The sequence below is a fragment of the Papilio polytes genome, unplaced genomic scaffold, assembly GCF_000836215.1.
Source record: "Papilio polytes unplaced genomic scaffold, Ppol_1.0 DF821644.1, whole genome shotgun sequence".
Lineage (NCBI taxonomy): Eukaryota > Metazoa > Arthropoda > Insecta > Lepidoptera > Papilionidae > Papilio > Papilio polytes.
In genome coordinates, this window is record NW_013527560.1 from 296,499 (window position 1) to 368,587 (window position 72,089).

Sequence of the window (72,089 nt, forward strand, 5' to 3'; positions counted from 1 at the left end):
TTGTTCTATTTGCGTTATAAAATTCAAATTTGAAATTCAATTATAATATAGAAACTATGTTTCTATAAACTTCAAGTGAAGAGGCAAAGATAACTGACATCAAAAGATCGAAATATTACATTACGGTCGCACGTTTAACGTAATTTACCATAGCCTTTGGAAAGCAATAAACCTGGGAAATTCTCGGGAAATTCAATTTCAGAATAGTTTTAAGAAACAATTAGTAGTGCTACCGATAATGTTTACAGTTACCTCCATAATACATTTTCCTTTAAGTTAAAAGATTAGAGAAAATGATATTAAGGACTTAAAATGTATTTTCTTGTTTGAAGATGCGAACAAAATCGTTATTAAATGTAAGCCCTTGTAAGAGCTTTATAGAAATTTGAGAAAGACTTAATGCCTACATTCGTCTGACGTAGGCGAAGTGCTTCAATAATATCGGATTTATTTCATCTTCGTTTATTAAATAAGTGAAGCTATATTTTCAAAACAAGCTTAGCTTCAACCTTCGTTTTATAGAAGTCGTAGACAGTTAATTAACCTTTGACAAATATTTATGATTCATTTCTAACTAACTTTAATAGAGATAAGGGATGATCTCTCTCTCGGTCTTGGAAACCCGTATTATCAATACCGAAGCAGAATAACAACGATGATGGTGATGTATATTTGCCTGACATTGTCAGTACATTCTGCGCCCCGTTAAATTTTAACAACATTAGCGACACTTCAATATTTTTGAACCCGTCGACATCTCCGTCGCCGAAGCAAGAAGCAGCCACAACTCTCCCAGCGCCCCCCGCCCCCTCGAGCCGAGCCCTCTGCGCCCTGGCCCGCTGTGCGAGGCACGACGTGACCGCCAACATAAGCTAACTAACATTCGCCCTGAAGAAGGATCCCCGGAGGGTCGGTGCCGTCACCAGAGGATAAAAGCGTGAGTTGAGCCGATAATTTAAACAATTTTATTCATGGTACCTATAATTCTTAAAACTTGAATCTTGATCATAATAAATATGACATTAGTCATTTACCTTGTAGCATAGCAAACAATATTTACCTATTAATTTTAAAATATCCAAGGACCAGATCTCCGAACAATATTTAGTAATTAAAAGAATATTCGGATCGAACTTAAGGATCGAATATTGAATTCGACCATAAGTGCTCTCTGTATAAATATTTTTCTTACAGGTCATGCCAGTCACGGACGATAGCATTTTTAGGGCTACGAATTTTAATATTTTCCCAGTACGTTTGATAACGTAGATTTATCTTCCTTTTTCTTGTTAAGAGTAATATATAAAATTAGAGACTGCCTCCAGGGATTCCACGAGATTACTCTAATTTTATAAAATATATTTAAATCGTAGTTGCTAAGTATTTTGTATTTTAATTTCAGATCCGAATAAATTAGTTAATTAGAAAACTTTTTAGAAACGATTTTAGTCATAAATGACTTTATTTCGCTTTTCCTTTGAAATTATAAGTTAAATCTTTTACAATATAGAAGAGTTATTCTCGCAATAACTTTCAACTTAATTTTCACAGTGTAGTAGTGTTAAGGATTGAGGACAATTCGTTTACTAACTTAAATTCCGCCGCACGCTGTCGGGAACATTTCAATAAGCCGTATTAGCGCACCTAACTTTGTCTGACAAATGCTCTGACTATTTTCAACCTTTACACTATTTACAGTGTATTTTGATTAAATATAGCTGCGCATACTTTTTATTTCCTCCACATTAACTTTAAAAAGGAATACAAAGTTTGCTTCACGCAAAAAAATGTATAGATAAGTTGGGTCTAACATTGGATATTTTTTACAGTATAAGGTAACCGAGTAAGCGGCCACTGGAATTCGCTAAAATAGCGAAACGACCGCTAACCATAGACTTCCGCATTTGCGAATAAGTAATCAACGAAGGCTCAAGTTGTATTAGAGATGAACTTAAATTAATTTCGAAAAGAAAACGATAACTTAAATTTCGATGCTTATATAGAGTTTGTTCCTTCATTAACTGTTGCAACATAAAGTGGCTAACATTTTCCTAACCTTTATACTTGATGTTGTCTAGCTGTTCTTGTTGTTCGTTGAAATATAGTTTTCTTTTTGCTTAGTCTATTCATTCTTTACTCTTGTTATAAGCGGATATTGAAAGCGAGACCTGAGGCTAAAGCTTTGTAGCTTTGTGGTTTCTAACGATCTCATATCCTCTAGTAATATTACGGCAATGCTCTTCCGTTTTTAGAGAAAACTGTATACATTGTGTATGACAACAAAGAGATGAATTTAAATCAAAACTTTATTTTTAAATGTATTGTATTTGTAATGTGAGCGATATGGAAGTAAAGTTAGAAATAACTTCCTTCGCGTATTCAACCAGTACGGTTTTTTAAATGAAAAATAAACAAATGTATATCATATGTATTTTTTCTTCAACTTCTGTTATAGTCGCTTGAATTAATGATCGATGTAACGCCTTATTACAGACTTCACTGAATCTTCTAACAAGTTTGATCATTAAACGATTTCTTGTAAATTCCCTACAAGTAGCGTGCTTAACGATCTTATCGGAAAAATAGCTCGCTCGTTTTACATTTTTCACTTAATATTTATATTTTCTCTCCGATTATAACAAGCTCTTGTTATTCTTTCTTATTATATTCTGGTCTTCGGAATTTACTTCTAGTGTACGAAGAGATGATAGAATATATTAAAAGCCTTTCAGTATAATATAATAAATGGCTGACTCTCTTTAAGTCTATTATGATTTCAGATTTACAAGAGATTAGCAATATGTAATAGTAAGATGAACAAAATCTTCATAAGAGATTTTTCTGAATTATACATCAAGCTTTCTTTACTCTGAAACATCTCTTCAAAACATTTTGTTGCATCTGGTTTTCTGAGAGAATTAGAAGGTAACGAGGGTAATCTTGTCTCGATATCAATAATTCGGTCGAAACAAGATTGTCGTGTTCTCAAATAAAGTTACTTGATTTCAAACATTTGTAAAACAAAATTCATACCAAAGATAACTTAGTTAGAATTTCAACAAAGCTATCATGAACCACTTCCATAAACTTAGGGCACTTAAAGTTTCGATAAGTATTTGCAAGTGATGTTACTCAACTTGAATGCAGAGTTTACACAGAGCTTTCCCGCTAAGAGGAACGTGATCTCTCTCTCCTTAACGTCTTAATCCCAATAGATAATCTAATACATTAATGGTTGAAAATTGAACAAAACAAATGTACAGCAGGTAAAATGTAAACCGTGTAAACGATGACCTGGAAAAAAGTTACTGTAACAAGTAACGTAAATGAGGCCATGTTTTGAAACTTCAGTTCATTATCATCATCACGAGCTCAGCTACGTACCATACGTCCCCACCGAGGGGCTCGGACTCTACCCTAAACTAGGGTGACTAAGCCATAGTCAAACACCCTGGCCCACTGCGAGTTGGTTGACTTCACACATATCCTTCATGAAAATTCAAAAAATCGAAAATCACATTGGTAAACGGCGGGATTCGAACCCAAGACCTGTTGAATACAGGGCAAGTGCTTAAACCACTGAGCCACCGACGCTCTTCGAATTCATTATTGTGTAGTGCTTATTCCTGAATAATTGTAATCATGTTGACATGTACAGTAAACTCGAAGCCGGCACCCTTCATCCCAATCTACCTGTTAAAAAAACTAAAATATATATGAAACTCACCGGAGCAGGACGGTTGTTATCGTCGACCAGGGAATCGGTCACAGTAAGTTGTCTGTCGGAGACGAGGATGTCCAGGCCAAGACGGTAGATGCCGACCAGTCGAGGCGAGCCCCAGAAGCCGCGAACGTACAGGTACAGAGTCACTACCTCGCCTGCTGTTATAGGCTCAGTAAGAACCCATTGGAACACCTGCCAAAAAAATTAAGATGAGAAACCACGAATTGGAAAAATATGACTAACCCCTTCTCGTATGTATCTAGGAGTATCCTAATATCACATTGACCTCTTGTTGTTAAGAAGGCTTTGAACAAAAATCTCATGTTTTAAGTATCAGTTTTAAGTTGGTGTTTAAGCGAATATTCTACACATACAATGTAATATCTTCCCACTTATTTAGTTTTATATTAAACAGTCCGTGAATCGTATGTTTTTTTCTGTTTAATGAGATCTTAAATCTTCTCACAGATTGCTGAAGACAGGAAAGTGATAACGTGAAATAATGTTCGTGTCGACAAAACGTGTCGAACCATTGCCTCATTGAAAACAAATCATTAACAAAATATTATATCAAATAAAAATGCGTGCTTCATATTGTTTGGTGTTTGACTTGCCTGTCCTCCATTTTTTGTGTACCTAGTTGTAAAGCAAATCAATATGTATTGTATTGACAATAAAATGTAACAGCCATGGCTTCACGCGCTTTGTTTCCTATCTCACTTGCTTAAATTTAAATAGATATGAAAATGGCTTTACACACTGACACAATATATTTATTCTGAGTAGTACAAATAAAAGTTTCATATTCAATTTGCGGAACCAATAAACAGCTCAGTCGTTTGGGAAAACACCTTCCCGTTTCCAAATGTTAAATCATATTGATAGATATGCTATAATCTATTTCTTTGTTTTGTACAAGATATCTAAAAATATAGTGCGTTTTAAAAGGTACGTAATTGATTGGTATAGTAGCTCAGAAATAGGTAATTTATTTTTAATCTTTTTACACGTTTTTGTGTCTGTACTTCGTACATTAAGTACATATCTAAATAACCATAATACTTGAAATCGTGCTACTAGTGATAGCAATGAAAATATCAGTAGCGGCTTAACTTAGTAAAAAACGAAATGAGCACGAGAAATGAAAACATAAATTTTTACATTTACTCTGACAGAATGCATCAATATAACAAGAATTTAAGTTTGTTCTTATATGTATTGCACAACTTCTTCGAATAGCACATTAATAAATTCAACCGCAAATTTAAGTAAACGTAGAAACGCGAGACATCCCTCGGGAATAAACTTTTTGCTGCATCATTGAAGTTATTACTTTGCAACATTTCTTTATGAAAATAAAATTACATTTCCCTCCTGTCGGTACGAGATACAGGCGTTTGTATCTTTGAACCGCTTGCAAGCCGTAGAGTATATGTGCGGCGGAAATAAAATTGTTTGAGTAGTTTCGATTAACTAGTTCTACATTTATCATATACGTTGTTACTATTTAAACTCGTATTTCTTCACAATTTTGTTGTATTAAAAGTAAATATTTATTAAAATATGTAAATCTTGCTAAAGGTTGTCGTAAATCATAATTTTTACTTTTTTTTAAATTACATATTGCAGTGATAAGTCAGAGTATTTCTTCCTTCATCCAATACCTTATCATACGTCCCAATCATATTAATAAATGTCCCACGTTTATTTTATTTAGGATATCTCTTTGTTTTTAAAAATGTAAGAATGGTGCGTTTCGTAAATAAGGATTCATTTGGAGTGTAATTAATTAAGAGTTAAGAGCATTGGACCGCACGTGGATGCTTTTCACCTGTTTATTGTAATCATCGTTATTCAAATACGTCTTTGATGTATTTCGCTTCAAATAACCTGTTGTAGATGTTTTACTGGAGCCAGAGATTAATGGAGGGATGAAATTTAAACCAGATAAGTTGTTAATGAATCAAATAAAACCTCATCAGTTAATAAAATTGAATTATCTGTATGTAATATCAAAAATAAATCTAGATTGTGCAAAGATGTATTTGCGTTGCTCATCAGAATGTTATATAATCGACAAAGGAGTCAAGTTTTGTTTTTACTTTACTAAAAGTGTAAGAGAGAATATCAGCATCAAGTAAACATCACCGAGATCACATCATCAACTGTTCTTAATTTCCAATTTTCTACGATTTGATAAATTGTTAATGTCGTGAAATACAACGGGATTGCTCAAAATGAGGAATTATTATCACTGGCAGACAAAAATCATAAGCAAGTTGAACTTTATGTTAATTAAAAGCTGTCACGTTCTTTGCGACGAAGTTAATTTTAAGATCCTAGATAAATGCCTTTTCTTAAAAATGAAAGTGTCAGAGATAGCGGTTGGATTATACACAAATCAGCCAGCACGAAAATAGCTGGCTATAAATATTCATAGATTCCGGCTTCCGCGATTAATCCTATTTGTCAACGTACAGCACGTTTGACGCTAACGCCTATAACTAATTTTCGAGATTTAATTCCTTTAAAGCCCGCCAAACAACTTCAGTTTTACTGATTTTGTTTCACCGTTTTTGTTTCACCGTTAAAACTTTTGTAATTTAAAACATCATTTTAACTGTACAGCGTGCGTAATAACTGCATAGTATTGTCTAAAATGCTGATGATATTTATTCATCTTTACTTATTTTTTATTATGCTCTATCGTAAATTTAACTATTTTAATTTAGGTACGTACATAACAACAACACAATGTACACAACATATAATACAGACAAGTACTTTTCTATACTAATATTATAGATATATATATTAATATTAATATACTATACTAATATTATAGATAATATATATTATAGAGGAAAGATTTGTATTGTTGTATTTTTGTATATATTGAAATAATTCAAAAACTACTAGGCCGATTTTAAAAATTATTTCTTCATTAGAAAGGTAATTTATCCGTGAGTAACATAGGCTATATTTTTTTTATTGTTTTTAAATTTCACGCGGGCGAAGTCGCGAGCAACAGCTAGTAACCTATAAAACACAAGGAAGAAAATTACCTGGTTGACGTTCACTATGTCGCCAGGATCCCAAAGGTGGGTCGTAAACCTGGTGCGTCCTAAAACAAAGAAAAAAAACAATTTTAAACATCTAATTTTTATTGTTGCTTGCAAATCACGACACTCTATTGTACCGATTGTACCCGCTATCTTTCGTTGTAAAAAAGTTTATTTTGCCGACATAAAGATTAATGAACTGCAAAACCGGACTTAACCTCATTGCAAATAATTCTGCAATCACGCCTTAATTATCAAATTGAAAATAACCTTTATTAGTAGGTAGTGAACGCTAATGGCGCGTATTTTGCTATATGTTGCATTTTAGGCCAAAATTCCCTTTAATGAGTAAACCCAAATGCACGTAGTCGTAACTTAAGCGAGGTTACGCTAATGTTAGCTTACACTAACATCTATTTTATTTAAGAAATATGGAAGTTTGCTACAATATTGCTTATTATTTCTACTTCTCTTTACAAATACAATAAAAGTTTCCAAAGCAATAAGGTGTAAGGCAGACAGGTCCAAAGTTTACTTTGAAAGTCAATTTATATATGAGTAGTAGAAACAACCACGACACCCAGCGGCGGATCTTTTGCTCGCCTTAAACTTTTAATTAACAACAGTTTTACAATATCAAAGTTGTGAAATCATTTGTGTAACTTATTAAGTTACACATTTAACTTCTCGTCTTCTTTATATTATTTCAGTTGCGTTAAATTATCGTTTTATTTCGTTGCTTAATATTTTTCTTTTACTAACAAACTAAGAGCAAAAAAATGTACTTCGAATTAAAGTTTATTATTATTCACATATACATTTATTGCTTATTTTGTATTTGATAAATTTTACATGATTTGTATACAAATAAAATAAGATATGGCATAAAAAATATTATTGTTATAATATCGCGAGTACAAAAATGAATAGTGAATATAGATTACTGTTTTTTTAAGTTCGGTTGAAAAAGTTAGGAACAACTTGAGTATAAGATAAAACAAACATTTTTTTTAACACGCGGTTAAAGAGTGCTGACATTACAATGACGTATATTTTCAGTCCGAGAATTTTTTGTCATTGCTGAGCACACCCTAGAAGAATATTTTCGATCAACACTTAGCTGAAAAGACGCTACTTTTCGCGAAGTATTCAAAATAATTTTGTTATTAGAAATTGAAATAAATAAAATAATTAATACTATCAATTTGATTTCAGAAACTTTCTTTGTTCATTTTTTTCTATGTCGCTTTATTACAAACATTAATTACCTACTTCGAAAGTATACAAAATAACTTTCATATCAATTTGTATGAAATCTATTATCTTATACGTTCTTGCTTTTAAATTAAAAAAAGATTAAGAATGTATCGAAGAACAAAAAACCTTAATTTTGAATAACAAACTAATTAATTGAAATGAAAGAATTCTTAAAGAGTATCACATAAAATGTAGCAAGATAGCAGTTGAAATCTAGATTTAGTGTTCCATTAAATGGTATTAACCGTGAAAGGTTTATTACAGCGCCACAGCTGCCTCTTACCAGGAAACATAAAACGAGAATTTCGAAACCCTCCTTACCTGTATTATTAAGCAGAGTGAGTGAGATAGCTATATTTTGTTCAGTTTGCACTAAAAAAATTTTGCTACAATTTTATTATCAGCTGTTTTCCGCTAACACTATTACTGCGAAATTTAAAAAATAATGGTCAACTAGAACATCCCCGTATGCATTCAGCTAACTTCCATAGTCCGGTCTAAATCGGTGCATTTATTCCGGAGAAATTACTTAGCACGAAATTAAAAAAAAGGCTTTGAAGTGTTCGTCCGTATCAGCTACCCTCCAGTAATAAGTCTCGTCAAATTTGCCTAGCCGTTTCAGAGATTACCAGGTACAAACGCGGCTAGTGGACAGACAGACAAATTAAAAAAATCGATTTTCGTTATCAGCAATACAAATATACACAGACACACAAATTCTATTAACTGTACAAAATGAGTGTGTTTCATAAACATAAAAGTGAAGGTGGAATCGTGGTCTAGCACTGGCATAACAAAAAAAAACCATTGTTGTTGTTTCTAAGTCTATGTTACGAAGTTGACTTTAAATTATGTCCAACTCGAAATGAAACGTTGAATACTATTTTACTTAATTAATTAGAAAGCAACTCAAACCATACATTTTCTGATTACACATTTTACTGCCTCACGAACCGAATAATTGTGTTAGTTGAACAAACTTTAATTAATTTATGTTACAATATTAAGAAACTATACACCGATAAAGCAGAAATACAAGTCCTTAATTAGGGAAAATAAACATCCGATAATTAGATATCAGCAAATTATGAAAATATCAATTATACTGTAATAGATTATACTTTCCCTTACCGTAATAATAATGTGATCATGTTACGTAAATAATTATTTTAGGTTTATTATTTAAGCTCCAATAATTATTAAATTTCCAGGAATAATGCCGGAATATAAAATCTGAATAAAAACGCTGGGTATTGCAAATGGCATTCGGGAAACGAAAAACATATCACAGTTAAAGCCTTCAAACGTTACAAGCGTATAAAAGGATATTCATTTTAACAATTTTACATTTACATTTAGCAACGTCACGCATAATAATTTAATGAAATAATGCCACAATCTTTCTTGATGGTAAAAAACCAACGAACAAGCGGCCACTTGAATTCGCCATAAAAGCAAAGTAACCGTTGCCCGTAGACATCTGGATTTGCAGAAGCGTTTGTATATCTTTAAACGATGGAAAGGTTGCACAGGACAAGGATCTCCCCTTTATATGGGTCCTCTCCTCAGTTAAATTTATCTCCCCTTTCTATCCTTAAAAAGGGGTGGAAAGGTTATCTGAGTACCAACTCATCAGACAAAATGCGAATTAGTTACTTCCACTTCACTCTTGTATTTTGTGTGGTTATATTGTACCTTGCAAGCCGGGCCTTTCAAGGTTTTACAAAAATAACCTCATCATAACAGTCATAAGCGAATTCACTTTTAATCTTCGTTTATCCCAAACCCAAATCAATTTTTTTTCTGTATTTAGCAAACTTAAAAAAGAACGCGGTCCACAAGTCTTATTGCTACATACAACAGGTCCCCAAGAAAATGTAGTATCGTTTCCTTAATTTGTGAATTACACTAAAAGCGTAATATAAGTACTACGAGAGAACTAAATTGAACTTCATTAAGACGTATAAACTGAGACCAAATGTAATTTAAGTTACCTAAGTGAGCAAATAAAAATCCAGAAAGCTCTATGACCGCTTGGTTAAGTAAAATTGCATTCCGTTTTAAGTGAGTTTCAGAAAATGTCCGCTCCAGTGACTTTTACTTGCAATCTTCAATACTTTTATGTAAATACAATATTTAGCTAAACAATATTTTTTAACTGTCATACTGCGATTTTATTTTCACATGTATTCACCTGCGTATAGAGTTATAGATTACCAAAACCATTAATAAAGGTCGAATGCTATCATCGATTTGAAATCTTTTTTCTCCAACTAAATAAACATTTTTTTTTAATTAATTAGATACAAATCTTCTCCACCTAAGAATTGCTTTAGTAATTGATCTATCGTTTAGAATCAAAACAAATCTTTACTTCTTACTATACCAAGTAAACAATGAATACTGTATCTATCTTGAAGATAATTGGGTTCGGTCGTTCATTTAATTAATGTTTACTGAATAGCCTTTTCATTAAAATGTGACTAAATATTTGATATATGGAACATTATTGAATACTATAAAGTTATTACAAACAATTAACTATCTAAGTATTTACTCTAATTAAATTCGAATTAAAAAAATTAAGAATGTACTCTTGCTTAGCGCTACATAATTTAAGTAGTTACATAACTTAGTAAATTGAACTTAAAGAAATATTTCTTGTAGTGTTTCTGTATCTATTTTTATTTGATTATGTGAATAATTGTATTGTATAGTGATGTCAATAAATATAATACATAATATATTGTGGTTACGATCGATTACGGCAATTAATTTGCAATTTGAGGTTATGTTATTATTAGCGTGATCATTAGGAGATGTTGTGGTTAGCTTTGTCTAGTAAAGCAAGATACGACGTTCGAACTCAACTGAAAAGCGGTTCACCGAGATAATCTTGTAACCAAGATAAATTGGTTTCATCATTACCTATCTCTTATTTCATGGAGTAAAAATTTATTAAATAATTATGAATGTAACAGTTGTAGGTAAAAGTATATACATATCTTAGTATATTACAGCAGTTGTTCCCATGCGGCTTCATCCGCGTGAAATAATAAAAACTTTATTTTATTGTTTACATTTGTCAAATTCTCAATTGTAAATGTCAAAATTACTGTTATAAACCGTTATAACGTTAAAATGTTTGCAGCTAGTAATTTATGTTCCCTTTCCAACATGAAGGCTTTTTTCCAAATTATTTATACCCTAAGTTTAATAGCGTGAAAATATTTAGCCTAAAGAGTAACGGAAGTATAAGGTTTCTTATTAAAAAAAATTCTACTTCGTAGCGTGTGTACACTTTACTTTAAGTATAGATAACATAGATATAGATAAAGATATAGACATAGATATAGATATAGATATAGATATAGATATAGATATAGATATAGATATAGATATAGATATAGATATAGATATAGATATAGATATAGACATTCAAGTTGTCCCTTTATAAGTAAGTCCATGCTGTAATATAAAATAACGATTTAAATTAACATATCAAATGTAGTTAATCATGTTGTCTTTGGATGTTACAGAATGTTGTTTAATTATAAAGCGAATGTTTCTGCAAAATACGTAATATAAAAATGTGTAGTTAATTATAAGCTATATAAAGGAAAATTATACGCAAACTTTGTAAAACACGGCTCTACCTTTTGTTTCGAATACGATGCCTTAGGCTAGAGGCAGACATTTCTCTCAATAGTTTATTAAATAACAAATAGCAATTAACTAGAATTAATCTATAACGAATTGAGACGGTTAAAATTTCTCGTTATCATATCAAGTATCGAAACTGTTATATTCCTCTCAACATTTTCATTACATAATTTCATTTAAAATCATGTCGGACGGTGGAAAATTTTATGTTAGTAATTAAATTTACATCATGAACATGCTATGACGTCATACACGTTTGTCACTTAAAACGGATTAAATTTAAAACTTGTCATAAAGTATAAATACAGATAAACTTTAGATAATTATTGATTACCTAAGTTTGTTGATTTACGTCAAAAGCTTCCGCAGGCTACTGACTTTTTTGGGCTTAGGCTTTAATTGAGAGCTTAATCACAATTAACATACATTGAGGTACGCACATAAAAACGATTTGTTTTAACCCTTAACTCGTTAGTGTCCAGTGTGACCAAGAACTAATTTAAAAAAAATGTACTGAACTAGTGACAAAATAGTGAAAATTTTATGTCAGTGTTTTGGATACATAGTTTTTTTTTCTAAAAAAAACTGTCGAATTAAGGTTAATGTGACTTTTTCAAACATTGGGTCGATAAGTCTGTAGTCTAAAAAGTTCCTAAGTAGTCAATTATGTGATAAAAATTGTCACATGAAACAAGAAGTTACTATTAAATGTTTGATGGTCGAATAAAATGACAGGGCACTTATTAAATTTAATTTATTCCTTTACTTCACGGCCTCGTAAGCACTTCGTCTCTTTTAATCTTTTAACGTCAACCCTAGTTCCCACTGACGGAGAAGCACAAGAATTATTTATGAGCGATGCAGCTTCTGTGCAGAATTAATTTAAGCCCAGGATCTGAGCACCCTTTCTAACAGTGAACAATGAAATTAGTTGTATTTAAAACTACTAAAGAGGTACCTAATAATACAATGTACCCGAAAAACTTATTAATTAGGAAAGAAACTTTTCGTTCAAGTGTTTTCCTAGTACAAATCCACGCTAATATTGCCCCTTTTCCTAAGAAGAAAGGATGCAAAGGAAAAGTGGATTTTACGGTAGAGGAGAGACATAGGAAGGGGAAATGTCCTCTTTACGTGCGTCTCCTCCTCTGTCAATTAAGCGTATGCAACGCATCTGATATTGCGGATGTTTATGGGCCGCGGTCGCTTTCCATTTCGGTGGATTAAGGTTAAAAAACGGTTTATAAAATAAATTAACTGATTTTAAGATTAGAGGTTTACAAAAGGATTTGTTACCTTATCTTGATTTTATAAGATAGATTTCTTAATTTGCTTAAATGTAGTTGCTGTAGTTGAGCGTTTTTATTTTTTTTAAATTTAAACGAAGGTACAATTGTTTGCGACACGCTGTCAGTAAAATACTGCACTTGAAACGGTTACATCGCGAAAATATTTATGCGTTTGGCTACTCCGCTTATCATTTTTCATTGTCTTCACAGTGACGTTTCCGTAAGTTTGCATTGTCGCCAGTAGCAAAGGTTTTATGATGTAGCCAAACGCTTTGTTACAGTTTCGAAGTTTTTTCGCGACAACGAATTACAAATATTCGTACGATAATTTAGTAGTAGCATAAATGAAATAACTATAAATTGGAATGACTTAATCAAAATATTTTAAAAGTAATACTGTATTTTTTTAGTCTCGGTATTATTCAATTACAAATTGGATTTTCTAAACTTCGAATTTGTTTCATAAGATGCCTAAGTTGAAAGAATGTATTATTTTTTATGATTTACTAATTTTTGTTTAGAAAGGTTATAAGTACAAATATTTGTTATTGTGAGTTTATCTCGGGGAGCTTTTGTAGCAGAAGCTCGGCAGTCATTCGTGACTGGAGTTAATATCTTTTATAAAACATGTTTTCCTTTCAGTTTAAACCATTTTATTTTTTAAAAAGCTCTCTTTTATGTACGAAGGCTTTGTTACCGCTAAATGTTTTTGACACAGGACTTAATGACATTGTATGTTATCTATACATATAATAAAATTGGAGTGTCTGTCTGCAATATCAAAAGAAGAATTGTAGATTTCGAGAAGATGATGTATTTGGGTCGCTAATGACGAAAATCGCATTTAATTTTTTTTCGTCTATCTGTCTACCCACAAGCCGCATTTATTCCGGACAATCTCCAAAACGGCTAATTTCGACCGGACTTTCATGAAGGGTAGCTGACATAGACGGGATTTTTTTATTTATTTAAATAGTGCGTGGACGAAATCGCGGGCAACATCTAGTATAGTATGATGTTAGTACTGTAACAACCAAGTACAGTTAAGTTACTACTTAGCACCAAGGATTCTAACGGACGTACGTAATTTAATTAACAACTATATCTTTTTTTGCAAATTACATTTTATTAGTTTACCAACTCAATGACTGAGATTTGGGTGACTTGAATTTAAATAAAATAAAATAGTAATTATCTTTGAATCAGCCTCAAGGATATTTACCCCTTAGGCTATATTCTCGTTATGTATCTACAATTTTAGTATAGCTCTTTATTATTCTTCTTATTAAACACGTAATTAGTACTTTATCATCATCATCATCAGCATCATCATCACCACCATAATCAGCATCATCATAGTCATCGTCAGCTCACTATACGTCCTCACCGAGGGACTCGGAGCCTACCCTAAGTGGGTGTAAGTAGGGTGACCAGGCCTTACGCCTTCACACATATTTTTGAATTTCTTAGCCGGTATGTGCAGGTTGCATCACGATGTTTCCCTTCCCCATAAGACCGTCAGGTATATTATGTGAAAATTCGAAAAATCGATAATCACATTGGTACATGTCTGGATTCGAACCCAAGACCTTTAGATTACAAGTCAAGTGATCAACCCACTGAGCCACCGACAACTTAGTACTTTATATAACATATAAAACATTAGAGCTATTATTCCTAGTTCTGAAAAAGCTAACAGTTGCTCATATCTAATCCATTTAACCTCAAAAGTCGAGACAACGTGACAAAGCTAATTTAAAAAGAAAGGACGTATTGAATATTTGATAAGCGATAACCATCACTAAATATTAACAAGAAGAAGGGTCATCCCAAATGAATTCATGTACGACACGAAATAAATACGTCTAAATAAAATATCAGACATATTTTTCTCTAATGTGACATTGAAAATACAAAAGTTTTACCTTATGTCAATTACTTGTTTGATGTAAAACTATAATATAATATTCTAATACAATAAATTATATGAGAAAAGTTTCTTACTCTCATACCCATCGGGATTCAAAGTTGCTTGACTAATATCATATGACATCCAGAACATAAGCTCAAGTTAAAAAAATGTTAACAAAACCAGTTGTCGGTTTGAGAGACAATAACAATAACGTCCATCATATTTAGAGCGCGCACACCTTTGACTAGAAAATCGCACAACTGTTTTGTCGCGCTTTAATTCCGTCATAGAGATAGGCTTTTATTGAGTTGCGATACGATTTTTAGCTGTGCACCTAAACAGTTGAATGGTCTGTAAAACAATCGACAATCGCACAACTGTTATGGGATAGTTCAATCAGCACCCGATCTTTCAGTTAACTATCTATATAATATCTACTGCTAGCTGTTGCCCGAGAACCCATCTGCGCAGAATTTAAAAAGTAGCCTATAATATTACCGCCCTCATCATCAAGTCCCTGTCAAAATCGGCCCAGCGGTTCCGGAAATTACCCGAAACAAACGCGGTTCGCGCAAAAAGAGACATTATAATTAAAAAATCAGATTTCCGTTATCTGCAAATGAAATATCACGCTTACAATGGAATGGATGCATATAACATATGCAATAATCCACACAACCTTCAAATCCATACATAAGCATACAGATACTCCAATTTTATTACCGGACCTACAGATTAGTTAGAAGTAGGCAGTGAGTAATTAAAGTGAAATCTATATTGTATAAAATTATGTATTTCACTAAGCAACTGCTATATTTTAATAACGTATTTGAAATACAGCAACAATCGGAATAATTTCAAAGTCGAAAGGTGCTGGAATACAGAGACTGCAAAATTGTCGCATTTGCGAATGTGTATGTTCCAGTGCCCTCGTTAAGAGGAAGCTTTTGTTAAGCTCAAAAGTGCTCAACTGAACTTGCCTCTTTGTCATTTTTATTGTGTTGTTTCCGTCTTAAAAAGTATACTGTTATTTTAGTGACAAAAAACTGTTTGTAATGTATTCAACGATTAATAATGTAGAAATTAATTATGTCATTAAATAGTAACTATTTTTGTTTATTTTTTCTTTATTTCAAAACCTGTTATGCTATATTAATTTTTATAAGTAAATTGTATGAAATACTGTCAAAAAGCTTTAAAAAAGTTCAATTTTTTTTTCCCGAATTAAAACTTTTATTAAATTTCAAAATAATTATGTAGCAACAAGAGTTTGAGCTTTTGTTCTTAGTTCGTACTTTTATATAAGTTTCCACAACGATTTTATAGGAGCATGCGCAGGCGCATTCTCACGTTTTTCTAACTACCCACATGAACGAATTTACATATACCCACACACATAAATGGGCATAATGGGCTTCATGTGCCCCATATTGAGACAAAAGTCGCGATAACACTCTACAATGATTAGAGCTCTAATTATAAGGTTGCTTAAAGCACAGTAATGATAACGGTAAATTAAAGTCTAAACCGTCCCATTTCTTCAAACATTTCTTTAACTTGACCACGAATCGTCTCAGGCGCACACTTGTACGGACGAGAACTCTTACAGTGTCAGAAACGCAAATCACTCATCATTCTTTCAGACAAACACGCGAAACATTTCATTAATGTAACAACCCAAATAGGTATTAAAAAGTTTGTTTCTTTGCCAACCATATTTAAAAATTCAAAAGACCGTAAAATTGACTTGACACAAATTAAAAAATAAACAATTTTTCCAATTTCTAAAACTTCACGCGAAGTTTTTTCGCGTGATTTGTTTTCGCCGCAATTTTTCGATTAAAAATATATTGGACGCATAATTAAACGAAAAATACAAAATTACTGATTAATTTTGTAAAAAAAAGAAAACATCAATTATTTTTGTATTTTACGCCCCAGAAAACAAATTTCCAAGGAGCTTCATCTTTTTTTTAGATAAAAAAAATTCTTAATCTTGAGAGCTTATTTGAAATACCAAAATTTATGCAACATAGTCTAATTTTATTTTTTAATACGCATAAAATACAAAATAGTATGTTAAGAAAAGAGAAAAAATGCTTTTATTCAACTTAATTGCGTAAAACCTGTAAACCAACAACGTTTTTAATATAACGCCGTTAAACAGCAGTTATTTTAACTTAAATGAAAACGTAAAATATTATATAAAATATATAATAGAATAAATGAAAAACCACTCACACCATTTACTTAGAAATAAAATCATAAAAAGTAACATAAATCGCAATATGAAAATTTAACAAAAGATAATTGTAGAATTAAATATATTTTAACATTCAACCACATAAACTGGCACACAAAATCTCTTTTATTCGAAACAAAAAAGTGAAACACTGTAGTTTAACATCACTTACCTCGAAACTCCATACGCGCGAACTTTTCGTTCCTGCATTTGAGCACTTTAAAACGTTTCAATCTCAAAATAAGAGACATCGCGAACAATCTTTCCAACCGCCAAAATTAAAATAAAAAATAAATCAACCTGAAAAAAATTTAAGTGACGTATAACACGTCGAACATAATGAGAAAAGCTCCGAAAGAGCAAGAAGTATAATTTCCAAGAGATCGGATAATATGTGAAGTTAAAGCACAGTTGACAGCTCTCGATTGCAGCTACCTTCTATGCGAGATGGGGCTGGAATGACGAAGGGCGGGCGGGCGCTTGCCTTATATAGCCGAACCCCACCTCCGCCCTATTGCCGCCCAGACTAAGCTCCGCTACGGTTGCGCAATTTCTTGCACCTTTGTTAGACGGAAAATAAAGGATCGCCTAACACCAACAAGCAATAAATATATTTTTTATTTTCATATGTCACATAACACTTGTTAGTGTCAAGCTAGACGTTTGACATTAAGGTGTCCAAAGTTTTATACGCATCTTATTTTTTTGTCCTATAATATTTCTTATAACATTCTTTAGGAACAAAGGCTTCTTTGTCGAACCTAATGTCCAGGATACATTATATACACTGTGTTGGCGAAGTATATACATCCTCAGACAGGCTAAGTGCGCCTACTTTGGCATCGCAAGGTCCAGGCAACAGAATTGGTTTCTATTTTGGCGACAGATGGCAAGTGGTCGTAAAACGGTAGCTTACAGTGTAACCCTACCCTGATAGGCTGTAGTAGGCGATAAGCGAGGGCAACACAGATCTCCCTGCATAGCGATCCCGAGAAAACGGCAGCATGGTTTGGTCCCGTGTTGCCGTTTTAAGGGAGCGTTTGCTTTAGTCGAAAGCGCGCAAGCTGCGTGTAGTGGGGCACTGGTGCGTTTAACCTGAGATCCCGGATCTCCACCCCTTGTAGTCGAAGATTACCACCGAGGGAGTTTTAGTGCAGTAAACACACATAACCTTGCCTTCCCCCAAAACCAGGACATCTTTCTTGAGATTTCCTTTGAAAAACAGGCCCTAATTACGTTCATCCGCAAGATATTAATTGTTAAATCTTAGATTACCAGCAAACTCCTTACTTTAATTATTGTGAATTATGTACTCGTAATTAAGAGAGTGGATACGTCTATCTATAATATTCCCTCGCGAATAATTTTTCTCTTTCGCAACTGGCTTTGTACGTACAGCAATCAAATCTCGTATAATGTTTGCAACCTCAGTCCAGTACTTAACATGTTATGTTTCGGTAATTTTATTACTTATTGTTTATAATTATTTTAGTAATCTTACTAATCCTGGATGGATGGATGTTTGTTAGAGTTTGTAGCTTAAACGGCTTAACAGATCTCGATGTTATTTCACACAGATGTAGTGGATAGTCTGGAAAGCTTACTTTGATTTAAGCCCCTTGAAGATCTTATGGTAGAACTAATTAGTAAACTATCAAAGCGCTACGATCTCTAGCAATGCCTCAAGTTAAAGTACTTAAGATGTTCCTTCATATAATGTTGTTATAGGAAACCAATTACCTCCTACTTAGTAGAATTTCCTTACAAAGGTATTTCCATTTTCTTTGTAATATAAAATTAAATTTATATTCTAGACACAATAGACGTAACGCTACCAGGAACCAAGGTGTATTAGGTTTAAAGAAATATAAAAAATCAGTTTATTTTTTTCGGTATAATGCGAAACTTAACTATTTTCAGAGTAATATTTTTATTAAGAAAGACAAAAATTTTTCCACCATATTGTTCCCTTACATTGCCGATTGTACAAGTAATATCTACCTAAAATTTAGTCTTAATTATCAAAACTCCTTGAACAATATCTCATAGGAAATGGACATATTTTCTATCCCTAACACTATACTTTTCACTGGTTATGTGAGTTCTTAAACGTGTTTTTTTATAATTTCCTGAGAAATGGTGTTGAAAAATATTTACGTAAACAAGTATCAGATGTCAAAGGTGAAAACGACCTTGTAAGTCTAGACGCTTGTTAATATAAAAATATATGCAAAAGACTCAATACGTCTCGAGAGGGCATTAAAATGTTGTTGATAATGTACGCGTCTGACTTTAATTTCTTCGTAACCGGTCGTTGCCATGTTTTCTATTTATCTCTGAGTTCTACCTCGAACTGGCTATTTTAGTTGGCTTTTGATCCTAAGGAAGATACCATAATAAAGTAATAATGAAAACTACATCACTAATTTAGGATAGTGTTTCCATTAAATACTTTAGAAATTAATAATTACATTTAAAAGAGATTCAATACCAAAGGGAAGAAGGTCATTTAGCTACATAATTTTTCGATACATAAAATCAAGACGAAAAGTTTTTTGAAAATGGAATAGAAAAATGATACGATCAATCTCTAAACTCAGATAATAGATTGTGTTTTACGATTGCTATTTCAATCTCCAGATCGGTTAATTTACAAACAATGGATTAAAAATATTAGTTAAAATTATCGTGAATTATCTATAAGAATGAATTTCCTTTAATATCTATCTGTCGTACCAAATATTGGTTTTAGCTATAATCAACAAAATAACAAACAATCCGTTTAAACTTTTACTTTTGCGTGTGTTCTGTGTTAATTTTCTAATTATATTTATTCATAGTTGGAAAACGAACGGATTTAGTTACAACGTAAAACTTTAGTTGAGACCTATTTAAACATTATGCGGTAAAAGTTGGCATCATTTGAAACAATTCAAATTATACGTTATATGTCGTAATATACCGTCTACCAACTTAATTTCAATACATTATTTTCAGCATGGTTACTAGGTAACGTTTGTAATATGTCTTTTGACGAAACAGTCCAATATGGAGTAGTTATAATACCAATTCATCAAAAAGAGTGATGATGATGATGATGATGATGAAGATGATGATGAAAGAAAGTGATGTACAACGAAGGTTTTTGTATTTAAGCAGCAGTAGTAACAACTTTGTAAACGAAATGTTTTCTCGGATATCACAAAAGCGCCTGCCTGTTTCGAATAGCAAATATGTGCAATTTTACTAACTATTTCGAAATGCGCTTACGGATACCACATGCACCGAAAATTACATAAGTAACGATATAATATAATATGAATCTTTGTATTCCTCAATTTATATTACGTATTTCCCAATCATTCCTTTAGCCTAATGTAATATTCGACGTGTTTAAAAATGAAAATACTCTCAGTTGTGTTTAGAAGCGTATACAATTTCGCACATCGATTCCTGTCCTAAGGGAAATTCTACAGTTATGAAAGTAGACTACCATACTATATGTAAAAGACGCGAACGACGAATATCTATTTTCTCAGATTCAAGTCATTTAACAATTTAAAAAGTTATTGTAACAGTAGGCTTATTACATTGTAATAGGTAAATCTATTACGTTATCTATAATAATCTATACTAATATTATGAAGAGGAAAGAGTTGTATTTTTGGATTTTTGTATGTAGCCTATTCACATAAAAACTACTGGGCCGATTTAAAAAAATCTTTCACCATTAGTAAGGTAATTTATCTGTGAGTAACATGGGCTATATCTTTTAATTTCATGCGTGTGAAGTCGCGAGCAACAGTTAGTAGTTTTATATCTTGGTGAATATGAGATAATTAAATTATTACATTATATTACGAGTGAATGAAGTCTAAGAATGTGATTTTTCCAGGACTGTGACAAAAAGAAAGAAGTCTCTGTCTGCCCCTCTGAGTGATAGATTTATTCATTTCAGATTTTAGACTACTTGTACATAAAACGTTTTAATACCAAAACCTAAATTATATGTAAATTTGCATTTTCATTTTTATTAGGAGCTTTTATATTTTTCCAAGTATCAATTATTTGTACGATACATATTTATCATATACTAATATTATAAAGATGAAAGATTTGTATTTCTGTATGTATTGTTCTCTGTTGTATTAACTCAAAACTGTTGGACCGATTTCAAAAAGTTTTGCACCATTAAAAAGCTACGTTATCTCTAAGTAATATATGATAATTTTTTTAATTTCACGCAGACGAAAACGCGAGCAACAGTTAGTTTCTTGTAAAGAATAACAAGATAACAAGATGAATAAAACAAGCCAGTCCACTTAAATTTCCAATAGAACCAACGCTGAAAGTTTCGCATTACACTAATTGCTCTTTGAAAGGCTGTTTCAATATAATAAGCTTCTTAGTAGTTGTTCAACAACATAAACTCAATTTCCATAATAAAATAAACATTTCTAATACTAAGCAGTCTCTCAAAGTAGAAAAGGAGTAAACATGTTATGATTTTTTTGTCTTTAAATTCAATAAATGGAGCAGAACTAAAACGACTTTAAGCTCTAAGATATTCTCTTATGTTGGCAATACAGTCGTACCTACATAGCACATATGTGAATTTCATTCTTTCATATAGCGAATTTGAGTTTACTTCAATCACGTTGAACGAGTTTTATGGTGAATGTTTTTTTAATACCGAAATATCTCCCTTTCAATTCTTGTTTTTTTTTTCGATATTTTAGCAAGGTTTATTTTTTAGCTCGGTTATGGCAATGTTTATTATCATTTTAGAACAAGAACATTGACTTTTTCAATTGAATTTAAGGAACCTGTAAAATAAAATAAAATACGTAATAAATCATGCAAATGAAGCTGCAAGGGAACAGCTAAGTAGTTTATTTATTAAATGTTTTCAGTACATCCTTAAGTATACTCCTTTCAGCGAAAGAGGTATTTATTTCTATCAGACACATACGCTCGCTCGGCAATTACTGAATACAAAAAAGTATTACTAAATTTGAAACTATAAAATAAAGTAAACTGCTTCATTAATGTATGTCATTTTCTTTTCCTTTGTTTTTTTTATTCGTCATTTTTATAATAAGTAAATTTAATGTTTTTCTTTGTATTTTATGTTTAGACACTTATGAATATGTATTGCTCTTTACAAATGGGGAAAGGGATTGGCTCCTGCAGCACAGGGGAACCTAGTGCAGGAGCCAAGGCTCTCATGAAATGTGTATATTTTTAAAGTGAAATAATAAAGGGTTTATTTATTTATTTATTAATGTTGGTCTATTCATTAATACAAAAAATATTAGTGTCCATTTTAAGGAATGAAAGAAAAAAAAAGGAAACGCAAACTCTATAAAAAATATTCTGTTCAATATGTTGCTTCGGTATTTAATGGTGTTTTGGTATTTGAATGTTTTCTTAAAAATATTAAGTACAGATGCAAAAATCCATATAACTAAGTTATATATCCAACTTAAGAAAAGGCAAAAGTTTTGAGTTACAAAACAAAGGTCACATACTTGCGACGAAATTAAAGATTCATAGCAACGCAATAAACGTTTTAGCATAATGTACGTTCGCAACAAGTTCGTATTAAGTAGTTTTAATAGTTGATTTCAATTGACTTTCTTTATATTCAACATCAGTCAGTTACAACTGGTGTCAAACGGGTCCTCCCCACTCTTGATGCGTCATTGAGTGCGATAATCGTGTGAAACGTAGCGCTCTAACAACGATAAACAATCATACTTCATTATACATCGCCGCTTCGCAATATTGGCTATATTAACACATGAGTGTTGAGCGTGCTCTGTACGAGCTATTTTTATCGACCACGTCACGATGATGCTTGTGGTATGTAGGTGGTGAGAATGTGGTAGGCGGCATAACACTCAGAGATGATCATTCGACTCGATTCAGTTGTGTGTTGTAGTTCGCTATCGAAAGTTGTTCGTGGAGTTTTCTGGTACATAAACAAGAAATGTCAAGCACCATGCGTGACAGTATACGACATCAGGTATCTTTTTTTTTGTTTTTTAGTATGTACTAATGTCCTATTTCGTTATTTTGCATGCGAATTTTTTGTGAAGCGTTGCACAATCTTACAAGTGGTATCAGTTTATTGGAAAATAAATTATTTGTCACTCTCAATAAATAAATGCAATATTGGTTTTGTTTGGTGATTCATATAATTTAATAGTTTTGTATTTGAGTAAGTCTAAAGTAAATTTTTGTTTCTATGAAGTCTTATCACTTTATGTTATTATTACGTTTGTCACTTTGCCTATTTCTCAAGATGATAAGAAGGTAACAGGGCACAGTCGTAAAAGAGCCCAGTAATGTCCCCTAGAGGGTTAGTAGAATGCTTTGGGATATTTATTTTATGTGCAATACAATGTTTGAAAAAAAAAATACCACCCGCTGTGCGCACTAAAACTAAATTGCTGAGCCATATAGGAAATATTTCTAAAAATAACTTGCTTCAATTTGTGTCATTTTAAAACGTTTAAGAAGCGCCACGTCATTCTTACATACATGTGTCCAAAGTCAGTTGGAAATACATACATACATATATTTATATACGTAAAAATCAACGTTTTTACATTCCTATCCTGTTAAACCTTTTGTAGGGAGAAGTTATTAGGATGCCAAATATATTACAAAACTGTTTGTAGTGTTTTAATACTAATTTAACCTTTTAAAACGATTACTTTTATAGTATTTAATATATGCCTGCTTAGTCTGTTGCAATATACTATTTAACTTCTGTCCCTTAAAGTAAACAAAATCAGACAATGCTTTAAAAATGTGCCGTATGTCTTATGACAAAAGATTCAAATCACCGATGCAATGGATACAGCTGGTAATTATATAGTAATTCACACATACCAAACATCTGCTTATTTGTTGATTTTTATACTAATATTATAAAGAGGAAAGACTCGTATTTTGTATTGAATTAACTCAAAAACTACTGGGCCGATTTTAAAAAAATCCTTCACCGTTAGAAAGTTAACTTATCTGTGAGTAACATAGGCTATATTTTTTACTTTGACGCGGACAAAGTTGCGAGCAAGAGCTAGTCTGTTATAAAAACAGCACTTATATATAGAGTAAAGTTTTGACACGTATCTTACAAGATAAATACATGTTTATAGTTATTTATTTTATAGTTAAATGTTGCATAATAGTTCTATGAAGGAATTAAAAAGACAACCTGTTAAGAAAACCGTAATAGCGCAAACACTAAGATAATTTAAAATTGCTGATAAAGTAGTTATAGATAACTATTTCAATAGAGAAAGATGAACTTGAATCTGTAATAAATGCTGATTACCAAAAATACTTTATACAAAAAAAAAGATAAAACAAAAACTGCTAAAGAAATCACTTTAAATATGAGTGCAGTTTCAGACATAAATAACTTTTAACAGCTTCAGGGAACTACAAACTTGGTAAGCATATGGTTTAATATTCAAGACAGCTAATTAAGATTTTAGCAAGTTTCGAAGCGAAATTTAGAGGAAACCCGAAAGCGGTGCCGCGTCTTTGAATTAGTTCCATACTTGAAGTTAACCATTGCAGAAATATCTGTACAAAACATCTCTTTGTATTTGGTATTTGAAGATCCGATAAACTTCGCTTTTTTATCGAATTCTTAGAATCAAGAAGTAACAAGACATTTCCGTATATTTTTGACAACCGTTCTGATAGGCAAATGCTACTGAATTTGAAAATCATATGCAGAATTTAATACAAAAAAAAAAAAAAACGGAGCCATGAATTTCTAGCAAATCAGACTCTGTAAGTGTTGACGATGTACATTGATTAGAAATTGAGCAAATTGGGAGCAAGTCGAGAGCGTGGGAGTTTATATGAGGTGTAAACCAGTCCGTCTAACGTACAAGAATCGGTGATAGCGAAACTAACCATACTTTGTTTCACAGCACTATCAGATTTTCATACAACCTTTAGAGCCGTGCACACCTTTGAATAAACTATCGCACATCTATTTGGCCTCGTTCTGATTCCTATGAGCTTATGTTTAGGAGAGGACATTACTTGATTTTTGTTGTGCAAATAAACAGTTGAATTGGCTGCGAAACAATCGACAATCGCACAACAGTTGTGCGATAGTTTACGTCATAGGTGCGCGCCCGCTCTAATCTCAATCCAAGTGTTATCATTAGAGCCACTTATTAATATGTTATTTTTCTCGTTTATTTAATAGAATATTGTTTTCACTGCGCTTTTGCAATTTAAGTAGGTTGTTTATTCTGCTGTAGAAATATTGAAAATAGCTGAAGCAGCTCTGATATCATAACAAAATCCGAGGAACTCGCCCACTAAATAGCCTTCAACACGAACTCCTTACAAGTGCTCCGCTATTCAGAAAATAAGCTTCTCGACGTAAGGCTAGACTACCTATAAATAGTATTGTAACATCTTTTTGCTAAGAATTTGATATTGTATAATAAAGTAAAGAAAAGAAAAATATTTAAATTAACTAAAGTATTTTATATTGCAATGAAATTGCCGATGTTCTAATTAACTATCTATTCGATATTCAGTAACGTCTAATAATAGACAAAGGTGGATATATCGTTTTATTTATAAGTAAATATCTCAAAACCTGGCCAAAGCGATTCATGACGAGGTGCCGCTGAGCCGTGTGAGTCGAGATCTAATAATAAGCATTTCCTGAACAGATGATGCAGCGAAAAATTGCTAAGAAATTACAATTTGTAACAACGTGTCTACCATCAGCGAATTTACTTTGATTGTGTCATTTTAAAAGACAACAACACACGATCGATTGCAAGACTACAATATACGAGTAGGAACATATTATGTTTATGTTTATATGTTCAACTAGCTTTCGCCCGCGAGTCTGTCCGCGTTGAACTAAAAAAAAGTGAGTAGCCTATATCTTCTTCCAGATTATTCTCTACATATGTACCAAATTTTATCGAAATCCGTAAACGCGTTTAGGATACAAACTCTAACAAACATCCATCCATCCAGATAAATTTTTGCACCTATAATATTAGTAAAAAATAACATTAATGATAATTAGCGGGTTTCATAATTGTATTAAATAAAAAAGTAAAACACCGGAGCTAGACTATAAAGACATAAAGTGTGTTAATTTTTAAACATTTTTCTCTCGCAAAATGAAAGAAAAATTATAAACATGAAAACAATATTGCACAAAAAAGATGCCGTAAGTAGACGTTTAATAAACAAAAATCTCAATAAATATAATTGGTAAGCATTAAAATGTTAAACCACTATCCATTGAATGCGTAGAAAGATAATAGATACTGTTTAATAATTTATTATAACGTACTCCCAACACATATTTACATATACCGACATTTGTAACAATATGAAACAATCTTAAAAGTCTTCCTGTGATCATGATTCATAAAGCTTACAGTCAAAGTTTTTACAAATGACGTGGAACTCACATATGGGGGTTGAATCATATCTACACTCACTATTCCCGCAAAGATATCTTAATTTTATCTCGATTTACTCGAGTGACAGTATAACCGTGGATATCCACTGTCGAAACATCTCTGCAAAACATTGTCTCAGTTAATTCAGAGAGAATGTTTGAGACAATATGACACGGCTGTGTAAACCCACTGTAAATGATAGATCGTGTTACTAATATATGTAGCACGGATATGATAATCATGTCCTTTTATAGTTCTGGCTTTGAAATGCTAAACGAACGCTTTTATATGGCGTCACTATATATTGATTGTAAATGTACGTTACAATGAAATAGATGTATGGATCGATATTAACTTATGATCTTTCAACACGTCGTATATTTTCATAAATATCGAATACAACTCGACGAAAAAACAATATTTTTATATGCATCCGTAGTCTTCGATTATTGCGAGACTCTGCTCTTTGTTGATTCACTCTTAATATTGTATCCACAATGAAATGTGAAGATTAGAATATTTATTCGCTTTGGGTATGTCACGAAGATAACTACTTCACTCTAAGGCTTTTTTAAATACTGTATGAAATGACTCTAATCAGTGTAGGAATTTAATTAACCCTTTTAATTATATCATGTATGTCTTAAAATAAGTTATTTCATTATCTACAACATCATTGAACTAGCTGTTGCCTGCGACTTCGTCCGCGTGAAATTAAAAAAAAATGATTTTAAAGAGAATCAAAAATATAGTCTAAGATACTCACTAATAACGTAGCTTTTAATCGGTGTAAAAATATTCAAATTCGGTTCAGTAGTTATTTACAAAAATCCAAAAATACAAATACTTCCTCCTTATAATTCTAGTATAGATTTGCAATATAAGTCTGCATAAGAATTTGTTTTTTCTAACCTTATTTAAAGTGGTTAAAAAAATACATCGTTGCATCAAAACAATTACTTCGTTTAATATTGTATAAACATGGAAACTTTTTTATGCGTGTTGCCCACCGCGTCGCCTAACATTGGGCTCTTAAAAATACAAGATCATTTTGTGAATGCAAATAGCCACACCACGTGGGAGCGGAGCGGTGTAAACACAGACGCAAACTCTCATAGACACACGAAAACTGTACACGCTGCCAATAAACGTCTAATAACAATTTTATCATTCATATTTTTGACTGTAAAAAGTAATATTCAATCATTGATACAGACATATCTAAACAAATATCATTAAAGTAAAAATAGTTCATAGTAATAGTTGTTACTATTGCAGATAACGTACATAAACATACAATGATCCCAATCATTCTCCTCCACAAAATATCAATTATTATTTATTTATTACCTATAGAGATAGAGAGAGATAATCTTTTGCACGTGTTCCGTCTCTGTCTACTAAAGGGGTTAAGAAAAACCATAATGGAATGTTCTCGCTTTATTGAGCATGCCAATCTTTTAGAGGCCAGATTATCATGACCTTTCGCTTACTTGACAGCGCAATATCAATGTCAAGGATTTTAATGCCAACTAAGTTGTTAAACGCTGATAATTTTTACAATACGTATGTAATCAGTTGATACAAATGGTCTACATGTGAGACAAATGTATGAATTTGCGATTAACACGACGATTTAATATGAACACATAAATACATTGTTAACTTGAACGTTAACGCTAGGTATATTCGACGAGCTGTCGCCCGCAAACTTTGTAAGCGCATAACACTCTCGTGTACATCTACCTTTAAACAGCTACCTTCCAGTCAAAGTCCCGTCCAAATCGATAGCGCAGAGATAGCGTTCCGGTCGCGATTTCGGCACCGTGGAATAAAAAAAATAGCTGATAATATGATACGTCAGCAACCCATCAGTGAAAGTCCGGTCGAAATCGGCCCAGCAATTTCGGAGATTACTTGGAACAAAGGCGGCATGCGGACAGACAGACATACTCGTATATACAGACTTACACACAGACAAAAAAAATTTAAATGCGATTTTCGTTATCTGCAACGCAAATACATCATCTTCCCGAAATCTGCAATCTTTTCATTTGATATTACAAACAGACATTGTCATTTTATTACATGTGTAGATAATATGACTTAATTGTTTTTCGTAAACGATACTAAATTATAAATACGTTATAGAAACAAGGAAATTATTGTATCCGTATTATTGAACTATAAACAAGTTTAAATTAGATGTATTTACTATACACATTTTAGTAGTAAACTAATTTTATTGTTTCTGGTATTCAAAATAGAAGTTGTATGTTATATAGAGTAATTTCAACAAGGTTAGGTACGTAGTTAAACAAAGGGATTGATTTTAGCGCTGCACTGCTAAAAATAGCTGCACTAAACTGCTATGAGAGTTATGAGATTGTTTGATTTTTCCAATTGTATTAACGCTGATGCCTGGGCAAGCTAAAATACCCATGCTTGTATATTTTTTAATGAATACGTATACGTTATTATAAGAATTATTACTTAAACTTAAATACAGGTTGTATACACTTTTAGTTTTAAACTATAATGTTTTTCGTAATATGAACGACGATTGCAGATTCCATGTCTTTGAATTACATGAAATAAAATCAAACAGTAGTAATGTATTCCTGCGATAAGCGATACCGAATAGCCAATTTAATATTAAGTTAATCACGTTTTCATTATAGTAATGTAGTAATTCGCTATTTGATTTTCACCTGGTTAGTGGTTAAGAGACTGAATATTTGTTTAACAAAAAAGAGTAACGCTGAAACGGAGTACATTGAAGCGGCTACACTATCGATCATTTTTTATTACGCTCATGAATAGGCAATGGATTTGTAAAATGTAAATGTGATCAGAAAAAGACGAATGCTTAGCTTTCACGTAGCGGATTGAGGATAAAACTGATTTTAATGAAACATGTTAAAGAAATTATGTGTATATGCGCACGAAAGACAAATCATTGTATGTAAATCATTGCAATTTTTTTTATTTATTAAAAACCCTGTCATCTAAAATTCCCAACTCAACTATAATATGGTATTACGATACTGTTTTTATGCTTGAATTCTTAATCATGTTGATATTTCTGTTTTAGTTCGAACAAGATGGGTATGTGGTACTGGAGGACTTTTTACGTGGGCCCGAGTGCGATGAATTAGTCGAGGCGGGACTCGAGATAACAAAACAAGCAGCTGAGATAGATCCGAAGCCAATATTCTCCACAGTCGATCCAGAGATAGCGGTATTTATATTTTATTATACCATTCAAAGATTCAATTCAACCCTTTCGACTCGCCGTTACTTAAAACATTGCTCTATACAATGTCTCGTACGAAATAGCGAGTTTACAGTGCTGCACTTATATCACAATAATTGTCATTTATTGTCTCTTGTTATTTTAAAAAATGTCTCGTTTTGTGTAAGTATAAACCATGACGGAATAACAATTTTTGTATAAATTATTGTCCAACTGTATTATTCCCTTGCCTATTTTATTTAATTTATCTTTTGATTTTCACAGCAACACAAAGATGCCTACTTTATGGAAAGTAACGACAAAATCAGTTATTTTTTCGAGGCAGACGCTGTTGACTCGGACGGCAAATTGAAAGTGGATCCTAGCATTTCATTAAACAAGGTAAAACCTTTTGATGTTAGTTCACTCCACAGCAAATAGTTCCCGTAGAGCACGAGCTAACTTCAACATACGCCCATACTCAAACTGAAAAGTGAAACTTTAATAATTTTTCAAAGTTCCAATTTAATTAGTTTTCGTCTGCGAAAAACCATCTCGAGCGTATACTAGATTATTACAAATTTATAAACTTTTATATAATTTAAGTTAAGCATTTAACATTACTGTCTATATATATGTTCAAAAAACTTTTAAGTTGTCTTTTCCAAAATTACTGTACATTTAAAAATAAAAAATTCAACTACTTTCAGGTCGGTCACGCTCTCCATCTTCAACACCCTATATTCAGATGTTACACGTACAGTGAACGTGTGAAGAGAGTCTGCAGAGAGCTGGGTTTAGTAGACCCTGCCGTGGTACAAAGCATGTATATCTATAAAAACCCAGGCATTGGTGGTGAAGGTTAGTTTGAATAAGATTTTCAATTGTTCAAATTACTGTATATTTCTTTTACCTGTGTCTAAATATATAAATGGTCTGAAAAAATATACGATAACTATTTTTTCAACTATTAAGACAACAACAAATAAAAAAACATATACTTAAAGTCTCATAACATAATAGGCTATTTTTTTTATTATTGATCCATTCATAATTTCATTTCCAGTGATACCACACCAAGATTCGACGTACCTCTACACAGATCCAATTCCCCCAGTTGGCTTCTGGATTGCACTTCAAGATGTTACCATACAGAATGGGTGTCTATGGATTTCTCCCGGCTCACATAAATCGGGCATTCACCGTCGTCTCATACGAAACCCGGACAAAGATTCCAAACAAGCTTTGATCTACGACAGACCAGCACCTGTGTACCCACAATCGAGTTTCACAGCTGTACCTGTCCCGAAAGGTGTGATCTTGTACCAAGTGCTAAACATATTGATTTTCTATTTATGATGGAACATACAACATGGCTTTTAATCGAACCCGAAGCCAGTGTAATTGTACTCTAAAACATTTTCCTTTTATTTACAGGTACTTGCATCTTGTTACACGGTAACGTGGTCCATAAAAGTGCTGCAAACAAATCAGACAAGAGCCGCCACGCATACACTTTCCACGCAATAGAAAAGCACGAGAATACATACTCTTCAGATAACTGGTTACAAGAAGGTCCAAACGCACCCTTTGTAAATATATACAATACAACTCAACTAATGTAACATGAAATGTACAAATAGTATGTTACTATGAAAAAAGTCAAATATTGGAATTCATGTCATTAATGTCAATTCTATGGAATGTATGGATTTCATTTGTTTTTGGGAAATATCTAGCTAGAAAGTTTGAGTACAATCTGTATTAAAAATGTAGACTATTGAATATTTTTGTATCATCCTTGTTTTAACAGCATATGAATATAAATTTCGTTTAAATACTAAGTTAAAATATTAAAAGGAATTATTATCAGAAAGCCTAATTAACTACTAATTTTATTACCAATACAATTTCAATTTAAGCAACGATTGTAGTTGATTTGTAATTATATTTAATAGACTATTTTAAATGTAATAAGGCATTATGCAAAGAATAAGAATCCATCATGAAATGATGTTTAAGATTATTTTTTTATAAATTTTTACACGTAAATTTCTTTATCTCATTGTATTGTGATATGCAATTATTGGAATTATTTCGTGTCGTGTTTTTTTAATAAAACATTTTATCTTTTCTCTGTATTTTTCATTACGGTAGTGATTACCGAAAAACCTGCATAAAAAAATTATTATTGTTATTTTTTTTTTTATAACACAAGGTGGCAAACGAGCAAGCGGCCACCTGAAACCGCCAAAATGGCGAAGCGACCGCTGCCCATAGACATCCGCAATTGCAGATGCGCTGCCTACCCTTATACGACGGAGGAGGAGACGCACATAAAGAGAACATTTCCCCTTCTTATGCATCTCCTCCACCGTCAAATCCACTTGCTCTTCCCAACCTCTTCTTAAAAGAAAAGGGTGGTAAAGAGAAAGGGACTTAAATTAGGCCTCCGGCACCACACTCATCAGACGAAACACGGAATTGCTTCCATTTCACGCCTGTCTTCTGTGTGGTCGTGGTATTACACCGGGCGTGCCGACCCATTCGTGCCAAGATGTTAAAGCGGGCACTACCACTGTTAACCCTAGAGACGATAATTTTTTTTAAAAATTTCATTACTATGGCCACATTGCTGCACCATTATTGCCGCTTTATTAGACCACTATTGCCAATGAACAAGTTTTTAGCTTAACACAGGACAGGTATGGTTTCTCTGATCTAACGTCCAACCTTCAGTTATTAGAGTACCTCTAAGATTTGTTTATCTGAAGTAGCGAACATAAATAAAATTCTTGATAAACAATTTCACATCATTACCATGTCTGGTGCTATTTTCATTTTTTATAAGATGAAGAATACAATAGAAAACTGAACAAACAATTCCTAGACATGTGTAGGTTGCCAGACGTGCTTATGACGACTTATTGATACACAATTTTATAACTTGACTAGCTTTTGCCCGCGACTTTTTCTGCGCTGAATTAAATAAACCACTTGGTAGGTAGCCTAGGTGTTTTCCAGCCTGAGTTCTGCATACAAAACATCATTCAGATCCGTGCATCCGTTCTGGAGATACCTTCCAACAAAAATACGTACAAACAATCAAACTTTCCCATTTCTAATATAGATGTAAGAAATAAGACGTTCAAAGAAAATTTATAAAAATATTTTTCCATTGTGAATTCCTCGACATTTCTCAGAAGGCTTATAAACATACGATCAACAAACTTGTTGACATTCGATGAATATTCACAAGAATATATTAAAAATACGTTGTTATTTGACTGATTGAATATGTTTTATTGACAGATATAACATCCCAAAGTAGAACCACCTCTAGTCGTTGTCAACATGTCTGGGGGTCATACAGTCTTTCGTGTCGTATGGTGAGGTTTGCCATAATTATTTATGAATATTTTTAAAAAAATTAGGATAAATGTAATTTGTTTATAATAATATATGTAAAGACGCTAAATATTGTATCAACATTAAAATAATTATACACGCCAATGTAAAACATTTACTCACTTTCATAACTACATACTTGTTACTACTTAAATGTGTTTCTTTGAAGTAGATGTATACAGCGGAGCTTCGAGTAGTTTTAACATGACTAAAACCTCACGAATAATGGACTTAAGAGTTGGTATACGTATGCAAGACAATAAGGGATGCGATGAAAGGAGTAGTCTGTTATGTTTGCTTTTCTTGAATATTTATTACATTTATAAATTATAATGTCTCAAGTAGGGACTTGTCTTGACTTGACTTGAAACTAGGGAGTTTATACAACACGTGTAAGGCGTATCTGTCGCATGCAAAAAAAACGTAAATGTACTTACAAACCAAAAGGTTTAAGAACCTAAAGAAAAAGGAAGACGATATTGTATTTATAATAAATAAATAAATAAAAAATCCTTGAAAGTGACTGTCTGTAATTTTTAATATCTCTATTCGTACATTCTTGTGCTTCTTCACATAGTGCTATGTATATTGAAAAATTTGATATGATGTCACTCGAGTACATCGACAGTTTATGTACCGAAGTTGGCATATGGTACCACAAATAATGTTAAGTATGCAACAGTTTTCTTAAGACGGTATGTCCGACGTCTGCATTCATGTTATACCCACAGGAAATGGTGTCCACTATGTAACACATAGGTTAAGAAATAAGCAAATATTTTTATAACTAAGTTATTTTCCCTATATACATTTGTTTGTAAAAAAGGAACCGTTTTACTTGTTACACTCAGATCTTATAATTACGTTAGTATTTGTAATAGTGACCACATTATCAAAGGGTTAAGGTTATCGCAAATAACTGCGCTATGTCTATACAGATCATAATATCATTTATAGACCGATTAGGATATCTGACCCGGGGGACATAAATCGAACGAAACATAACAGCTCACTAATGCTCCCCTCTCAATGTCAAAAAAGTGTCGCAAGATCCTATTAGTACTAAGAGACTCATCTGAAACTAAACCGTCGAACAATTGTTTAGTCTCGCTTTGATTCTTATGAGCTTGTATTGAGGTGGCTTACTACTCGATTTTTAATTGAGATTAAACAGTTGATTTAGCTGCAAAACAAACGACAATCGCAACAGTTATGCGATAGTTTACGCAAAGATGTGCGCTTTGGGCTTAAGCTATCATATCATGGTTTTTCTTTTTCTATGCCTTACCAGCGACTCCCCTATATTATCCTACTCCCGTAGGATCGGGGCATCGGGTATTCGTCCTTCAAATAACTCTATCATCTTTGACAAGTCCGATAGCAGCGCCTTCCTCACCGGGTCACATATCATTGTTCGACTATACAATTCGTACTGCAGAACCTATCACGAATTTTCGTGAAACTTTTTCGTATTATCATCGACTTTGTATCTAATCTGTACAACACCAAACCGGGTTTAATGTTGTCGAGTTTGTAAAGTCCTCTAACATCATTCAGAATTCAACTTCAACAAAAATAATAAATTCATCTAACTGAATGTTCATCGCCAGCATGTTATTTGAGACGGAGTTTGCTTTTATGCTATAAATATTAAAGGTTCTTGATACTCTGTTTATCAAGAAAACAATATTGGTAATTTGAGAACTGTTTCATCTTTTGTAAATAAACAGCATTGCGTTATTTTAATTGCAACTCTGTTTACAGTTTCGAACAAAATGAACACAGTGCAATGGAAAGTTGTGATTAACTTGATAAATGAAATAACTGGCTACGATAATAACTGAATAGACGAAATAACAATAATAATACGTTTGCTTACATTAACTTGTAGTTTGTTGTTAATTAAAATTCAGTTAATAGAGAATTATTTTCGTATTATTAATTGGTGGTTAGTGCTAAACATGATATCAGAAGCTGCATATTCCTAGAAGTTAGAGATACAGTGTAGAATTACCGACCGAAGTGAAGATGCCATTACGCTCATTACGAGTACAATGTTTGAATAAGCAAATAATTCGACTATAAGGAACTGTGAAAGGGGACATCTAAATCAAATTATAAATTCGAAAGTTTAGAAGGAAGGATGGATGTATGTTAGGATTTGGAGACTAAACCGCTGAACGAATTTCTATGATATTTCTATGATACAGCTTGCTTCTGTTTTTCTTTATTCCATGCAGACGTCACGGGCGAAATCTTGTGATCCATTAAACAGTTAATACTACGTAATTTGTCTAGTATAAAAAAAACATATACGCTAGTTTAATTGGGGGCTTAATCAGTATGAATTAAATCTTTCATTTCAATAAAATTCCCTTCAGGGAATGACTAACTTAAAAGTGACAAAAACTGTTTGTGAGATTTGTTTTTCTCGCATAATATTTAATATTTTGTTATCTATAACGCAACTACCAATATTTTTATCACAATATGTTGGCACACTGTGATTATTGTTTAAAACATTAAGGTCATTGTCCCTATTTGAAGAGAAACCTAAATCGTATATCTTTATAGTTAAGACCTTACTTCATAGGATCATAGGATCTCTTTATAGTTTTTGTGCAATTGTTAAAATAATTACCAATATTATATTCTATCTCTCTATTCAACCATATAACCCCACTGCTGAGCATAGACTTTCCTCGAAGATGGTCACAATGATTGGTCCTGTGCCTCTCGCATCCAGGATACTCCCGCAACCTTGACCAGATCTTCCGTCCCTCTTGCGGGACGCCTACCCACGCTGGGTCGATCTGTCGGAATGAATGAATAATATCTTTTTACAATTGCATAATCGCAATTAACTGCTTATAATGATTTTTCAATAGCCATAAGAGATAAAGAGGTAAGCATTAAATTTTTAATAACTATTATCATGTTAAAAGTGCATGGTTCATTAGGTACTGGTTTTAGCTACAAAGAATCTATTCTCGTTTGTATTATAAAAATAACTCCTGGAAAACGAAAAGAAATGTAAAGACTTGTCTTGTAAAATAAGAAAGGAAATTTCCGAGTAAAGCATTATAATAATATTTTATAAAAAATATCAAGAGCTTCTTGAAAAGAATACCACTAAGAATACCTTGAATAGCATTTAATTTTTAGCCTAAGATCGCTGGTGGCAGCTCTTTGTAGTTTTTTGCAGCAGTCAGGAGACGTGAGCGCTGGAGAGAATCTATTTTATAGTCTGGAATTATACAATGCTGCATCGCAACAGACGCGTTACGTCGCGATTAATACGCAGAATGATGGCAGTGGAGCGCGTCGAGGTTACTCCCTCCGCGAGCCTCTCCCCTCTTTGTTCCCTAATTTTAACTAATCGATCTAGTGATGCATTGCTGCAGTCACACTTTTGCATCGATAGATAAATAAATCAAAGAATAATTATGCATAGATGTCGGTACGAGACCACCACGACTAAAGCCACACTTTGAGTCTAAAAACAACGTGTTCTTATAGTTTAATTGAATATTCTACGCGTGCAGCAACAAAAGTATGCGGAGCTTTCACAAGCTTTTAAAGCTCAATACAACAATAACTAGTTATTATCGACCTCTATAAACAACTTTACCCTTTTTAAATATTTATTGGTCCGTACTTAAGCAATGTGACAGTGCACATTGAAAATCATCACACGACCTATCGATCCTTGATTTAAATCTTCTGAATACATGAAATAAACATGACAAACAATGAAGATGAAAATATTAACATTTTAAACAAATATACAATTAAAATGGTACCATATAGTTGGAATTCGAATTATAGGTCCACAGTAAAACTATTTCGCAATAAGTGCATTAACTAGTTAAAAGTTAAAAATAAATAAATATGTAAGTAAGGGTCGTAGAAAGAGAAGAAAGGAAACTATGTATCATAAATAACATCTTAACAGTGCATTAATTATTAAATTTGGTATAATATAAAAGAATATACAGAACGCACTCAAATGTAGAGGTCGTAGTTTAAACGCTGTTATAGATACGGCTTGATATAGCGGGCGTTCACACTTTCGGAGGAAATGCGGTATCAGTTCGGAATATAGTCGTGGTCTGAACAGCGGAGCGACAATGCGTCTCAGCGGGTATATCTTGGTGTTCACCGCCTGTCTATTATGTAAGTATACTTGCGTAACGCATTGCTGCTAAATAGCGAATTATACCAGCGATATTTTTATATTCTAAACATATTTTTGATTATTATTTTATTTAGTCCTAGGTACTCAAATAACGCCTCTTACTACGTGCTTCGGATTTATTGACCTCAATAAATAACTTTAAAAATAATTGATTTTTGCATATAATTTAATTCAATTTTATTTTCTATTACTGCTTTTTTATGTATGGACTTGTGTTATAAATACCAAAGCACAATAAACTTAAGAGCTTGCGAGTTTAATAGATATTTAAAATAAATAAAGTTACTTTATGTCCTTTATTTTCGCATTTAAGGATAGTATTTATATTGTGCAGATGAAGTTTGCTATTTCAAAGATGCTTAATACTTCTTTGTACGATGAATCTTAAAAATCAAAATCGAATCGTTAGTAATGTTTACTATTACATATTATTTAAATAAAATGATGATATATAATAAACGATGATATTATATAGAAAAAATGTAAAAAATACGTAAACAAATAATTATCGTTCTAAATGGTTCTCCTCGTTGGTCTTCAACAAATAAATATGCAATAAATTGTAGTTTGAAATATACATTTGATTGAACCTCTTATAGTATAACTAACTTTATTAAAGAAGAATAAACGAATCTACCAATCAAATGTCAACTCCAAACAATGGAACAGTTGTTCAGGCGGTCGTGGGTTCGAGTCCCGCCACAGATTAATTCGTGATTCTTATCCTAGACAAGTCTAGTGCTAGTTAAAACGAGAGTTAGAATGATTGCAAGAATTTGATTTAAAAAAAAAACTATTGATTTTTTTTAAGTATAATTACGTCAGGAACATGCGTATGGGTAGTACAAAGGCAACTGTATTGCAAAGTTTGTATCAGATATCCACACAATAAACTGCGCGTAAGTAATAACCAATTAACGGTTAAGTGCGGTGACTAGTCAGATATAATATCGTATCTCAATAAGCATACCTAAATTCGATCTTCTCTCAATTCCAGAAAAAACCTAACATTCCTCGCTTTTTTTATTTTATTAGTTTATCAATACGTTTAATTTATAAATCGTCCATAGTTAAGGTCAACTCGCATTGGTCAAGTACTCGTCTTGTGGGTAGTTTTTAATATTTACGAGTACTAACAAATAAATTTGCTAAGTGAAGCCTAATCTACACAGATAATAAAATTATAATGTATGTTTGTAATATTAAAACAAAAATTCGCAATTTCTTGCTGAAATCGAAAATCGCTTTTAAAAATTATTTGTCTGTCTGTCTGTCCACAAGCCGCGTTTGTTCCGGGTAATCTCCGAAACGGCTGGGTTGATTTCGAACGGACTTTCACTGAAGGGTAGCTGGCATAGACGGGTATGACATAGGCTACTTTTTTTTTAATCCTGATGGCTTTCAAAAGAAATCCGGGCTAACGAAGATTGCGGGCGACAGCTCGTCTATATATACGTTCATATAAAAATGAATCTCCCTTGTTTATGAATGATGTAACAATTTCTTTACGTTTGTTCTTTGTTATTGTCGGAAGGTTATTTTAATTTAACTAATATTTATAATTATGTCAGTACAGCGTCTGTCAGGTCAGCCAGTTAAGATAAAATTGCAAAAACAGCTTCCCTGTTTACGTAAGTTGCTTGATAGTAAATATTTTTGTTTTGATTTGAAGTGCGGATATTACAAGGCAACATAAATTGTAACAAAGTTTTTACTTTTAGCGTAAACGCAACTTTTGTTATATTCGAATAATCCAAATTGCAGTGTTTTACACCTCCTTAAATGATGTTTTCTTTTAATACATTTTTACGCTGTTATTGTATTTATTTGTTAATATTTCAAGAAAATTTATAACATTTTTTAATGTTACAACAAAGTTTGTTTAACGAAATCCAATTAAAATTAGAAATTTTAACAAACTAACTAAAAAATTTAATTAAGGTTGTAGTCAAAAGCTTTTCAAAAACAGACACGTACAAATAAATTCGTAGACAATAAATAATATTGTCAGCCATGTAAATATAAATTCTCATTTCTATCTAATTCAACTATACAATTGAGTACAATGAATTTAATTCACAAAATATTAAAAAACATATTCAAGTCGTGATTTAAAAATGTCAAAATCAACGCACAATGTATTAGCTTGTTTTTTCAATGTACTCGACCTACCTCACAACCGTCTCGTCGGCTCAACATAAAGGTAATTTAAACGCATCAAAAATGCACTCATAGTGACTACGCCGTCTCCTTTAAATTGCCCTGAATTATATGATTGATCCATCCCTTCCAATTGATTCAATTACGTCTTCATTCAATTCAACCTTGAGCTTAATCTTTTGTAAATATTTACTCCTTGACCGAATAAACTACGCAACATATTGTATTCAATTTCAAATCATCTTCTACAAATTTAGTTAACTATTTTCATTTCCAATAATCATTACGTATACATCAAAATATATGAATCCATCTTACTTATCTTGCTAATATTATAATATAACCGCGAAAGTTTAGTTGGATGGATAGATGCATATTTTTTAGAGCTTGTAGCCTAAAGCTGTACAGATTTCGATGATATTTGGCATAGATGCACTTTTGTTTTTTTTATAATTCCACGCGGACGGGGTCGCGGGCGAAAGCTATTCTTAAATACTTTAAAGTTAGTCACGGTAATATCATGTTTTTTTTTTCAATTTAGTCGATTTGCAGAATTTAATCAGTTGGAGATTAAACTTTAAAAACATGTTAAGACATAGCTATAAAGGTAGATTAAGAAATGGTTTAAGGACAAACAATTACCATACTTAATTATATGAGCTTCAATTAACTCTAAAGGCTTCAGTAGGTGTTCCCTGGCGAAGTATCTAAACAAAATATACTACTTCTTCCGGAGCGACAATAGTCCAATGGATTAAGGTGCGGACTGTAGAACACGAGGTCTAAGGTTCGAATCCCGCCATTCGACTGTCGTCGTGGTCCCGTGTCCTAACAAAAATCCTAGAGGTTTTTGGTACAACAGATTTTTGGGGATTGGTTTGATTAGGTTAAAATAAAAAAATCTTGTTTTTTTTTTTAATTAAAAATAGATTGTTACATAGCATGTAGATTCTTATCTAGATACTATGAGTTGATCTAATCTAGACGTGATCTAGGCTATGTTGATTGATTATTTTCTTATTTACATATATTTAAATAGATATATGTTTTTTAATCGTGTCAATGTAACTTTAATAAGAGCGGACGTTTTCATTGATAGTGACATCCTAAAGCAATCGTTATCAATGCCTCTATTACACGCCGTATGGGATAAAAACACAGCAATGTTACAAACTGTTTGTACTAATTAGATATTAGCCAACATTATACAAATAAAATGAACATATATTTATAAACTTGAAATGTTATAGATATCTTTAAATAACATAAGTTACTTGTTTTAACTTTAAACTTAATAATGTAAAGAAAAATTTACTATTTTAAAAAATACAATTTCAAGTACAATCTGTAAAGTTATATTTAACAACAGTAGCAACTGATATAATTTAAAATTTTCCAGGGTATGTCGAGTCTTGCGAACCTAATCAGACCCAAAATGGTTGCAAGATATACGGCTCGGAGTGTCTTTGCGGTTTCGGCTGTAAAACTGAGTACGTATACAGAACAAGGAGGGCCTGTTTGAGCGCATTAAGAGGTAATTAACATTTTACAATCCAGTTTCCTAGTTTTTGTAAATGTTGCGACATCTAGCGCCATTCGTACGCAACATTTAGAGCCTTGAACTAAAGCTCGTAAAGCACAGAATGTCGAAGCATGAGTTAGTATACAAGTATAATTTTTAAATAAATTAAATATTAGAACAATATTAGAAAAGATAAACAAATTGCTGAAATTATATAATATATTTTATAGGTTGATATTTATAATAAATGGCAGCGCCATCTATTATGTTCATTTACAACTTAATGAGCTTTTGTGAGCTTTTGAATCCGCAACATTTGTTAAGACAATGGTTTCATGACTTATTTTTTTATATTAAGATATTTATTTCAGAGCGTAGTACGAATATTTGTTACCGCCAACCCTGCGTCCGTGGTATCTGCATCCAAACAGTACAAGAACCAGGATTTGCTTGCAAATGTGAAGGCACCGGTTATTACGGTCAACGCTGTGAAAAAGGTATCTTTTTACTCGTACACAGAAATACATTTAAATAATTATTGCTACGTGGTTACCGAAACATACTATTTTTTAAAAATATCTGCATTCTGCTTAATGCTTTGTACTAATAACTATCAGGTGTCCTAAAAAATATCTTTCTTATCGCTTTTAATTTAAAATAATCATGCTTAGTATCACATACATTTAATAAATATCTTTTCTATTATTTAGGTACTTCATAAAATTAATATAAGTTATATTTAATAAATAACCATAATTAATAATTAATTAACACTGGACATGCCGCGGTATTCGTAACTTGATTGGGTTTTCATTGTTTAAACACGCAAAAATATGTATATTTATAAAGCAAGCATTCAAACAACTAAGGTAACATATGGTAAGCTAATATAATACTAATTGACATGATTTTAATATGCTTATAAATACTATATAATGCTTATAAAATTATCTTAAAAATTAATTTAAAAAAATAGCTACAAATGTATTGCTTTTGATTGTTTCAGCATGTCCAACAATTCCAGTAAGAGGTCTTGTATTTCCACATGAGTGTGTAGTTATTTGAACTGATCGAATACATAAACTAATTTATTTCCTTAAGCTACGGGCCTCTGACAGTCAACGCGCTACTTTTAAACCTCCTAGATTATAGAGAAGAAAATACCTTTGTTGAATACCGTTGTCTATTTAGTTTTGTAAAAGACTTGTACCTCCAAAAAGAAATAAATATTTGTACTTAAACAGCGTTTGATTCTAGCGAAATATTTACATTTTGGTAACATTACTCGAATGACTTCAGTCCGCGAGGAGTTAAAACAAGAAACAAAAGTAGCCGATGTGTGCTTCCAGATCGTGTTCTACATCTCTGTTAAATTTCATCAAAATTCGTTCAGCAGTTTTGCTACAAACTCTAACAAACATCCATTCATCCATCTAAACTTTCACATATATACGTAAGAAGAATGCTGAAAGCCTACAATAGTTGTTAGATGACTTCAATATTTAAACGACGTCAAACACGAAACAGTGGACCGCGATCTGTGAAAGGAATTAGGGAAGCCTATGTCCAACGGGAAGATAAAGGCCTATAATGATGCCACACAAAAGAAAGCAACAAGACAAATACTTAAAGGTAAAATTAAAACTAAGGCAATAAAATCTTCTGATTTAATTTCCAGGATGTGCGCTAGACGAGATACATTACGGTTGTATGATAAAAGAATCTGTATGCAGTTGTGGATATGGTTGTAAAAATAAATACAAGTACAGGACAAGAAGAATCTGTCTTAGCGCTTTAAGATGTATGTAAGAAAGTAGTATTTGTCTTGTCTCTATTTCACATTGTCTTTAATTTCTAGAGCTATCTGAACTATTCACTTGAAACGATTTTCATGCACGGTAAAAATATACGTTCGACGTTATCAGCGTGAATTCTTTCTACAACAAAGTAGTATTTCCACTGTTCATTACAGGAGCCAAAGAGTAAGTAATATTTTGTACCGTTTTGGGTCCTAAAGAAAAACCTGCTGTTTTCTTAAGGAAGTTAAATGAAACCGTAGTAAATTCCTACACTAAACATCCTTTGAATACTCTTCTGTGTCTTTTATTTTATAAACTATAAACTGACTATCTTTTGCTTCTACTTCTCGCCTTTATGTTATACTATTGAATTCATTGATACATTTGATTTAGCAAACAGACCAGGCGTCTGCTATAAGTCTTGCGTCCGCGGCGTTTGCTTCCCCACAAATGGAGGATACGTCTGCAATTGTGTTGGCACAAAACACTATGGAGAGCGTTGTGAAAAAGGTACCTTGTCATATTTCTATAGCAAAATCCATTATTGAATATTGAAATAAGTAAAATAGTCTTCAAATTAAACAGAAGACAAGAGTAATGCCAAGTCTTCATAAATGTAAGCGCATAATTATTATGTATTCAATAACTTTGACGTTACTAAAAAAATTCCACCATTAACCTAACCTAACAGTTAAAGAAGAAAATCAATGTAATTGCTGGTTAATAACTATAAATTTCGGTTAAGAAAACTGTCTTTTGGTTTTAAAGAGATTTTTTTTATTTCAGCTTGTCCGGAAAATGAAGGAAATGCCGAGAATGTCCCAATCGAATGTAAATCTTGAAATGGAATAGTATTTCTATGTAGACTTATCATGTAGATTAGATTTATATTAATACGTTATTTTTTTCTTATTCTCATATTATGGGACTATTCGATAACAATTGGACTCAAAAACGAATTATTATAACCAATACAATGTCAATTTGTACTTATAAAATTAATAAATAAATTCATCTCATATATATCAATCGTACATTTGTATCACTTTTCTTACTTTATTGAAGGTGGCTTAAGACATTACAAGTAACTAGGTAAGTATATTATAACATAAACAAACATCAATAAAAACAAATAGTTGCAATGATACGACTTAGAGATTAAAAAAGAAAAAAGAATGTAATATTTTCTGATGGTAATGCGAAATCTAAAAGTTTTTCCTTTCTATTAAAAAATCCATACTTGAATGGTCAATATCCCTTAAAAAGCCTTGTGTATTATTATAGTCAATTTACAGCTTGTTATTAGTCAATACAAATATACATTACGGTACGTGATTACCGATGTAAACATAGTAATATTATGACTAGCGGCGGCATGATGATGTTATACCAATAGTGAAACGCCTGTAGCAAAGCGGTTTCAGTTTTCTCAAATACAATGTAGAGTATGTTATAAATATGTAACCAACGGCCAAACTATAGTGGAAATCAACGGTACGCTTTTCGCAGCAATTCTTGCCTTGTACAGACGTGTACTAATACGGTCTATCCTCGATATTTCCAAAGTGGAACTTATGGTATATCAAGAATCGAATACACTTCTTTCTCAAATGCCGGCAACGAACTTGCGGCTTCTCTACTGTGGTGATCAAATGCAGACATATTCAGTCTTTAAGTTAAAATGGTTTTTTCTATTTAGGATATCAGTTAACAGATTATACAAAGCCTAAGAGCATACCACGTAGTAACAATTTCACTGCAACAGCTTATTCAAATGAGGTGAGAAGCTGTTCGAAAATTGCATATTTTTTGTTACAGTTACTATTAAAATTTCATTTTTAATTTCTTTCTTTAACATTTTCGAAACAGTTATAGTGTAACAAAATATAAAAAAGAAATGGATATTGTACTAACTATTTATTTTCTTTAATAAGTCATAAAAACAAACCATTAATTGCTTATAATTTTAACAAGTAATTTCTTTAATATGTTAAACTTTAACATCTTCTTTTCCCCTTTTTTCACCCTCAGCTGAAAATAAAACATTTTATTATACCTTGTATTCTATTCATGAGAAATTGTTTATAGAATACTAACGTAATGGTTCCCCCTTATTCCAGTACGAGAGCTTGATGAAGGACTCATCGCGTTTCAAAGCCTCCTGTTTGATATCTGATTTCAAAGACTTTCGCAACACCTTTGCTGCTATATTCGAATAATTTATATAACTGCAATGTTTAGGATTTTCAACTTTATTACTTAACCCATAATTCAATACACTCCAATGTAAACAACTAATTTATAAAATATATTTCATTCATATCATCACATTTATAATTTATGTGCAAAACTGTGACCACTAATTTTTTTTTTTATTGCTACAAAGCTCCATCGAATTAAGGGTTAAGGATGACAATTTTATTTCGACGACATTCGACAATAATTTCATTGGTACTATTTCAAGGAATTTTAAAGGAGAATTTGACAAGTGACCACACTATCAGGAGGTTTCGTGGTCAAGTGCTAGTTTCTTGTAAATAAGGCATTTATTGAAAAATAAGTATAAAAACATTTACTTACTTCAATCCAGCCATGCGCCACGAACTCATGCTGATTAAAAAATTTTATTTAGTTAAGAGGATTACTAATATTGACAATTATTTTTCAATTCATTATGTCAAAAGTCACGTAAATAATGTCAATGTATTTTTTAAACTGCTTGTCATGTAGGCAAAGAATGTCATAAATTAATAATCTTTATAACCAGAGTACAGTGACCTCCATACAATATTCGCATAATCCATACAGATTCGCCGAAATAGTGAAGTGACCTCTGCCCATGAACTTTTGCAATTGCAGATGCTTTGCCCACCTTTAAGCAATAGATGAAGGGACGTCCAGAAATAGCATATTTCCCCTTCCTATGACCTCCGTCAAATTTACTTCCCCTTTGTTGTAGCTGGCGTCTATCACTACTAAAATATTAATAGTTTTAGTCACCGCGGCCATTGTGACGAGGGTAATGTTTTTGCAGAACTCACCACTGGTATTTCAATTAAAACAATGTTTTGGTGATAAAATGCTTTATAACATTTTTAATACATTTCCTTTGATAACAGATAAATAAAGCGCCCGGTAGGTGATACATTTTTTTGTCAATTTTATTTTATCAGAATTTCAAAAACAAACAAAACGAGCGGATTCGCTAACTACACAATAATAATTAACAAATATATAACAACAATAAATTACAATACAATTAACAAAACATGTAAAAATTGTTTAAAAAAATTAATCGTTCATCGGGTGCTTTTTAAGGTTCTGAATAGTTTAAGTAAGGTCGTTATCACAGGACACTCGTACCGAACAGACCCGTTTCAACGAACGGTCCAACCGCTCAATTTGCCGCAACTGACGTATTTGACGCATCATCAAACGAAGGTGAGATTCACGTAATGCGCGCATGCTTCCCATCCATCTCTTCTTGCTCAGTTCATTCTTCTGCCTATTACCTATTAACAAATTATTCGCCACACACGTCAGGAGAACAACTATCTTGACAACAAGCATGACATAACGTGTTTGGCCTGCATTACGTCTGCTACAAATTACGCGCTTATCACTCGTAGCTTAGTTATAATTGCTGTGAAGGTTTCGATATAATGTATTTCCAAAACCCCGAATACAACTCTTATTATATCTGGTACTTAGTTAGTTTTATCGTAAATACAGCATAAGATAAAAGCAATAACAAGAGACTGCAATGTTTGCAAGAATTAAACTAGACTCGCAATGTAATGAAACATTCTAATGACGGTGTTAATTTGAATAAATGATATGAGTATAATTACCTTTTCGGTCCCAATAGTCGCTACAATTCCCCACGGAAACTGTCCTAAAAGATGAAACCCAACAAGTCATTATTTACGTCCTAGATTAAATATTATTTAAACTCTAAAATGCAAAATTATATAATAAGAATGCTTTGAATGGTTACAAAGAATTTATGTGTAAAAATTTTGATATAAATCCCATGCCTAAACATATTTAAGTATGAGATTTTGATTAAAATCATATTTCCTGCCCTTCTCATTCGTCATTGTATAACCTTACCAATTTTTCTTAAAATAAATATGAAAGGTTTTGTAACAAAAAAAAAAAATTTTTTTTGCAAAATCTATGCGCCAAAAACCTAATGTTTCGGGGTACGGACTATCAATCTTGCGGTCAAGAGTTTGAATGCCGCCATTCGACTATTGTCGTGAATCATACCCTAGCACAAGCCTAGAGCTTAGTTGGAATAGTTAAAAGTAACATTAGTAAATTAACAAAAACCCGCTAATAATAAAAAAAATAGAAGTCACGTACATAGAAGACTGGGCGACTTGTACAGCTACGCTGCGCTGTTCAGGTTCCGACCGCACCATAGATCTTAATAAATTTCCACATTATTACTAACAACAAAACTAGCATACAGAATTAACGTAATAAGGGATAAATCAATAAGGTGGTTATTTCCCGTTGGGCTTTCGGATTCTCTTCCGTTGATGATTTGCGGAGGTGATCGGTCCAACGACGAAACATGCAATATTGTTATCTAAATTTTGTTATAAAAAGGAGTGAAGATGACAATATGGTGTTTCGTCAATAGTCAAATTGAGGTTACCTGTTATCAAATTTCAACAATCGTCATATTTCTGTCCTTCTCATAAATATGGACAGACGATATGTTTCCTCTCAAAATCGATCGTAGTGGAAGTTAGACTTGTCAGAGATTAATTGACAAAAATATCAAACTTACTTATTATCATAATATTGAGATATGTAGCGGTAGGTGAATGCATCAGACGGAGGATCAACAAGGGGAAGCGTCGATAGCAACGAACTTAATATGCGACGAACTACCGCCAACGAGTTATCAGATGGTGGAATCTGAAACAACAATACATTTAGACAAAACAACTACCTTTATAATTGAAAGTCTATAAAGAAAACAGATGCATAAAATTAAATTCTTTATTAGGTACAGTCACAGTCAGTGTCTCAATAGATAATTTTACCGGATTCCAAATAATCCTCATGGAATAAACTAAAGACCACTTTAGTGCCTTCAACAAAAATACAATTCTGAATATTTTATGAAACGCAAACATTTGCTCCGCTTACGAAATTAAAATAAAAATATTCGCATGGAGTCACAACGTCTAGGCAATTTTATTGTATTGTTGAGATTTACCCAAGCATCTGATTATAAATAGTCACTGTATAATTAATATGGGAGAATTGATTTCTAAGCCGAAAGTATGATTACTTAATGAACATGTACGAGTAAGTTTTGATTAAACCGCAAGTTATCATGTATCAATTTACAGGACTCAGAAGTGAGTCAATTCTTACCTCTGCGGCAATAGTCATGGATGGAGTGATATTAAATTCATCTAAACATCGGGATTCATAGGATGTTGATGAATTAAATTTATAGTCTAAATCGTTCATAATACGCGGTTCTATAATAACTTGCACGGGTTCCGATGGTGGTTTTGTTGAGAAGTACGCTTCGGGCTGCGTAGGCTCTTGTGCAAAGCTGTCGGATAAACCATCTCCTAAGTCGTTCCGAGATCTGATAAATGAGAAAGTTATTAGTTGAAAACATTTATAAATTTACGGGAACCTTCAGAGTCTAAGTTGTCTTTACATAATTTTCAGTGGACAAACTGTACCTTTCAATTTCGTAAACGTCACATTGTCTCGAAGCATCATGTTACATATAAAGTTAGTGGGCTACCAACTACAAATGTAAAATTGAAGCTTTATGATACCAGATATGTTTGCGAGAATATTAAAACAATTACCGTGAATACAAACGAGTAGGGTAACGTGTCGGAGAATTGCAAAGAGGAGGCGAGTTAGCATTCCCATACCAAGGAGAACACGGCCTTCGTTGGATATTATTTTTTATTGGACTGTTTGAAGTTGATCTATGAGATCTAGAAAAAATAAGCAAAAGAAAGCTACTATAAGTAAAAAAAATGATTATGTTAACGTAAATAAACGAGTCCCCTTACCGAGATATAGTGCACCGCGTACGTAAGCGCCGACCAACATCATTGTTAACTATAAAAAGATGTAATAAGCAAAATAATTCAACTACATAAATGACAAGCGCAATATACCAATAATATCAAAATAATAAGAGGTTGCTATGTAATAAATATCATTCGTCATCATTATCCTAACAGACAATAACATGGGAACAGACCACTACTGAACATAGACCTTCCTAGTTGCCACACGGCATAGAGCTTTTTTTTTGCTCTTCTTAAAATGTCTCCGGTCCAACAAGAAGAACGGAGTTCGTCATTCGTGATAAAAATGAATATACAAAGAAAGATTTAAAAACATAATATACATTGTATTAAGCAAGAGACCAAACTACGACGCGCTGTTGTATTATTATTATTATTATTGGTATTGAGAGCCGAAAAACGAGACATCCCAAGGTATCTGAAAAGAAAAAATAAAGGATTGATAAAAATTACAATGCATACTAACATTGAAATGGATGTTTCCAATTAGTTTACTTTAAAAAGTGTTTATTCGATTTGAACATTAGAAATAACAATAAAAAGAAACATCAAATTGGTGGTGGTGGACAACAAATTGGTCGAAAAAACTTTTTACTATTCTTATACTGAAGATGAGTATCTTCAGTACAAATTACAACCACAAACTACATTGTGCAGTTGGTAGCAACAGTCAGTAAGGCAATCTGAATTTTTCATATAAAAACGTATGCCACCTACGGAGCACAGTTTTCTGTTTCATCAAAAACTAGTGCCTAGTTATCTGATAACCAATATCTACCGCAGTTACAGTCGTATTTTACTCACTAAGGCTGCCCTTAGTGGTGATTTAGGATGCAAGTCTACGAGGCAATCTGACTATTTGTGTAAGAATTCTACAGAGGAACTCTATAATCAAAACTATGCCTTACAAAAAGTCTTCATTCGCCATTGTCGAAATTTGGTTACAATTTTCAATATTTAAAAGAGTGAATTAACCATTAGGAAATTTAACTTCTTAAATGTATCGTAAGCTAATTAAAAAGTATAACTACAGATATGTAAAATGACAAACAGTAGACATCTTACATGTCAAATATAGTTTGTCTAAATAAGATAGATTAGTTTGACAATTCAGTAGGGATGGGTTCTGTAAAATAAGGTGTGAATCTTTTCGATTTTCGCTTTTTAGTCTCATAGAAGGCGGAATCAATAGATTCATAGTTATTTATAACTTATGAATTAAAAAAAACACCGTTTTCTCAAATCAATAATAACTACAGAACCAAAAAAACTGCTACAGTTGTATATAATCGATTTGGATTTTGCTATTATTATTTTCATCGCTTTTATTCTGTGCACTACATTTATTACTAGAATTGTCCCCTAAATTAGTCAATATTTAATTAATAATTGAAGTTCAGTTTGTTAAATTTTATTTAGACCAAATATCGATAGTTTACAATTTTTCGCTATGCGTGTTTGTTTCGTCCCTACGATAACTGTCTATTAAGTACGGCATTTCCTTCGTACAAATTTAATTCGATACTTCATGTGTGTTATTTATCAAACTAATCTATCTTACTTAGACAAACTATAGCGTTTTGTAGATTTATATTACATGTAAAACACTGACCTCTACAAATATATAGGCTATAAGACGTTTTGTGCTTATATGATTTTGGTTATTTTGGCGCTGACAGTAACGGTTAGTATAAGTGTGCTACAGTTGGAACCTAAAAATATCTTTTCCAAGCAATTACGTATACATTTAAGTTTAGTTTAGTTTGCCTAATTTTAGTCCCTTTTCCTTTCCATCCTTTTCATAAGAAAGGTTAGGAAGGAAAAGTAGATTTAACGATGGAGGATCCGCATAGGACGGGGAAATATCGTGTTTATATACGTCATCTCTTCCGTCGGTTAAGGGTAGGCAACGCATCTGCATTTGCAAAAGTCTATGTGCAGCGGTCGCTTCGCCATTTCGGCGGATTCAGTTGGCCGCTTGCTAGTTTGCCACCTTGTAATAATAAGGAAGAACGTACTTTCGCTTTCTAAACTTTGAATATAAAGATACTACAGGGTAAGTATAATAAATAAAGAAATATGCAGCGTTACATTTATTTTGTAATGGATTTGTTACACTAACAGACATTAAAGACAACAAAATATGTACATGTGGTTGTCCGGAAAGTTCGTGCCGATTTTCTATAAGTAGCATGAAAAGAGACCTAAACATAACATAACATAAGTATTTTAAATTCCCCGAAGATTATACACGTTTTAATCTATTTAAAAATTAATCGACACGAACTTTCCGAACAACCCAGTAAATTCGATAATTTGATGGTAATTATAGACGATGGGTTAGTAATACAATCAGTGTTATTACCATTCTGCTATAATTTCTACCACACTCGTGTAACATCCGGAAAAGAGGCATGCAACACCGATTATCATTATAAAAACATCGCGAATACATTTGTAATGAAGCACTCCATAATTGTTAGGGTACCATATACATAAATCCATCAAACCAGGGAAGATAATTCCTAGTAGTGATAGGCAAAATGCACCAAACAAGGATATAAAAGGACCCAGATGAGGTACCGCCACTGCAAGAGTCCCTGAAATATACATTACATGATTTAGTAATATTTTGTGATGTGAGGGGACGAAATGCAACAAAAATGCACTTTTCATCTTTAAATCTTAAGAGCGCGCGCACATCATTAAAAAACAATCGATCAACTTTTAAGTAGTGCTTAGTGCTACTCGATTTTTAGTTGTGGAACTAAACAGTTGGATTGGCTGCGAAACAATCAACAGTCGACAATCGCCCAATCTAAAAGCTAATTTCAATCGAAATTCCTTTTTTAAAAAATAATACTATTCCTCATCTATTGTAATGACGGATTGCACTTTTAATAGTTATTAGAGAATCACAAATGTATACTCATTTGATAGTCACATGGTATAATAACAAGAGCAATCCGCAGGGTGTAGTCGGTGACCATATGTTTGCTCTCTGGTAGCTTCTTCTTTGCCCGTCGCCAAACCATGTTGTACGCAACATAGTTTTGAAGTGGAAACGTGAGGAATATAGCTAACGCAAATATAAGTTTTGCTGCTTGCGCTTTTCTATAAAAAACGAAATATTTGTTTGTAACAGAAAAATTTCCCTCAAAATATTAACAAATAGCAGAAACTTGGAACCATAGCTAGGAAACGCAGTAATTACTCACAATTAATATTAGATTTATACTTATATTATTAATGTTATTACTTCTATAAAAAGTGACGAAAAACAATATTTACAATATTTGATACACGACTTCAAAACATTTAGTTTCCAGTACAAGAAAATGGAAGATTTAACTAATATAAAAAAAATGAAATAAAAATAAAAAATCCTTTATTGAACGAAAATATATACCAAAAGTAAATATTAGAACCAACTTACTTTTGTTCTTGAGGCAAATTTAATGTTATTGTTGCTTTAATTTCCTCTCCATATTTAAGATAGCCAAATACACCCACAACCAAATAGAGCACTATTATAGAAATCATCCCTATGCTGTATAGTCCTAACATACCTACGAACCGTTTAGGTTCTTCCATATTATATTCTAAGGCGAGTATCTGGAATAATCATTTTAGTCTATAAATATGTAATGTTATTTAATCATAGATTATTTCGATTAAATGTTAAATATTACAAACCACACCAACTGCTTCAAGTGCAAACAGAGCTGTACCTATGAATAAAGGTATTTCGTTGAAACTTTTCAAACGTAACTTTTCACTGTCCAAAACAACATCATCCTCAATCAAGTAGAAGAACACCAAGATCAATCCGAAGATTGTGACAATGTTTGAGATCGACGAGAGCGGAGTCATCAGCTTAAGATCTTTCACAAGATTCAACAGAATCGTTGGCACCAGCACAAAACACAAATGTAGTCTTAATGACGCTTCATAACCATGGAAATCACATATCTGCAAACACAACTTAGTTTGTTTTATTAATTTCCAAAAGCAGAAGATACTTGTGTTTTATGCCACATTTAATTCAGATGATAAAATAATTATTAATTCAATAGATGCCTAAAAATAAAGATTTAAGAAGCTTAAGACTTGAATAGAAAAATGGCATATAATATTACTTGTTTGACATTTTCTGCAACAAACACGAAGAAAATAACGCAAATGCCGAGCTGCCAGAAGATGAGAACAACTTCGACGAAGTAGTAAAGTGACATTGCAGACCAGCGGATCCCCGGAGGACCGTCACGGATGGCTAGCATCATAGACTTTGGGTAGGCAATGTAACCCCGCCGCCAACGCTTGCATAACTCGTATTGTGCTGCAATCTGTATAAATAGGTTACAAAGAATAAAATCATTAACGCATCATAAACCTAATATAGATGTAAAGTATATGACTCATACTTTATAGTTCAAATTACATTACTTTGAAAAATACCCACTAGTAGGAGAATACAGTAAGTAGCCAAAAAGCCGATGAGCATAAGACCAACGATGCTCACAATGATTCCCAGTCGCTGGACAGCGGAGGGCATCGCCAATATACCAGCTCCGATACTGCCTTTTAACATATGAATCATTGTCTCCGAATATCTAATAATGAAGGACAAAAGAAGATAGAACAAGGACAAGAAAAAATAAATTAATTATTCATTGATGATGATGATGATGATGATGATGATGAACTTTTAATCTATCTTATTCCGCGATAGTACTTGAATTAAAAATAGAAATTGAACTTGAAATAAATTAGATTTTTTTTGTATTACCTGATGTCAGCGATTGCACTGAATTAAAAAAAAGATAATTAGCCTGTGCTTCCTTCCAGACTACGTTCTACATTTATACCAAATTCCATCAAGATAATGGACGTGGAGTTGTGAGGTAACAATATCCTATCATCTACCCATTTATGCTAGTTCCTCTTTTATCTTACTAATATTATTTTAAATTAATATTATTGCATAACTTTGCATGAATGGATGTTAATTAGAGTTTTTAGCCGAAACTGCCCATCAGGATTTCATGAAATTTGGTACAGTTGTAGAGGATAGTCTGGAAGCACACATAGGCTACTTTTGATCTCGGAAATAGTTACGGTTCCCGTGAGATACATTAATTTTGTTTCTTCATGTTTATTTATATGTACATCTATTATAGAAATTTGGCACAGATAATAAAATAAAATCTGGAGTAACTAATGGGATATGGTTCATCCCCGGAAAATGTCAGGTTCCCAATGGATACGTAGTATCTTTGTTTTTCATGGTTCGTATTTTTCGTTAATTCTGGCAAGACGAACTCGCGGGCAACAGCCAGTAAAATTTTTTTTGAGTAAGGTTGGATGATAATAATCAAACAGTAAACTTACGTCGTAGGCTTTTCTACTTTTCTATGTTGGTGAGGATCATAATCCCCATCCTCAGCTGCAAAAATAACTCTCAATAATTACAATTATTACAAAAACAAATTTATTTACTATTTTACCACAGATTTAAATAATTTAACTTTCACATTATTTCAATATAAAAATCTTGTGGCCCCAGTATGTAACTAACTCCATTATACTCTCAAACTACCAAACTATTTTCAGTGAAATTTGGTTTAAACAAAAATTAAGCATATAAAGCAAATATAATGCAGTACATACATTCTCCAGTTCCAGTGATCGTTTCTACGATCCCGGACATAAACTCGTAAACGAACATTTTGTATTGCTTTCTTCTCCTTTGTTATAAAACAAGTAACAATACTCTACTTTGTAGTAAGCATAATAAGTACTTTTTGATAACAGTGCTGATTATGTTAAAAAAAAATTATAAATATAAATACAATTTTATAGAAAAATAAAGAGATTTAAAAAAGCTTTGAGTCATCTTCTTGTCACTGACAACAAGCTGTCATGCTACGTGACATTGACATCAAATTACAGTAAATTTCTTTTTAATAACTCCAAGAGGAATATATGGTGGTTTTATATAGATTTTAAAGGAAATCCTTTATTTATTAAATGTGATTTTCTATAGCGGTTTTAAGCAGGGTAGACAGAGTTTGCAATAATTGCTAGATCCTACTAACTGAGAATAAATGTAACGGCGCGAAATGATTGATACTTTTTGAACGATAAAAGTTACTGGCCATTAATAATCTTGATTACTGGATGAATGTGCATCGGGCATGATAGATGTCAAGGAGGAATCGAATGACTGACGGCAGTTGTCACTGAATGGTGAAATGATGTGCTTTATTATAAAATTAATTGGTTAATATCTGTAAATATTTGCATGCAGTTTTCGTATTATAATATTTATCATTATAACGAATTATGAAAGAAAATGAGGTCACTTAAAACATTGTAAAGAATCCCAGTAGTAATCTTTGTAGGGTCTTAGGGCCGCGCATGCGATTCACTAGGCACGTGGTTGGTTTGACTGCAGTGGTTTTGTCGACGGCGGCAACACAGCCCGTTATCCTACCGGTGCTCACTTCTACGTTTTTACGTAGACGTCGTTGACCGCGCGCCCCCAAACTCTCAAATGACGTAACCATTGCCAATCGATTCATATGTATACTGGCGGTCCGAGTTATTTCTTCGTGTGAAGTTATAAATATTATTAATATAAATAATCATAAAGAGTAAGAGAAATACTGAAAAAAATCTGCTTCATTTTTATTTTAGTGCAAGTAAAGTTTTGCCTAGTATTCCAAATATAGCGCTTGCTTTAACGTAGTAAATTGAATCAAGTAGATATAATGCTTTGAGCTGGTTTTTGTTCATTTAGCATTACAGCACTAATTAGTGTCCTCACTTTTCTTTATTCAAATGCACAATATATTTGCATAAACTTTAACATAACTTTACTCTCAGTTGACGATCGCAAATTTACAAAATCATTTATCTTTTAAGTTACAAGTTTTTATAAAAACTCTAAACTACGAGTAAGCAGAACTTTAATAGGAAAATATGCAGAATAAAGAAATTGAACTTTGGACAGAACCAATCATACTAATATTATAAATGTGAAAGTTTAAATGGATGGATGGATGTTTGTTAGAGTTTGTAGCCAAAACGGCTAAACTGATTTCTATGAAACTTGGAATAGATCTAGAGGATAGTCTGGAAGAATACATAGGCTACTCACTCTTGCTTTTTTTATTTCACGCGGACTGAGTCGCGGGCGAGAGCTAGTCACTGAATAAAATGATTACATAAATGGTGTTAACAATAATACCTCCTTGTTAGTGCTGTATTCGAATAGAAACTCTTGGATGGATCTATTAATACCGCATTTCGCTGAACTCTGACCAGGAAATGTAGGGTTACTTTCTTAGCAATAATTTCCTGGGACATTCGCCTCATAAAAGGACGATGTCACCTAATAAATCATAGATAAACCATTATATTCCAGGAATAACAGTCCTTAACTGTAGCTATGACCATTATTTCAATAGTTCCGCTGCACGATTCTATAAAATTCTTTGATAATATTTTAGTCTTCAATAACATCTTGTATGGTCACTGCACAAGAAAATTCTATCTACACTTCACAGAATCAATTATCCCATCTAGTATTGTTGTCGCAAAAGGAGGGTATGGAAATTGCCACAATATATTTGTGGCTTCCAGCAGACATTGTAGAGTTTGTATATAAACCTACTACTTTCCTCACATAGAAATACGAATACAAAATAGAAACAGATAAATTAAAATCAGTGGCTGTATAAAAATTACCAATAACATCAATTTCATCTTAATCTATACATGAAACGTTTTTTTTAATAAAATGTATTACACAGTCTATGTAATTCAGACATGGAAGCTTGGATTTTGTTATAGACAAGCTTTTGTTTAATTGAAATATGTAAAGATTTTTTTTATTCCCAAGTGAAGATATTCGGAGTACAAAAATAGATACATAATCATATCATAGTTTGAATCATTGCTACGCGACCCAGGATGAATACGCATTATCATACCAATTTTCAATTGTTGTAGCATGAACTTCAGGGGCGAATATTTTTTGCAATAAAATTTATCTTTTGTATTAAAGCCACGTGTCTACGCAGGAGCATATCGTCCTTATATCGGGATAAACACAAGGAGCGTGCGACCTCGTTTTATTATTTCCTGACGACACGTGTATAGATAGACATCAAATCAACTACAATTGTATTCACTGTCAAGAACTCTCTTCGAGACTCATTCGCTCTCGTTAACATAATCTGTTCTTGGTAACCCTCAGCCACCTACGATTCATATCATCCACTTAAGCCATTAGTATCCTACAACTTTGTTGATATACATCCTACTAGCTTCGTCACGTGTCGTCGGTCGCTTTGATTTTTTATATGCAACAATTGTAATGCAGTAAAGATTTCTATTCGTTACATTTATAACGTGACGTACTAAATTATTGCCGTCTACGCTTACGTAGTACTTAAGCATAACTTTCGTAGTACACCGATTTGATTCTATTAGATCCTCCGATTATTTTCTAATGATCTCATTGGTCACTTAACAAAACCCTGAATATTGACGTGATTGAACAAACTTATTTGCTTTGAAATTATTGTTTCTCTGTTATCGCTTTGAAATTAACTTTTTTTAGGATCTTTAAAGATCACAATTGTATCCATTAAAACCATAACTAATCCATATCTCTGGATTGAGGATAATTTTTAATAAGCAACCGGAATAGACGATTTAGATGTCGCTGAACTCGAACACGGCACTGAAATTAAATTGCCTCAATTTTAAAAATACTGAATGTTGACCTATCATGTTTAAAGCATAAGTCTATTGTTTTCACATTTTCAGTAGTTATGTGTATTGTTAATAATTTCCAAGCAGAGTTAAAAGCTCTAGTTAAAGCAATGCCTGTAGAATTTTCATCCGAAAATATTAAAAATTAAAGTTGACTCGAATTGGAAAACATAATATGACCTTACGTCTGTTTCAAAACGCATATTGTAACGTAAACAAAGTCATATTAATTAATATCAATTTGTTCGGGTCTAAAATAAGAAAAGCGTCAATCAAGTAAACAAGACGTGTAACGAGAAAAACGTTTTCTTTTTTTTTTTGCATCTTGTTTGTTTAATTGCATAAGGTCATGTTGACTTCATATCAATTGTACGACAATTGATTAGACGAGTGGTTGTTAAGGCTACAGTTACGAGTCGACACCAACATGTAAAACAACAAATTAAAAGGGTAACCACACTATGATGACTGGGACGGGATAAATATCGCAAAAATTGTTCTTTAAAGACAAACATGTTACAAGAACTGATTCATTTGAATATTTTTGTATATTGCATCAACTAGTGATTTCTGAACTAAATTTTTGATGACACTTTCATAAGTAATTGGTTTGTTCCTATCAAGTCTTAACATTTACAAGTATCATATATACGAAAACACGAATAATAAAGGTAATATTTAAGTCGGTACCTACTTCTATGCTCGTGTCTCCTTTTTTCTTTACATTGCATTCAAATAAAAAATAACTTTACTACGCACTTTATGTACTGCTAAGTGTAGTGTACTAGTGAGTAAACCTGCTAAGTGTAGTGTACTAGTGAGTACCTTTCTTTAGTTTTGAACCATCGAAAGTTAATAATAATGTATTAAAGAACTTGGTAACATATCTTTAAATAAAGGAACATGCATTTGTCCCTGAACTTTTTGACACAACATTGGTTCCTCGCCTTATTGACTGATTAATTTCGAGTAGTATCCGAATTTTGTAAGCGTAATGGCCATCCCGAATATGAATGAGATGATCGACGACACGGGACACGGTAAGATGGGCGCGGGGAATGAGGTGAGGCGGGCGGGGTCGAGGGGAGATGGTCGGGTACAGTCGGGACGCTCGCTGGAGTTGCCACAGTGCTCCAGTGAACGCGTCGGCGCGCGCCTCTATTGGATTCCCAGAACAAATATCAACATCGGAAAGAAGAACGTTACACTACCTTGAAAAACTACAAGTATGTAAACCATAAATATCTTTGAGAGATTAAAAAATAAAAGTAGCTTACTCCAAACCAAAGCAATAAATGAAAACGAAGCTTATAAAAAATAAATTTAAACTTTGTGTCCCTTAAATATGCTTGAAAAATAAGATTATTTTGTTACTGTATTTAATTTTTTAAAATCAATAGGAGCTTTTGTGAAAGCTTTTATGCTTTTGCTTGAAGATAAAAGTTACTAAACCGAAAAACAAATTATATTGAAGAATACAAAACATAATTATGTATTCAAAATGTGCTTATATGTCTGACTTAATAGTATATACAAATTATGTTTTTGTATATGACCTACGGAATAAAAAATGTGAAATTAATTTTACTTATACTATTATGAATTTGAATTTACAAAACAATAACATCTTAATATTCCGATGAATTATTTTAGATGTAAAATTAAAACGTACGGACTGACAAAAATTACTGACACAAAAAACATAGCATTTCTTTTGGTTAATAATATTTTCGCAAAAAAGTAGGGCGGTTGGCGCCATACCCGCCCGAACTGTGGCCCTGTCGCTAGTAATTGTACCGTGGTTTTTAAATAGCATTATTTACATAACTGCCGACTTCGCGAATCGTGTGTGTTCCGTAGGCGTGGTAACTGACGGCTACGACACACGTGTAACAATAGAATTTACTACTCAAATCTCACAAACCCATTATTGTTATATCATTTTTAACGTCCGTTTCCACTACAACATCTTTTCAAGAATATTTCAACATGCCTATTTTTTTTCAGAAATGTAATGTGAATATTTTTCTTAGCATTTCCAATTAGATTAGTTTTCAGATTGGGTTTTAATAATTTTTATAAACAAGCACAAAGTTTTCACCTTATTACATCTAAAATGTAGTAAACGGAAATATCATAATATAGATAAAATAATAAATTAAACGTTTAAATATAGTAGTAAAAAATTTACCTCTACGGTTTCAATCTGGTTTCGATTATAATATCTTATTTTTGTACGATTTCAGCTTCATGTTCTCAACATTTACTTCAAGCTTACATTTCTTCTAAATACACCAAAGTTATGAAAAAAATAATAACAAGGTTGTCATATCATAGAAGTCGCCCTTACCTTATCATACGTAACTTTGAACAAAGCATTATTCCCCCTCATTTCGTGAAGTTTGATCCGCAGTCCCTATCGATTTAACTAGACTCCTACGTAACCAGTCGCCGGATCACGGACGATCATGCTCACATCCTTTATTTTAAATTAGTATTTGTTTTTTACTGAAGGGGAAATCACTTATACATTCAGCATTCGCATAGAGTACTAAGTTAAAAAAAATATATACGGATATTGTAATTGTGTTTGTTCTAAAGAGCATTTTATGAATAAGTGAATTATAAATCGATTGAAACAAATCGTTTTAAATTATTAATTGTGTGAACAGTGATAACATAACTGTGGGTATCAACAGTGATACCTTTATTGTCATCCCTTTACATTGTCAAAGAATAAACAGGGACAACAATACGAAAGTCAAAACTCATAATGATAATTTTAGAGTTATTTGACTACTTAAAGGAATTACAATAGAGACCTTCGCGTAGAAACGCGTATAAACAGGTAGAAACCTGACTGGGAATTGTAGTATTGGTACAAAGAGTAATTACTCCATCCAAAGTAGCTTTGATCATTTCACCCTCGCTCTAGTAGCAGTTTGGGGTTTGTAGCTACGTGCCTTTTAGCTTATTTCGTTTAAAGAACACTTTGCATTGTTTCCTGTTTATTCAAATTATTTAGCATACTAGCTTTTGCCCGCGACTCTGTCCGCGTGGAATAAAAAAATACATAAGTAATTAGCCTATGGGTTCTTTCAGACTGTGTTCTATATCTATGCCTAATTTCATCCAGGTCCGTTTAGGCTAATTTTTCGAAAGTTTAGATGGATACATAGATGTTTGTTAGAGTTTGTAGCCTAAACGGCTGAACGGTTATGAATGAAATTTGGCATAGATATAGATCATAGTCTGGAAGAACACATAGGCACTTTAGTTTTTTTTAATTCCAAGCAGACGAAATCGCAGGCGAAAGCTAGTGCAGATCTTATTTTGGTCACAGGTTCGCAAAGATGGAAGATAAAATGGAAACGATACGACTAGAGCCAATGTCTAACAACACAGCTCCAACCAGCCCCGATAGGTAAGTAAAGAATGAAAAAACAACAAGTATAGTAAATTAAAAAGAAAAGATCTTTATGTTTATGATAGTTGGAGAGTAATGTTCAAGGAACTATTAAATAGAATTTTATTTCCGATTATTTAAAAATGTATTTTCAAAATTCTAAACGAATACAACTTTTTATTTTATATTTCAAATACAAACTTTCAAAATTGGACAAATTTTATTTATAGCTTTTATCCTGATTGGTATTTTTGTAATAAAAATTGTTTTCGTTGCATACATAGTGAAATATACGACCGAATGAAAGTGAATATTTGCTATCGGAGCACACAATGCTAAATATTTGCTAGCACTCTACTGAATCGATGGTTCCTTTTCATCTTTATATGTATAAAACGTTGTAATGTGATTGTGTTATTTTTAGAGATGATAATGCTGATTACGACCCACATCTTCATCGGCAATTAGAGAAACCAACAAAGTAAGTACATTTTTAGATTGTCTCTAAGCAACGATAATACGAAATTTCTACTAAAAACAGACATATTACCGTAATTGTCAATGCTTACGAAATAATTACGTTCTTAATCATACTTCATCATACTATTATTATAAATGCGAAAATATAGATGAATGGATGTTTGTTAGAGTTTGTAGCCTAAACGGATGAACGGATTTCAATAAAATTTGGTGTAGATGTAGAGGATAGTCTGGAAGAAGAAAAGATACAACTCACTTTTGTTTTCACACGGACGGAGTTGCGAGGGAAAACTAGTTATTTATACTTAATTGGATACTTAAAAATTCATTTAGAATCGAAGTGAACTGAATTGTGAGTTCAGATTTGTGTAACGTTATTACGAAATTACAGCAACTTGGAGACCCTAGTGCATCTGCTGAAATGCAGCCTTGGCACTGGGATCCTTGCGATGCCACAGGCGTTCGCCCGGTCTGGCCTCGTCACCGGCATCGTGGCCACCGTGCTCGCTGGCATCCTGGTCACGCATTGTCTCCATGTCTTGGTAAGTATTTCATTTCATGTTTCATCTTTAAATGAAAATTAGAACATAGTGTTTTCATAGTGCATTGTTACCACTACGTAGAATGACGTTTCTAGTTCACTGGATAGTAGTTTGAAATATATGACCTATGAGGAGGACTTGTTCTGCTCCATTTTTATACTATCATTTCTCTTGAGCGATGAACTATTTAAAAAATAAAATACAAAGCTGAAGGAATGGAAGTCATTTATGAAAAAATGTTTTAATTACTTTTTTAATTCAAAGATACGGTAGATCTTTTAAATTAAACTAGAGTATTAAATTGCCACTCTTTGGATACAATTAATAAAGATAAAGAACATTATGTATTATGCTTTGTAAAAATAATTTACTGATAAATGTTTGTCGTAAAATTGTAAGACTTATTATAAGTAGGAATATATTCCTTTGCATACAAAGTAACTAAACATAAAACTTATTGTACTACATTGTAACTATCGCTCTTTTTATGTTAAACTAAGTCAATACAAGACATTTTATTTATTGAATGACTTACCAGTTAAATGAAATATTGAGAATGATTAACGATTAATTCAAGCACTAATAGCCTAATGGTTTGGGGTACGGACTACCGATCTTGCGGTCGAGGGCTCGAATCCCGCCATTCGACTATTGTCGTGAACTATATCCTAGCACAAGCCTAGAGCTTAGTTGGAATGGTTAAAGAAAATATTAATAAATTAACAAAAATCTACTAAAAAAAGTTATGAAATTAATCACTTTGGGTAATTTAGATAGTAACGAGTAATTGTAACTAAAACATTGTATAAATTATTCATCTTTGTCACCAATCATAATTAGCCCTATTAGAACGGACTTACGATAAATCTTAGAATTAGTTGCTAGAAAACAAATGAATATTATTTTTCGAATGCTAGGTTGCTGAAGTTTCGTTCCTGAGATTATTAGGTTAAAACGCGGCTTGCGGTCAGACAGACAAAAAAAAGCGATTTTTGTTACGCAAATACATCATCTTCTCGAAATCTAGATTTTATCTTTTGACATTAGAAACAGACACACAATTTTCTTAAATGTATAGTTTACCCTAACAGAGTGAATTAGGCTATGAAGATTTTTCCCGGAACTTATTTCTTTGTCCGTCTCTGTAATATTTAAAATTGAATCAACGCGTTCATTTGTCGATGGGGTTCCTTCTACAGTATGTGCCGCTTTATATCAAAAAAATACACCAATATATTGTCTTTAATGTGTTCATGCCAGGTACGTTCGCAATACGCAGCTTGTAAGAAACTCCGAGTGCCTTTGCTGTCGTACCCTGCAGCAGCTGCTACGGCTTTCAGCAACGGCCCGCCGGCATTCCGCGGCTTCGCTAAACCCTGCGCTATCACTGTTGACGTATTCCTCGTCGTCTACCAGTTGGGAATCTGCTGCGTATACATCGTGTTTATCGCTGACAACATCAAGAAGGTAATTAACTCTGTTTATTTTTAATCAGCAGGAAATTGTAATCTAAGATTTTAACAAGAGCTCAACATGCGGCTTCTTTTGACAGTTGAAAAAGCTAAATTTCACAAACACTGAGTTATTCCAATATATACAAACATAAAATCTTTTATGTTTGTAATATTAGTATGGAGTTTTAAATATAGATAGCATGGTATGAGCATGTTATGAGGAGGGATGAATCGCATGTAACAAGGAGAACGTTAGTTATGAGTGTGGAAGTTCACCGGTAGAGGTAGACCTAGAAAGAAAGGGATGGATTGCGTGAAAGGTGACATGATCAAGAAGTGATGACTGAATTGACGTATGATGAGTTATGTGGAGGACAAAAACCTGTTGCGCCGACCTGTAGAGAAGTAGATAAGAGGACAGATGATGAAAAGTGTAAATTTAAATAAAGCCCAAATGTCGCCTTACACGAAGTCACCTTAGTGTTGATGTAATGTTTCAGAATTTGGCAGCTAAAATTTATCATTGAAAATTTTTACTTTTTATACTCGTAAAACAAAAGCTCCTCGGATCTGACCTATTTTCGGCAAATCAATTGAGCGTTTCTGAATCACAAGGTGAACTTCCGTTGTGTGTCATTTGGAGGCTCGGCGGATACGTTACAATACAGCTAGTAGCGAGCCGTGCAATTGGTTAAGTGGGCAAGCACACACAGCAGGGTCAGCGGTCGTCCTAGCATCATATGTCAATATTCATCAACTGACAGCGCGTCCTTCTCACAAATACACGCGGAAACATCACACGACGCGGCGATTACGTAATATGTGCCGAGTATTTCAGACACGGAAAAGACACATTTTTGTAGATTTTTTTCGGTTAGAAAACAATTTAAATACACTCACTCTAATTACCAAAAGCTAATATTATAAATGCGAAAGTTTAGGTGGATGGATGGATGTTTGTTAGAGTTTGTAACATAAACGGCTGACCGGATCTCGATGAAATTCGGCATAGACGTAGAGGATAATCTGGAAGAACACATAGAATACTCACTTTTGTTTTTTTTTTTTATAATTCCACGCCGACGGGGTCGCTGGCGTAAGCTTGTCTTACTAATATTATAACTGCGAAAGTTTTGATGTATGAATATTTGCTAGAGTTTGTAGCCTAAACCGCTAAACGGATCTTGATGAAATTTGGCATAGAGGTTAGTCTGGAATTTTTATTCCACGCGGACTAAGTCGCGGGCTAATGTTTAATACTCGTACAATTGAACGTTAAGTTGATTTGAATACGCGGATTTGAAAGCCAAACACAAATTATCATAACAAAAACTTTATGTACGAAACGCACGGTGAGTATGTACTGCAAGGACTGTGCGCAGTATCTTATGGTACATATGTGATCTTGTAACGTACATGCTTTTCAATTGTTATTGTCAATTTATATTCCAAGATGGATCATGAAATAAACATGAGTAACGAGGTCAAAGCATAAATATTCGATGAGGCTCGTGAAAAAACGCCCTGAATACAACAAAGCCTGTCCTGAAAAATGACGCTGAAACAGTTCAAAAGATCAGATATTGTGATAAAACTTTTGTCGTTACTCACTAAAATTACCAACCCCAAAAAAGACTTCTAAAGAACAACATTTCTCTCATTCGTTAATTGTTTCATTACGTGGTTATTTTAACTGTATATTCTCTAATATTTCAGGTGGTCGACCATTACTACGAGATGGCAGTCGAAATTCACATGTTAATCATTCTGGTCCCTCTGATTGCTTTCAATTTGATACCTAGTCTCAAATTATTGGCGCCATTTTCCGCAGTTGCAAACGTGATGACTTTAGTGGGTCTCGGTATCGTGGTCTACTTCCTTCTCTCTGGCGAAAAGTCAACTGAGCCATTGGACCTTTGGGGTTCCGCGGAAACCTTTCCCTTATTCTTCGGGACCATTTTGTTTGCGCTAACAGCTGTTGGAGTGGTGAGTACTACTAAAAATTTTTCATATGTCTGCGAAGTATAATAAAGCGAATGCACAACACGATTGCGAAAGTATAAATTATATTTATGCGTATTGTGACACCATTGATATGCGAATTTTCATGAGTAGTGGAGAATCGGTATAATGTATTCACTGTACCTAAGCGTTATGTTTCTTGCTGCGTATGTAATTTATACATTGGAGGCATTTTGCATTTCACATATGCGGTATGATAAAAGCGCATATCCGAGCGCGCATTCGCACTGTCTTAACGTAAACTGATACTGTGCTTAAATAACATAACTTGCCGAAGTTTGAGGAATTGTTGCAAGTGCTGTGTATTAGTTTATAGAACAAAGCGTCCATGAAACGAACGAAATATAATTGCGTTTTTGACCACAGACACAGACAAATTTTTGAGCACTAATTTAGTATTTTGAGTACGATATGGTCGTAGAACAGTCAATAACAATCACTGCAAATAATGGCGAAATGTGGTGGTTGCGGAAAAGTATTAGTAACTGTTGGACTCGAAGTTATTAATTGTACTAAATGCTCTCAGACCTACCACAAGGATTGTGTAGGTCTTCCAAAGTTGACAACGCCTCCTCGAGCCTGGATTTGCCCTTTGTGTATAGCAAGGATACCTTACACGGATAATAGAGACACACCAGTTAAAAGAGTAGAAAGTCGAGAACTCACATCAATTACAGAGGAGAATACCACGTCGGGAACCCAGAGTTTTAGGTGCCAATGTCAATCCTGTTGCGCAAGCAACTAAGAAAGCTATTTCTGAGTTTCATTAACCTCGGCTATTTTCCAATCAGGTTGGCTATGGTCAAAATATACGTACTCCACAAGCCAAGCCCTTTAATTGATTTAATGTAAGATATTTTAAAATGGCGTCCAAGTTACTTTTTTAGCTGGACTGAATACATGCAAATCATTTCGGGGTTCGGAGAAACTATGAATACTTTCTTGGTGTTATAACATCAATCTGTAATTATTAAAGCAATACATGCAGAATATATAAATTTCTCTGGGTCTACGACGATAGGCGAATTCCTATTCAAAGGGTCGAAGAGACGGAATCACGATTTTACTCGCAGGTACAGAAGTTGATGGTGTTAATGCCGCGGTATGTGTAACTTTAACTCAGTGAAAAACGACGTAGAAGATTTATGAATTCGTTTAAGTTTCTATTTTAAATAGGCCACTAGGAGTTAAAAATAAACATTAGTTAAAATCGGCGTTGCAACTACTCTTGATTTATGTTCATTAACTGTTACTAAATCAATTTTTACTGTATCATGATTTCTATATCTTAAGTTAAGTGTTAGCTACCTTAACACCTACCTGCGTGTCTATTATTTCTGTGCTTTCTTGAATATACATTTTTGTATGTTTTACATATATTAAATTTGCTGGCAAGCCCTCATTTTATTTGTTAAATAGTATTTTTGATGTTTTCAATATAACATTAAGTCGTTTTAAAATTTAATCTTTTTATAGGTGATCGCGTTAGAAAACAATATGAAAACTCCTAAGGCGTTCGGTCACCCCTGCGGAGTACTGAACACCGGCATGACGTTTATCGTCTTGCTTTACGTCGCAGTCGGTGCTTTGGGCTACATATTCTGCGTCTCCAATTGTAGCGACTCTATCACTCTGGACTTACCGAAGGGCGACCCGTTAGTATTTTATAAACTGCTTCTAGATTACCAAATAATATATGCTGTAGTTTTTAGGGTTGGACTGGCACCCTATTTGAAGATACAGATAATGTAATACGAAGATTACACTATTCTGTTTTGGTGTTTTCTTAAATAAGGACAGGCTTACCATTGTATTTCATACTAGCTGTTACCTGCGACTTCATCCACGCAATATTAAGCTAAAAAGTAGCATATAATATGCCCGCCTATGTCATCTACCCTTTAATGAAAGTCCTGTCGAAATCGGCCCAGTCGTTTCGGAGATTACCCGGAACAAACGCGACTAGCGGACAGTCAGACATACATACAGACAAATGCGATTTTCTTTATCGGCAACGGAAATACATCATCTTCTAGCAATTTGAATTTTTTCTTTTGATGTTACAGACACTCCTATTTTATTATATTTTTAGATATATTTTAATTAGTAGCTTCATATGTTTTCTTTTGTATGTTCAGCTCGTACTACGTACTACGTACGTCAACAAATCAGTATGATAATGAAAATGAATCCACAATCAATTGAGAATGACGTAACAATAGATCGGTAACAATTCCAACTCGGTGTGCCACATTCCGTATGATTACGTTTGTAATGTAATAGCTAAGGGCGAAGTCCGTTGTGGCGCCACGTCTGGATACGAGCTCTGGAGCCAACGATGAGATTGATTACCTCGAACCTTGCTCATTACTTAAGCTTTACAATCCTCAATACTATGGGATTTCATTTTTATTTTAATAATCTGTTAGATTTTAGACGTATATACCATAACCGTCTAAAAATAAATGTATTCCTTCCATTCCACTTATATTCTGTTTCAATAAGATCAATGTGTTACATCGTTTCAACCATGTTAGAGTCTAAAATAACAAATGTTGTATTTTCAGGTTGGCAACGACAGTGATAGTGATGTTTGCAATCGCCATCTTTATTAGCTACGGCCTACATTGCTACGTGCCGGTGGAGGTGCTGTGGAAAGGATACCTTCTCCCGTGGCTCGAGGCTTCAGGCTCGAACCGATTGCTGGTTTGGAAATACGGTCTCAGAATATCACTTTGTCTTTTGACTTGTAAGTTTAACAGAATATAAGTTAACCTCTACCTAAATAAAATTTGGAAGTTACCATAGATTTTAAAAACGAATCTTAAGATTAAACTGACTCTCTCTTGCTATATTTGCATCGCTTGCTAATTCCTGAACGTCAAAACGATTCTTTTTGTCCATGTCCCATAAGGCTTTCTCCACTCTGTGCGGTTCTTAGAGATGTGGATTACGATAGTATCACTATACTCGTCACTACGAGCGCCTTGCATATTCGCTCCTACAAATTGAATCTTCAGTATTTTTATTTATATAATTATTTTATAAAAAAAAAACCATAACATTTTATCTGGTCTGATTAACCACACAAATGTTGATTTAACGTGTTTTCCATCTACTTCCAGTTCTATTGGCGGTAACGGTTCCACGTCTGGGGCTATTCATCTCACTGTTCGGTGCGCTCTGCCTCTCAGCTCTCGGAATCTGCTTCCCGGCCATCATGGAATCTTTCCTGCAGTATCCAAAAAAGCCGAAGCTACTCCTTTTAAAAGACGTAATTCTCTTCATTATCGGGATCGTTGGACTGCTCGCTGGAACCTATACTGCGCTCATCAGTATTGTACGTTCGTTCCAACCTCAAGCTGTATTAGCTCATGGAGCAGAACATCAACATGAGTAAACAACCATGCTCGCACTTTCGTCTCATCATCGAATATAGCCCAAAGAATCGACCTATTCTATTTTCAGTAAAGCTTCAAGTGCCTTCATTAATCGTGTGCATGGGATTCTAAAGTATGAGAGGATTTATCAATGTTTCTTATGGAATGAATGAGTTTGATGGTTGTTTAAACTCTTTTCATATTTTGTCATTTAAAAACAACGGTATATTTTGCTAAGCTATTTATGAATTATTAAATTCGAGCAAATAGAAGGCTAAGTGCACAAAAGCTAAGCTATATTAGCAAGGATATATAATATTATTTGTTTTGGAACCGAATTATATTTTGATCATATTTTTAAAGTCTTGTGAAAACAAGCAATCTGTTAACTTTGTACTATGAAACAGATATTATATATAAACTTTTGCAAACAGAGTACATTCATGTGTAAATGCATAATAAATATATCCTTGTCAATTAAGATAATTAAGCTGTATTTGTATTGTTTTTCTTTTAACATATTGATTTTGATATATTTGAAATAAATTTAAAGTCTGCGGTTAAAAAAGACAGTGAACAAGTTGGGTAATGTAGAAGAAAATCTGAAATGTTCATTTGGCGTGCGTTTTATTTAAAACGAGTATTGTTTTTGATTTGTTTTAATATCATGCAATACAATTGGTATTTTCTTTTAATTGTTTAAGCTTAAAATGTATTTTGTAGTTAAAGCTTATGGGGTTAAGGTTCATTTTTATTAGCATTGCTAATTTCGCTATCTTTTTTGGAATGTAGAAAGTAGAATATATAATTATTTGGTGTATGAAAACGATACTGAATCTTAATTTGCGTGTAAGTAAATGATTATTTGGAATCGTGAAAATATTTTGTAATAAAAAAATTAAAATGTATTTTTGTTTCTACTAAATATTACATTCCCTACAAGTAATTTTAAATGAAAAAATATATTTAAAATAGCCAAACGTTTATTACGAAATTTACTAGAAAAATCCTAACATCGACATTAAAATTAAATTTTAGAAAAGTCAAAACAGCCAACAACTTACATATAAGACCTAAAAAATAGATACGATAATGTTTATATGAAACCAACCTTAATACAACTATAAAGAACAAAACAAGACGCTAGAAAATTTAAATCCCGTGACAAATAAAGTTCTGCCCGCGTGTAAAATAAGCATCACTCATTTGATAGTCCTATTTCTTCGTAGGCTGATCCGGTACATCGAATTCACTGACTTGCGATTCAACCAACTGTTTGCTGCGTAACTTGACCATAGCATGATTGGGGACGTTTGGATCCTCAATTTCAAACTCGATCAGACCTGGCAATAAAAATGTTGAGATAACCAATCAAGTAACGGTAAATATATTTATAATAATGCTAATCTTTAAAAATCTAAATTCACGCTACAAACTGACACCAACACTATTCCCTAAAATAATGTTAAATCACAAATAGACATAATGATTGCCGACATACGGTATAAGATAGCAGTTGAAGAAGAATCTTGGAAACCACAATTTTTAATAATACTTTTCATAACCAAAATATGTCTGAAGATTAAATGCCCAACGTCAAGCAGCCCTACATAGCTACCGAAGGCAAGTGAAATTAGGTTCTCAGCTCTTTGGTATAAAACATATTTAGTCAACTTACCTCCTTCTGCAACAACTTCATCCTTGTAACTGTCGCGCATAGACCTCGCGAGTATATTGTGATAGAACTGGTTGGCATTCGCACGAATTTCACTAGTTACCTCCATTTTAGATATCGCCTGAATCAAAACGTTTAGCTTCTGGCGTGCATTCAATATCAATTTGTCGACTGTAAAAGATACAAGATTCAGTAAACAAAATATAGCAAGTTTGATTGGTACAAAGCAATAAATACAAATGGCAAAGAAAACTTAAAAGTAAGTACAGGTACTATCAGATGGATAAACTGTAAACATAATCATCATAACTCGTAGTTAATAGATACGTAAAGTTGGTAAAAGTAAATATTACTTTTCTTATAAGGAAAGTTAGGGAAGGAGAAGCTGAATTGATGGAAGAGGGGACAAATAGGAAGAAGAAAGCTCCTCTCTCTGTGCATATCTTCCTCCATAGGTAGTTAACGTTAAAATTGAAGATGTCTTTGGGAAATGATTTCTTCGCTATTTCGTTAAATTCAGTTGGCCACTTGCTCATTTGCCACTTAATTACATAAAAACAAGTAAATTTATCTCCAGTACTTACAATCAGCTTCCACTTCTGGAACGGGTTGAATCGATTCATCCATCGCATATTGTATAGCTGTGGGAACAGTGGGCGGTGATCTAGCAACATTCGCAGCACCTGCATCAATTAAAACATCAGAAATTTGACATTAAGCATATATGTATTTAGTTAGTGTTTAAACTAGAAATATATAAAAACCACAACAGCAGAATGCTAGTGAAAGCGCTCTTAGTGCAAGAAAATCTGTATCACTTTAATTTAATTAACATAGGGAACCTTCAAGAAAAAAGTAAACCATCGCCAAATACTCATTTTGTTCGACATAAAGCTATAGAAATTTGTTAATGAAGTGAAATAGACACACACCAACACTTGATAGCAACTGATTTATTTGTTGTAATGATGTTTTCATTTCAATAATAAGTCGTCCTTTTTCATCTAAAGACTTCTTTAGGTTATTCTCTTCGCGAATCTCTGCTTCTAATGACGATTTTAATTGATCTTTCTCTAGAAGATACCTAAAATGTAATTTTATGCCGTTAATGTAATAATTAGTATAAATATTGAAATGTAATGAAGGATTAGAAGTAATTGATTTCTTTAAATAAACTTTGTATCTTGGATTAACATTCACTATTGTCATTACATTACTTCCGATGTTGTGTACTCACTGAGCAGTTGTTTCCTGTCCCACATTCTTCAATGAATCGAGCATCAGTATAGCGTGCTTGCGGTCTTCAATCAACGCGT

General features: G+C 32.9%; 6 protein-coding genes across 7 annotated transcripts in view; 3 read left to right on the forward strand and 3 right to left on the reverse strand.

Moving 5' to 3' along the window:
- The first annotated feature begins 23,058 nt into the window (after window positions 1-23,058).
- On the forward strand, window positions 23,059-31,992 carry LOC106108338 (phytanoyl-CoA dioxygenase domain-containing protein 1). Its single transcript, XM_013289492.1, has 6 exons — window positions 23,059-23,177; window positions 29,717-29,863; window positions 30,143-30,259; window positions 30,568-30,718; window positions 30,924-31,169; window positions 31,295-31,992. The coding sequence occupies exons 1-6, from the start codon at window positions 23,142-23,144 to the stop codon at window positions 31,480-31,482; spliced, it is 885 nt and encodes a 294-aa protein (XP_013144946.1). The 5' UTR covers window positions 23,059-23,141; the 3' UTR covers window positions 31,483-31,992.
- Window positions 31,993-37,333: 5,341 nt separating this feature from the next.
- On the forward strand, window positions 37,334-42,386 carry LOC106108340 (cubilin-like). Its single transcript, XM_013289494.1, has 4 exons — window positions 37,334-37,441; window positions 41,023-41,157; window positions 41,517-41,642; window positions 42,152-42,386. Exons 1-4 carry the CDS (start codon window positions 37,396-37,398, stop codon window positions 42,208-42,210), a joined length of 366 nt encoding a protein of 121 aa, XP_013144948.1. The 5' UTR covers window positions 37,334-37,395; the 3' UTR covers window positions 42,211-42,386.
- A 3,777-nt stretch (window positions 42,387-46,163) lies between these two features.
- On the reverse strand, window positions 46,164-50,087 carry LOC106108326. Of its 2 annotated transcripts, none has more exons than XM_013289458.1 (9): window positions 49,939-50,087; window positions 49,354-49,448; window positions 49,010-49,058; window positions 48,797-48,922; window positions 48,342-48,564; window positions 47,746-47,876; window positions 47,313-47,375; window positions 46,796-46,839; window positions 46,164-46,456 (listed from the first exon to the last, which is right to left on the reverse strand). In XM_013289458.1, the coding sequence occupies exons 1-9, from the start codon at window positions 49,956-49,958 to the stop codon at window positions 46,275-46,277; spliced, it is 933 nt and encodes a 310-aa protein (XP_013144912.1). In that variant the 5' UTR covers window positions 49,959-50,087; the 3' UTR covers window positions 46,164-46,274. The 2 variants fall into 2 exon arrangements, with proteins under 2 accessions (XP_013144912.1, XP_013144911.1); XM_013289457.1 differs by having other exon boundaries at window positions 48,797-48,931.
- Window positions 50,088-51,108: 1,021 nt separating this feature from the next.
- On the reverse strand, window positions 51,109-54,944 carry LOC106108325 (proton-coupled amino acid transporter 4-like). Its single transcript, XM_013289456.1, has 8 exons — window positions 54,701-54,944; window positions 54,422-54,476; window positions 53,493-53,643; window positions 53,170-53,376; window positions 52,727-53,002; window positions 52,467-52,645; window positions 51,975-52,144; window positions 51,109-51,630 (listed from the first exon to the last, which is right to left on the reverse strand). Exons 1-8 carry the CDS (start codon window positions 54,756-54,758, stop codon window positions 51,392-51,394), a joined length of 1,335 nt encoding a protein of 444 aa, XP_013144910.1. The 5' UTR covers window positions 54,759-54,944; the 3' UTR covers window positions 51,109-51,391.
- Window positions 54,945-58,946: 4,002 nt separating this feature from the next.
- LOC106108323 (proton-coupled amino acid transporter 2-like) lies at window positions 58,947-69,969 on the forward strand. Its single transcript, XM_013289454.1, has 9 exons — window positions 58,947-59,040; window positions 61,158-61,238; window positions 61,645-61,701; window positions 62,092-62,242; window positions 63,503-63,709; window positions 65,413-65,682; window positions 67,195-67,373; window positions 68,286-68,467; window positions 68,844-69,969. Exons 2-9 carry the CDS (start codon window positions 61,168-61,170, stop codon window positions 69,116-69,118), a joined length of 1,392 nt encoding a protein of 463 aa, XP_013144908.1. The 5' UTR covers window positions 58,947-59,040; window positions 61,158-61,167; the 3' UTR covers window positions 69,119-69,969.
- Window positions 69,970-70,063: 94 nt separating this feature from the next.
- Window positions 70,064-72,089, reverse strand: part of LOC106108324 — a 4,139-nt gene continuing 2,113 nt past the window's right edge. The window contains exons 7-11 of the mRNA XM_013289455.1: window positions 72,011-72,089; window positions 71,706-71,857; window positions 71,358-71,456; window positions 70,777-70,944; window positions 70,064-70,441 (exon numbers count right to left, since the gene is read on the reverse strand). The exon at window positions 72,011-72,089 is cut by the window's right edge and continues 68 nt beyond it. Of these exons, the coding sequence (XP_013144909.1) occupies window positions 70,314-70,441; window positions 70,777-70,944; window positions 71,358-71,456; window positions 71,706-71,857; window positions 72,011-72,089 (626 nt within the window). The 3' untranslated portion in view covers window positions 70,064-70,313. The remainder of the gene's footprint in view (window positions 70,442-70,776; window positions 70,945-71,357; window positions 71,457-71,705; window positions 71,858-72,010) is intronic.

Coding starts and splice junctions, on each gene's coding strand:
- LOC106108338 (XM_013289492.1), top strand. CDS start 23,142: ATGTCAAGCACCATGCGTGACAGTATACGACATCAG. Junction 30,260..30,567: donor CTAGCATTTCATTAAACAAG/GTAAAACCTTTT, acceptor AACTACTTTCAG/GTCGGTCACGCTCTCCATCT. Junction 31,170..31,294: donor AGCTGTACCTGTCCCGAAAG/GTGTGATCTTGT, acceptor TTTTATTTACAG/GTACTTGCATCTTGTTACAC.
- LOC106108323 (XM_013289454.1), top strand. CDS start 61,168: ATGGAAGATAAAATGGAAACGATACGACTAGAGCCAATGTCTAACAAC. Junction 67,374..68,285: donor GACTTACCGAAGGGCGACCC/GTTAGTATTTTA, acceptor TTGTATTTTCAG/GTTGGCAACGACAGTGATAG. Junction 68,468..68,843: donor ATCACTTTGTCTTTTGACTT/GTAAGTTTAACA, acceptor ATCTACTTCCAG/TTCTATTGGCGGTAACGGTT.
- LOC106108326 (XM_013289457.1), bottom strand. CDS start 49,958: ATGGCGAATGAAGACTTTTT. Junction 48,932..49,009: donor ACGCGGTGCACTATATCTCG/GTAAGGGGACTC, acceptor TATTTTTTCTAG/ATCTCATAGATCAACTTCAA. Junction 46,840..47,312: donor CAAGTCGCCCAGTCTTCTAT/GTACGTGACTTC, acceptor TTCATCTTTTAG/GACAGTTTCCGTGGGGAATT.
- LOC106108340 (XM_013289494.1), top strand. CDS start 37,396: ATGCGTCTCAGCGGGTATATCTTGGTGTTCACCGCCTGTCTATTAT. Junction 37,442..41,022: donor GTTCACCGCCTGTCTATTAT/GTAAGTATACTT, acceptor AAAATTTTCCAG/GGTATGTCGAGTCTTGCGAA. Junction 41,158..41,516: donor CTGTTTGAGCGCATTAAGAG/GTAATTAACATT, acceptor TATTTATTTCAG/AGCGTAGTACGAATATTTGT.
- LOC106108325 (XM_013289456.1), bottom strand. CDS start 54,758: ATGTTCGTTTACGAGTTTATGTCCGGGATCGTAGAAACGATCACTGGA. Junction 54,477..54,700: donor GATCACTGGAACTGGAGAAT/GTATGTACTGCA, acceptor TTATTTTTGCAG/CTGAGGATGGGGATTATGAT. Junction 53,377..53,492: donor CTTACTGTATTCTCCTACTA/GTGGGTATTTTT, acceptor CTATTTATACAG/ATTGCAGCACAATACGAGTT.